Below are 62629 nucleotides of genomic sequence, written 5' to 3' on the forward strand. Positions count from 1 at the left end.
CTTTTTGTCCCCTCCCCATCTTCCCACTGATTACCACTAGTTTGTTTTCAATACTTGTGAGTCTGTTCCTTTTTTGTTATGGTCACTACACTAGTTCATTTTATTTTTTAGATTCCACATATAAGTGATATCATACAGTATTTGTCTTTCTCTGTCTGACTTATCTCACTTAGCAAAATACCCTCCAAGTCCATCCATGTTGTTGCAAATGGCAAAATTTCATTCTTTTTTTTTTTTGGATTGAGTAGTATTCCACTGTATATATGTACCACACCTCCTATATCCATTCTACATCCATTCATCTGTTGATGAACACTTAGGTTGTGTCCAAATCCAAATTGGCAATTGTAGACAGTGACACTATGAACATTTGGGTGTATGTATCTTTTTTAATTAGTGTTATCATTTTCTTTGAATATGTATATCCAGGAGTGGAACTGCTGGGTCAGGTGGTAGTTTTATTTTTAATTTTTTGAGAAACTTCCATTTTGTTTTCCACAGTAGTTGCACCAAGTTACATTTCCACAAACAGTGTACAAGGGTTCCTTTTTCTCTACATCCTCAATAACACTTGTGTCTTTTTGATGATAGGCATTATGACAGATGTGAGATGCTATCTCATTGATGTTTTAATTTGCACTTGATGAAAATGAAAGAGGAGAGTGAAAAAGCTGGCTTAAAACTCAACATTCAGAAAACTAAGATCATGGCATCTGGTCCCATCACTTCATGGCAAATAGATGGGGAAACAATAGAAACAGTGACAGACTTTATTTTGGGAGGCTCCGAAATCACTGCAGATGGTGGTTGCAGCCATAAAATTAAAAGACTCTTACTCCTTGGAAGAAAAGTTATGACCAACCTAGATAGCATATTAAAAAGGAGACATTACTTTGCCAACAAAGGTTCGTCTAGTCAAAGCTATGGTTTTTCCAGTAGTCATGTATGGGTGGGAGAGTTGGACTATAAAGAAAGCTGAGTGCCGAAGAATTGATGCTTTTGAACCGTGGTGTTGGAGAAGACTCTTCAGAGTCCCTTGGACTGCAAGGAGATCCAACCAGTCCATCCTAAAGGAAATCAGTCCTGAATATTCATTGGAAGGACTGATGCTGAAGCTGAAGCTCCAATACTTCGGCCACCTGATGTGAAGAACTGACTCATCTGAAAAGACCCTGATGCTGGGAAAGATTGAAGGTAGGAGGAGAAGGGGACGACAGAGGATGAGATGGTTGGATGACATCACCGACTCAATGGACATGAGTTTGAGCAAACTCTGGTATTTGGTGATGGACAGGGAAGCCCAGAATGCTACAGTCTGTGGAGTCTCAAAGAGTCAGAAATGACTGAGCAACTGAACTGAACTGAACTGGTGATTAACGATGTTGAGCATCTTTTCATGTGCCTGTTGGTCATTTGTGTATCTTCTTTGGAAAAATATCTATTCAGGTATTCTGCCCATTTTTGAACTGGATTGTTTAGTTTTTTGATATTGAGTACATGAACTGCTTATGTATTTTGTATACTAACTCTTTATTGAACATGTCATTTGCAAATATTTTATCCTATGTCTTTTCATTTTGTTGATGGTTTCCTTTGCTATGCAAAAGATTTTAATAATTTTCCACTTGTGTATTGCTTTTATTTCCTTTGCTTTAGGAGACAAGTCAAAAAAATTGTTACAATTTATGTCAAACTTGTTATGCTCATGTTTTCTTCTAGGATTTTTAAGGATTTTGGTCTTATATTTAGGCATTTAATCCATTTTGAGTTTATTTTTGTGTATAGTGTTAGGGAGTGTTCTAATTTCATTGTTTTACATGTAGCCATCCAGTATTCCCAGCATAAATTATTGAAGACACTGTCCTTTCTCCATTGTATATTCTTACCTCCTTTGTTGTAGATTAATTGACCATAAGTGCATGGGTTTATTTCTGGGCTCTGTATACTGTTCCATTGATCCATGTGTCTATTTTTGTGCCTATACCATACTATTTTGATTACTGCAAGTCAGAGCGCATGATTCCTCCAGGTCTGTTCTCCTTTCTCAATATTGTTTTCACTATTCAGGCTCTTTTTTGTGTCCATGCAAATTTTAAAATTACTTGTTCTAGTTCTGTGAAAAACGCTCTTTGTATTGTGATAGGGATTGCACTGAATCTAGACTGCCTTTGACAGTATGGTCATTTTAACAACAGTAATTCTTCCAGTCCGTGAACATGGTTCATCTTTCCATTTCTTTGTGTCTTCAATTTCTTTCATCAGTGTTCTATAATTTTCCAAGGACAGGTCTTTACCTCCTTAGGTGGGTTTATCATCTTAACTATTTTTTAAGTGTGCAGTGCTGTGGTATTAACTATTTACACACTGTTGTGCAGCTGATCTCTAGGGCTTTTTCATCTTGCAAAACTGAAATTCTATACCCACTGAACAGTTTCCCTTTCCCCCACCCCAGTCTGTGGCAATCACCATTCTACTTTTTTAAGAATTTGACTACTTTAGATATCTCACAAAAACAGAATCAAGCATTATTTGTCCTTTTGAGGGGTTATGCTCATTATCAAGGCTTTTGCTGTGCAGTGATAAACTGGCTTCTCAAAGAGTTGTGATAATTTATATTTTGACTGAAAGTGTGTGAGTGTCCATCAGGCTATACTTTCACTGCTGCTTAGAATCCCCCTTTTGTTTCGATTCTTGCCTAGTCCTTGAAGGAACAACAGGAGTGGACATGCCTGGGATTTCCCAGGCAAGAATACGGGAATGGATTGCCATTTCCTTCTCCAGGGGATCTCCCTGACCCAGAGATGGAACCTGCAACTCCCACATTGCAGGCCGATTCTTTACTGCTGAGCCACCGTCGAAGCCCAAAATTACTATAAATAGTTATAAAAATGTAATTTCAAAAAAAAAAGTAACTAAAGTTATCGATTTTCAGTGAACTTGAGCGTTTCTCTTCATTTATATTGGCTACTTATACTTCTGTCAGGATTTCCTTTCTTCAAAGCATCCTAGTAAACGGGGTCTCACTTGACCTTCCTAACAAGTTTCCGAGTCCAGAAGACGGCAATCACCATCCCTCAGCGAGTTACAATTCAAGCCCCAGGTTTCAGATCTCTCCCTTCAAAGCCTAGCAGCTGTCCCAGGAAAATTCCCCCAGGAAAAGCTTCAGCTACCGGTACCCACTCGCCCCAGCCCCAGCTCCAGCTCCTGAGTCTAAGCTGGGAGTACAGACACGCTTTCTGCGCCCGCGCAAGCGGGCCTGTGGGCGGGGCCTCGGCCCGCCGGTCCGCCCTCCGGTTCCTTGCCCCGCCCCAGGCCCCGCCCCCGGGCCCCGCCCAATCCGAGGCGCGGCAGGCTCAGAAGCTAGGCCGTGAGGTAGGGGAAGGTGAGGGTCCACGCGTGGGGCCTTGTCCGCGGCGCGGCGGGGCCGGTATCCTGAGGCCGGGGAGGAAAGGCTCCGAGTCCCGAGCGCCGCCCGCCTCCCGCCGCCATTTTGTACTGGGAGAGGGCGGTGGCGGCGGGAGGGGAGCTCCCTTGGGGCCGGGCTTGGGCCCCGGGCGGGGCGGTGGCGGAGGGCGGGCCCGGCAGCCTGTTACCGGCTGGGAGGACAGAGGTGGGGTCCCGAGGTTGGCGGCCGCGTCATGCTCGGGCTCCCCGCCGCCCCGCTTCGAGACTTCGGCTGGCCGGTCCCTCTGGGCCGCGGTGTCCGGCAGTGCCACGCTGGATGCAGCCCGCGACAGAGTAGGACACCGTTCACTGGGCTTTTCGCGTTTGGTGCTCATACCGCCGCTGGTGGGAGGGGCCGGGGAATGGACCGTTGTTCTCTTGTGCAGATGGGGAAAACTAAGGCTCGGAGTGGGGGTGAGATTTGCCTAGAGACACTCAGTGAGGTGCTGGCAGTAGGACTCAGGTCTTATTCCTCCAATGCAGCGCCCTTTCCTCCGGGCCCCTCTACCTCACCTGCCAAAGGAAGGAGCTGCCGTACGGTCTAAGTTTCTGGAAGTTCGTTCGTTCGTTCTTTCTTTGTTTTTAGATGAGCTTTCCTCTGTACCATCCAGGTTAGAGGTGACTAAGACGTATACGGAAATCAAGTCATGGATCCATCTTCACGTAAAGAAAAGCCCAAAGTTAAGGAGCCTGTCAGCAGAATCGAGAAGGCCAAGCAGAAATCAGCCCAGCAGGAGCTGAAGCAGAGACAGAGAGCAGAGGTGAGCGTGAGGAGGGCCCGTGTACCTGTCGTTTGCTGGAGATGATGCTGGAATAGGGAGAGCAGAGAACGGTATAGGGGAGCCCTGCCTGCCTCCAGCCAAAAACAGGGTTCTCCTAGGTGTTCAGAGGAGATCTCTGAGGACCAGATGGTGAGGCGGCAGACCAGAGTCACATGCCAAGTGTCAGGAACCCCACCCCGACCCCTACCAGTCCCAGGTGGTCTCCTGATGACCCCTGGTGCAGAGCTTTTGTGGCAGAGTCCTGAGGGAAGGAAGAAAGGAGAAAGAGAAGGGCCGTGTGAGGGAGGGTCCTGTAAGGGAGTCCAAGAAAAAGTGTCAGACACCCTAGCACAGATGTCCTGGATTTGGCCTGGAGAGTAGCTGCTCCTAATTCAGAAGTAGAGGCCCAAGCTCTACACTCACCACTGTGTTCCTTTGTTCAATCTGCCCTTAAAAGTCTATTTGACTGTTTACATGGATATTTTACTTTAGTATTTAATATCAGGAAAAAGCTTACTCTGGTCTTTTCTCTCTTTCTATTTCTTTTCTGTTTTTTTTTTTTTCTTTTTTTTTAATTTCAAAATACAGAAAAACAGAATATTATAACAAACACCTGGGTGCTCAGCACCCCAGATTGGCAGTGTTTAACATTTTGGCATATTTGCATGTAGTCTTTTTTAAGATAAATAAAAATTACCTGTAAATTTGAAATCACCTTTCTCCATTTCCTGTCTTATGGCATTTTTCCCCTCTTTATGGACAACCATGATTTTTTTTAATACTTTTACATTCAAATATATTTGTAGATATTCTTGAACAGTATAAAATTTTTTGTTTTAAAATCTTAAACTAACTGCATATTTTATTTTGCATTATGTTTTTTTAGAATTATTCATGTTAATGTAAGAATCCAGTTTATTCCTCATCACTGTTTATAATAATCTACTTTGTGAATCTATGTATATTTACCCCATCTTCCAGTGATGAATGTTTAAATGATTTATAGGGTTGTTGTTTTTTTTTTGCTGTTACAAACAGTGCTGTAGTGAAAACCCTTTAGATGTCTCCTTTGACTCCTGTACTGGAATTCCTATAGGGCGAATATAACTAGAAGTAAAATTATGGGGTACATTTTCAAATTTATTAGATGTTGCCAAATTGTTTTCAAAGAGATTATACAAATTTGTACCCATATTAGCAGAGTAAGAGGGTTCTCATCCCTCACTTCTTTTTCAGTGCTTAATAGTGTCAGACCTTAAACTTTTGTTAATCTGATCCAGTCACTAACAGTATTGAACTGCAACTACCTGCTAGGCACTGTTGCGGGCATGGAGGAGTCCCTGCCTTTGTGCAGCTTGCATTCAGTGAAGAAGGCCGTCAAAATGAGTAAATTTAATAGTGTGTTTGAAGTTAATCTATAAACTGAAATCTGCCTTTGGATTAAGTCAGACCATCTGAGAGCTGCGGACCTGGCTTCCAACAGATTGTTCCCACTTTACTTCACCTCCCCATCCCCACCTGGACCCAGGCCCCCAGATGATTTTACTGCATTGCACTTTGGTGAAAGTTGGAGAACCGCCTTAAGAAACAGCCCTAGGAAACTGTCCTTTGTGCACACTGCAGTGATGGATGTCATTGAGGACATTGTTCATACACTCATTGACACCCTGTTGGTGAGGTTTCACGGGTTACACTTACTTGTCTGATCTCAAATCCCAGCTCCTCCATAAGTTCCAGTGCTTCCCAGGTTAACTTGGGCAAGATATCTAACCTCTCTGAGCCTCAGTTCTTCAGTTCCTTCTTGGTAAAATGAGGATGATGACATCAGTCACATGAGTTTGTTGTAAGCAGAAATGCTGTATCTAAAGCACGTAGTACAGTGCCTGCCCAGAGAAAGCCCTCGAAAATAGCAGTGATGGTTACCACGAGTCGCTGTGCTTTTATTGTGCTCAGTCTAAGTTGAATGTGCCGACCTGCTAAGCTGTCATATTGGACTTGCACTGTTGTAGCAGCTGGCACTTGCTGAGCTCCTCAGATGTGCCAGGCACGTGCCTGACCACATGTTATCTTCATACTGGTGTGTATTACTGTTGCTTTCACTTTGACCTTTATAAATCCTTCCTGGAATAAAGATGGGAGATATGACATACATGACCTTGTGAGGTAGGAGGCATTATCCTCATTTAAAGTGAGGTATGCTGACCAGAATCCCTAGGTGGTGATGGACTGAGGGGCAGGCCTGCCATCTAAACAGGTCTCTTGACATTCTCCCCTGCTTCCAGCTCTGCCCCACAGCTGCTGGTTCATCTGTGTGGCCTGGAATGCAACCTCCTAAGATAAGAATGTGACAGGAGCCCGTGTAGGGAGGCAGAAACACAGTTTCCGTTCAGTTTTGCATAGATGCCACATTCCAGGAAGTGAGATAAGAAGGAGAGATGAGAGGGGAGAATGGAAACAGAGGCCCATTTGGCAGTTGAAGCAACATTTGGAACTTTTGGTGACCATTTCTTTCTTGAAAGTCTTTCATTCCTTGGCTTGTACCCTTGACCCATTTTAAGTCTTCTTTCTCTGTTTAGTATAAATATACACTTAATACATAATAATATATATAATACATATAAATAATATATATAAAATGTGTTTGTACTCTTAAAGATGATGAATAAAACAAACACCCTACCACCCAACTACAGAAATAGAACATGACCATGCATTAGAAGCTCCTCAGGCCTCACTCTGGCCGTATCTCCAGCCTTCCCAGAACTGAGGGAAGCAGTACCCTCCGTCCTTAATTTTATGCTAATCACCCCCTTGCTGTTGTGTATTAATTTACTGTTTCTGTGTGTATTCCCAAATAATACTGTATAGCATAACAGTGTATCATCTAGTTTTGCATGTTTCTAAACTTTATGTATGCTACCATATTCCATGACTGGCCCTGTTCACTGAGCAATGTTTTTTTTAACCACTCAAATTTATTTATTTGTGTTAAACATACATAAAACGTGACCATTTTAACCATGCTTTTTGAGAATCATTTCAGTTGCTTAAAACTGTTTTCATCACTTCACTGTGTGGAGTTCTATTTTCCTTGAAGGTTATAGAATCTTACCACAATTTTTAAAAATTGGGGGAAAAAAGATTGTTAGGATTATTCAAGCTTTCTATTTAGTCAGTTTTGATCATTTTACTCTTCCTCGGAATTTGTATCATTTAAGTTTTCAAACTTATTGACACAGAGTTAATAAATTTTAATTTCTACTCTGGCTTCCCTGGTGACTCAGACAGTGAAGAATCTTCCTGCAATGCAGGAGACCCAGCTTTGATCCCTGAGTCAGGAGGATCCCCTGGAGAAGGGAATAGCTACTCGCTCCAGTATTCTTGTCTGGAGAGTTCCACGGTCAAAGGAACCTGGCAGGCTACAGTTCATGGGGTTGCAAAGAGTTGGATATGACTGAGCAACTAACACACATGTATCAGTAATTATGACTTCTTTTTAATTCTGATAATAGTCGTGCAGCCTCTCTTTTATCTCGACAAGTCTCGGAGGTTTGCAGAGTTTTCTTTAGAATTTTCAAAGAACCATCTTGCAGTTTCAGTGATCCTCTCTGTTGTACATTTGGTTGCCTTTTCATTAATTTCTGCTATTTTATATTTTCTATTTGTCTCACTTCTCAGGGTTTTTTCCCTTCTCTTTTTGATTATTCAAATTTTATCCCCTACACACAAACATGGCCCTTTTCTTCTTCTGTACAAATTTGGAGGTTTTACATTGTTTCTGGTTCTTTGGTGGACTGATTAATGACTGAAAGGTGAAGCAATAAGGTAGCTACCCTGCCTTTCACCTTGGAATGGCTCTTAAAGTTTTCTTCTCCCTCCCCTGCCTGCCCTGGGTCACGTTCCTGCTACCTCCTACCTGGACTGTTGTAACAGATGTCTCCTAAGGGCCTGTGATCTCTCCTCCCTGACTGCCAGTTTTCTTTCTCAAAGCACAGATATAATCAGGTTTCTTCCCTGCACACTTGTCTCTCCAGAGTCGGCCAGATAAAGTCCTGATTACTTGGTGTGGCGTTTAAGAGCCTAACATACCTTTCTTTCTTTCTCCAGCTCCACAACCTTTTGTATTTAGCATACTTGAAGTTTCTAGAACTAATGCTGTGCTTTTATATTATTTAGTCATAATATCCATTGTTCTATCACTTAGGTCCTTTCCCCAGTCTCTACCTGTTTAAATCCTGTGTGTGTTAGTCTGTTAGTCGTGTCTTGACTCTTTGCAACCCCACGGACTGTAGCCCACTAGGCTCCTTTGTCCGTGAGGATTGTCCAGGCAATAATACTGGAGTGGGCTGCCTTTTCCTTCTCCAGGGGATCTTCCTGACCCAGGGATCAAACCCAGGTCTCCTGCATGGCAGGCAGATTCTTTACCATCTGAGCTATAGGGAAGTCCCACCAATCCTTTTTGGGGGGGTGGGGCTTTGTGGGCTCTTCGTTGAAGTATTCAGGCTTTTCTCTAGTGCTGTGTGACTTCTCTTGTTGAGCATGGGCTCTGGAGTGAACAGGCTCAGTAGTTGTGGTGTATGGGCTTAGTTGTCCCACATGTGGGATCTTTACTTCCCAACCAGGGATCGAACTACATCCCCTGCATTGGAAGGTGGATTCTTAACCACTGGAGCACCAGGGAAATCCCCTGCCAGTCCTTTCAAGGCCAGGTCAAGCACCTGCCTCACTGCTTCTTTCCTGATTCCCCAGTGGAGCTACTGTTTGCCTCTCCAGTTGCTTCATCACTGCCCCTGCATTACTGATGCAGTTCTGGCATTTTCAAATGACACAGCCTGTGGTGTCTGAAGACAGGTTGAGCAGCTGCCTCCACTGTTAACATATCTTTTTCTCCTATTCAGATCTATGCCCTCAACAGAGTCATGACAGAACTGGAGCAGCAGCAGTTTGATGAATTCTGTAAACAGATGCAGCCTCCTGGAGAGTGAACCACCCCTGCGTTCACACTAGATGGGACCCTGGAAGCTTTGTTTATGAGCGTGTTACCAGTTTAAAGCTGAGATGGCCCATTTGGAGCCTTACACAACTAGACAAGAAGAGATTTGCGTTATTCCTGAAACTGGATAAATCAGAACTTCCTGTATGTAACTTGCTTCACTAGTTCCTCCAATCGGAATTGGCCCATTGCTTGCTGAAGAGACTTCTTCTATTCTTCCAAGACAATACATTCTTTTTTTTTTTTAACTTTTTCTATTGTTTGAAAAAAAAAATCAGTGTTTCTTCTGAAACTGTAAACCTTCTCCAAAAATACAAATAAAATACTAATAAAATGTTTGCTTGCTTATACTTTAGGGGTGCCTAGTCATAAGAAAGTGGAGTCAGAAAGAATGTAATAGGTAGGAAAAGTTGATGTGAGCAGAGGGGAGCCTTTTTCCTTCAAGAAGGGAACAGAGGTGAGAGGACAGAAAGAACTTGACTGTTTCGAGATTTCATTCTTCCTGAGGCTAAAGCTCTGCAGACCCTACAGATTCTAAGTTTTTAGCTATACAGGTGTAAATATATGACTTTTACTCCCAGATGAGCCACTAATCAGAGCCTTGAAGCCAAGATTCCTGTCACCCTATGAATGTGGAGAGCTAGCAGCAGACTTGTACCAACAGGGGGAGGAGGGGAGCGAAGTGCTTTTGGTTTTTCATTTTGTATTTTATTGGGCCTAGAAGCAGAATATGCATGGAAATGAGGCTGATTACTCAGAGGGTACAACAGCCAACATTGCCTCCTCTGTTACTCTCTGTGCTAAAAATTTACCTTTATTTTCCCTAGTGGTTCTGGGAACATCTCTAGCAATTCCCACCTCCTCTTTGTCTCCCCACCGCTCTGAAGTCACTGGGAGTTCTGTTCCCATTCCTATGCTTATTTTGGCAATAAATCGTGATGTTAAGGAACTTGTTGTCCCTACGGACAATGTGTTCAGAGAGCCTAAGTCATAGTTAAGGATAACCTTTACACAGATTATCCCCATAAGTAGTAATTAGGTTCTATAGTGTCCTATTGAATTTGAATTGAATGCAAATTTTTCAGTTTTATGTTTCGGAGGAATGGGGGTTTGGAGTAAGCTGTCATCATAAACATAAGGAAATGATGTAGTATACTAGAAAGAACAGTGTTTTGGGGTCAAGTATAGTTCTTATTACTTTGGATAAGTTATTAATCTCTCTAAGCCTCACTCTTCGCCCATCTGTGTAATGGAGTAATAATTTCTTCCTCTCAAGATCATTCATCAAGAAATAAGATTATGTAATAACTATTCAGTAAATATTACTTCCCAGCTACCTTACTTAATGGGATATGTTTCAAATTTCAAATAACCAATTAATATATGAATGTTGGTTGGAAAGATTCTGATCCTTAGTTGGCAACTGCTTGTGTTAACATGTCACAGCCCTGGATATAGTTTATCCTAGAGAAGTGTTCTAGTATTGCAAACTGTAGATCGTTGTCAAGTCAGTTTAATAAATTATGACTAGCTTATCTTTTTAATTAAACAATAGGGGCCTACCTGGTGGTTCAGTGGTTAAAAATCCACCTTGCAATGCAGGGGATGCTGGTAGATTCCACATGCTGCAACTAAACATTGGCATGCCAAAACTAAGACCCAGTGCAGCCAAATAATTTTTTTTTAAAAAAAGCTTTTAAAGAACAGATTTTAAAAATCAATGTGGTGAGGATATTGTTTCATGAAACTTTTGTTTCAGCTTTCAGTTTTTTACCATCGAGTATAATGTTAGCTGTGTGTTTGCACATATGGACTTGAATATGTAGAAGTACATTCCTTCTATACCCACTTTATTGAGAGTTTATCATAAATCGGTGTTGAATCTTGTCAAACACTTTTTCTGCATCTAGTGAGATGATTATATGATTTTTATCCAGTCATTTTATTAATGTGGTATAGCACATTGGTTTGTGCATCCTAGAATCCCTTAATCCTTAATAATCCACTTAATCCTTTTAATATATTAATCCTTTTAATATATTGTATATTTGGTTTGCCAATATTTTGTTAAGGATTTTTGTGTCTATATTCAGTAGTAACACTTGTTTGTAATTTTCCTTTTTTGTGTGTTTTCTCTGTTTGCTTTTAGTGTAGGGTGTTGTGGGCCTTGTAAAATAGGAAATATTCCTTCCTCTTCAGTTATTTGGAGTAGTTTGAGAAGGATATTAAGTCTTCTTTGAATGTTTGGTAGAATTCACCTGTAACCCCACCAGGCCCTGGACTTTTGTTTTGGGGGAAGTTTTTGATTACTGTTTCAGTCTCTACTAGTGATTGATCTATTAGGATTTTCTATTTCTTCATGATTCACTCTTGGAAGACCTTCCTTCTAGGTTGTCCAATTTGTTGACTTATAGCTGATCTAATCTTCTGTATTTCTGTCATATCCATTGTTATTTCTCCTCTTTCATTGCTGAGTTTATTGGTACCTCCTCTTTTTTTTTTCTTAGTGAATCTAACAGTTTTTCAGCTCTCAACTGATCTATAACTATCCTCATATCGCTAACCTAAATTTTTGTTTGAGGTGATGTAGTATGATTAGTATTGTTATAAGCAAAGTACAAGGTGTATTTTCCCTTTCAAAGCATTCCTCTGGGAGTCTACATATTTATTTCAGCTCTGCTGCTATGGCTCAGAATGGATATGGAAATCCTCTTTCAGAATTGCATTTTCTTCCTTTGAACAGTGTTCAAGTTCTAGAAATAGCCAGAAGTCATCTGAGGCCAAAATCAATAGCTAATTTGGTTTTGGTTTAAAAAGAGGATATCATTGGCTAATATTAAATATTATTAGGTTTTTAGACTAATTTAGTTGGCTCCGAGCAAAATAAGTATTTTTTGAGCACCTATTATGTCTAGGCACTGTACTAAGTGCTGACCTCTAAGAACTTATGTGAAGACAGTTATCATCGTGGAGTTCCTAAAATATTTTGATGAAAGATAGCAACAGTGAAATGAGGGTTCAGCATTAAAGGGCATCATACTGAAATGTCTGAGCCCATGTATATTTGTAAGATTCCTACTATATTATTCTAACATTGTATATAACTCACTAGAATGCACAACCAAATCAATTAATCTACAAAGTATATGTTTCTGAGTGTGGGGCACTGTGGCAGGCAGCAGAAACACGAAAATGTAAACTGAGGGAACTTAAAAATCTAAGAAACAGGGCTATTCATCTATCCATGAAAAAAAAATGTAAATGCTATAACAGATACGAACAGAAAGCCATGGAGAAAAGAGGGTGCTGTCTTTTCCTTTAGAGCCAAATCATAGCAATGTGGACTTTTTTCACTGGACTTTTTTCGTTTAACTTTAGAGTTAATGCATACTTGCAATATATATTGTTCTGCAAACTTCAAGAAGTTAGACCTGAGGTAAAGGTGGTCTGGTGCGCTGGCCGAGGAAGGCGCTGCTGCTGCTACTGCTAAGTCGCTTCAGTCGTGTCCGACTCTGTGCAGCCTCATAGACGGCAGCCCACCAGCCTCTCTCCCATCCCTGGGATTCTCCAGGCAAGAACACTGGAGTGGGTTGCCATTTCCTTCTCCAAGGCATGAAAGTGAAAAGTGAAAGTGAAGTCGCTCAGTCGTGTCCGACTCTTTGTGACCCCGTGGACCGCAGCCTACCAGGCTCCTCCGTCCATGGGATTTTCCAGGCAAGAGTACTGGAGTGGGGTGCCACTGCCTTCGAGGAAGGGGCAGAATGAGCCAACGATCCTCTAGTACACCACCTGGAGGTGGAAAGTCCAGAGGCAATGCTGCGAGCATGACTTTTAGTGGGCCTGAGTTCTCTATGACGTGCCACTTGAGGGTTCCATACAGTTCTCTTTATTTCTGTTCAATCTGGATTTTAGAATATGAAACGTCCTTTGAATATCTTGAGTTTAGTATTTTTAGAGCTTAGGGAAAAGAAAACACATAATGAGATCCTGGAGGCCAGATGATGCCCTCAAGATGCCAATGTGTCTAATTCTCAACAAAGCAAAAAGCATAAGTTTTAATTGTGAAAATAGAGAATATTCAGTTACAAAATCCTACACATAAATGGGGCAACAGAATTGCCCTGCCATCAGCTCTGCTCTACAGAGCCAGAGTCTATAAATGTAAGAAACCCGTTAGTAAGCCCCACCTTACCCCTGGAGTCATTACATTCAGGCAGGACAAGGTGGAGGCTACACCAATCCTGAAGGGTTTCATTCATTTCCAAGGGACAAACAGTGCACCAGCTGGTAACAGAACTAGAACTCAAACCCAGGCCAAGTTTAGCTTGGAAAAAAATCTGTTCTGTATGATACAAACTATTGTCACCAAGGGATTCAGAATCCTGAATAAAGAGGAAGAAGTACAGGCCACTGGCCCGACTGTGGGTTGCTCTGGTTCAAGGCCACGTGTATCTAGCACTGCACAACAGAGACAAGGAAAGATTCAGTGAGGGTGAGGCAAGGTTTGGCCCACCATGCTGGCAGAAACCCCACAGAGGCCAGTGGGAGCGGGTAGGGCTGTTTAATATCTTCAGTACCATGGCCGAGGACATGCTGCCTTGCCCCACAGAGCATCTGGAAAGAAGATGTAGGAGAGTGACCACATCAGGCAGTAAAAAGCAGTTATAGAGAATGGACACAAAAACAGCATGATGACACCTAGAAGAAGGAAAAAGGCAAACACTCAATTTTTATGAAGCTGTCTTGTGTGTATTTTCCACCCTCTAAGTCCAATCCCCATCTTTTCAGCCTTCAGTTTTAACTCACACTAAAACCATTGACACATGAGCCTTACCTTTATTAAGTTTGTGTAACTAGATAATTACAATCTAATGCAATCTCTATTTCTTTGCATTGTTCACTTAAGAAGGCTTTCTTATCTCTCCCTGCTATTCTCTGGAATTCTGAATGTGAAAGTGTTAATTGCTCAAAAATTCGGAAAAGTGTTAATTGCTCTATTGTGTCTGACTTGTTACAACCCCATGAACTGTAGCCCGCCAGGCTCTTCTCCATGGAATCCTCCAGGCAAGAATAGTGCAGTGGGTAGCTATTCCTTTCTCCAGGGGATCTTCCCTACCCAGGGATCAAACCCAGGTCCCCTGCATTGCAGGCAGATTCTTTACTATCTGAGCCACCAGGGAAGCTCTGACTATTGAATATTCATTGGAAGGACTGATGCTGAAGCTAAAGTTCCCATACTTGGCCACCTAATGCAAACAGCAACTCATTGGAATAGACCGTGATGCTGGGAACGATTGAGGGCAAGAGGAGAAGGGGGAGACAGTGGATAAGATGGTTGGATAGAATCACCAACTCAATGGACAAGTTTGAGCAAACTCCAGGAGTTAGCGAAGGACAGGGAAACCTGGCGTGCTATATAGTCCATGGGGTCACAGAGTCAGACATGACTTAGCAATTGAACAACAACAATGCCATCTCAGATTCCTTGTTGTCAAATTCAGATCAGAAATCAGTCTTAGCCAAGAATACATTTGAGTTGCCTGGGTCTCTTGAAAAGGGAAAAAAAATGTATATTCATACTGTTTCAAGTTTAACATGTGATAGGGGTCAATACAGTATTATACACATGTGGAAAAGAATTAACATAGCAGGCTCAGGACTGCTATCCTTAGAAAATCCTGCTTGCAAGGTGGGCCAGGAGCCTAGAATCTTGAATAATAAAGTTTCCTACACTGATAAAAACTGATGAGAGCAACTGGTTATACAAGTGAGGTAGTTAATGCAGAACATTGATTTCCTTCTATGGAAGTCTGGAATTTTGGTACATGCTAGGCAGAGAGGAGGGGCTTCCCTAGCGGCTCAGTGGTAAAGAATTCGCATGCCAACGCAGGAGACTCAGGTTCAATCCCTGGGTTGGCAAGATCCCCTGGAGAAGGAATGGCAACCCACTCCAGTATTCTTGCCTAGGAAATCCCATGGACAGAGATGCCTGGAGAGCTACAGTCTATGGGGTCACAAGAGATGCACACGACTGAGCAACTAAACCACCGCTAGGCAGAGAGGACCTGTGTGTCCAGCCCCTGTAAACGCCTTCAGCACTGAGTCTCTAAAGAGCCTCCTAGAGGACAGACCTTCACAAGCAATGTCACAGTCCAGTGCTGGAGACTTGTGTCCTGCGTGACTCCACGGGGAGGGGATGCTTGGAGCTTGCACCTGGTTCCCTCCAGACTTGGTTCCTTTCAATTTCCCCTTGACTGATTTTGCTTTATCCTTTTGCTGTAACAAATCTGAGCTGTATGTGTGACTCTGCAGAATCCTGTGAGTCCTCCTAGAGAAGCACTGACCCAGGGGTGGTCTTGAGGGAGCACCCCCCCCCACTCCACTCCCACAACACAATTTCAATCTCAGATTTACCACCAAAGGGCACCAACATTTGTGGAAATCTACATTGCACTAGAGGCTTCCCAGGTGGCTCAGTGATAAAAAAAAATCTGCCTGCCAATGCAGGAAACACATGTTTAATCCCTGGGTCAGGAAGATCCCCTGAAGGAGGAAATGGCAACCCACTCCAGCATTCTTGCCTTGGAAATCCCATGGACAGAGGAGCCCAGTGGGCTACAGTCCATAGCGTCACAAAGAACTGTACATAATAGAGCACAGGCACACACACTTTGCACTAGACAGTCTGCTAGGTAGGTTACAAAAAGTACTTTATGTGCATTTCAGAATTACCCTGTGATTTAGGATTAAGTCTGCTTTTCAGATAAGGAAACAGAGGGGATATAATTCGGACAAGATCCTGATTCAATCCCTCGTCTGCCTGGATGTTAAAAACTAGACACACACACACAAAAAAAACTAGACACAGACTGCTTCAGAAAGCTCAAATGGAGGGAGGGAGTGTATCGTCTATGGCATTTCCCTGAGAGGAACCAGCATATATTCCTCAAGAGAAATCAGAACATGGGACCTGAAAAAGACCACTTCTAAGGATAAGAAGCAGTTACAGAAAGGTATTGGAACATTGGAATACTACATCTAGAGAACAGTCATTGATTTGTTGAGTTAATGAGATAAGATTTTAAACCAAAGCTGTCCTGGGAAAAGGTCTCAGTGGCCGTACAGCAGCTCCTCAGATGTACTGAGCTCTGTGGGGGAGAAGGGAACTCGGTCTAAAAAGATGACTGGCTGCACTCCAGTATCTACAGCAGGCATTTTGAAGTCTATCCAGCAGGGCTTCAGCATCAACTGGTGTCAGGGTTGTGAGGTGCAGCCCCCCCTTTGCCCACACAGCACAGACAATCCATGGAAGGCTGTCAAATGTGCCATCTATTTTGAGAAGAGGGGATCGATGGTGTCTACAAAGAACACTGTGGGAAACACTGCTGCAATGAGATAAGAGAAGGGTGAGTGAAGGGAAGGAGGGGGCTAAGAAATTTCCATTTACAGGACACATCTGTGCCAGAGGATTTATATACATTACCTCATTTAATCTCAAGAATCTTGCAAGGTAGGGATTATCAGCTTCGTCTTATAGATGAAGAAAACTGCAGCAGGCTCAAATTCAGGCAACTAATATGTGCTGAAGTTAGAACTTGAACTCAGGTCTGTTTAGCTCCAAACCAGGTGTCTTCTCCCCTCATTGTGCCTCCGCCAACTGGGACACAGGAGGAGCCAGCACTTAGAACTTGGACAGGGCTGTGGGTGCTAATGCTACAGCAGAAAGGGTGTGAACTTAAAGGGGAGAGTCAGGATGAAACCCAGGACCCTTAAACCAAGTGAAAGTGTTAGTCACCCAGTCACGTCCGACTCTTTGTGTCCCCATGGACTGCAGCCTGCCAGGCTCTTCTGTCCATGGGGTTCTCCAGGCAAGAATACTGGAATGGTTGCCATGCCCTCCTCCAGACTCAAGGATTGAACCTGGGTCTCCTGTATTGCAGGCAGATTCTTTATCATCTGAGTCGCCACTTCAAACCAAGTGGACCCACATACAAACTAAGCATAGATGTCATCCTGTTTACATGAGTGCATTTCAAAAGAAGAAAAATCGATGTTCCTTGAAGAAGACCATAAATCAGGGAAATCTTAGGGAGACATCTTCCAGGGCCCCAGTGTGACCAGGGCCTGGCACCCTTTACTCAATTGCTATAGCCCAGAACCTGCTTCCTCAATATCAGCTGTACAATATTTCCAACACTCATGTCACATCTCTCCATCTTTACCCCCACCATCACCTTTCATGTGACAGAAAGCTGGTTTTCCTACTTCCATTCTGAGTCTCCTACAATCTATTCTCTACACTACAGTCAAAGTGAACGTGTAAAACTGCTGCTCAGAAATCCCTTTAGAGACTTCTCATTTGCCTCCAGGATCCAACCCCCAATCCTGCCCGTCTGCTCGCTTCACTGGCCTCAGTCTGTTGCCAGCCCTCTCTCAGCAAGTCCAGCCACACTGCTGCTCAAATGCATCTGGCTGCTCCTTGCCTCAGAGCACTCACAAAGCTCTGTTTCATTTTCTGAACCACCCCTCCCACTACTTGGCAAATCATCTTGTAGTTTCCATGTGTTTTTAATTTTTTCCAGTTTTATTGAGATAGCATTGACATATAACGTGGTATTAGTCCCAGGTATACCAACAACTTTGATATTTGTGTATATTGCAACATGATATCCATAATAAATTTAGTTAGTATCCATCACCTCACAAAGTTACAAATTTTTTTTCTTGTGATGAGAACTTTTAAGATCTACTATCTTAGCAACTTTCAAATAGACAATACAGTATTGTAGACACCATGATGTACATTACATGCACAGAACTTACTTATCTTGTAAGTGGAGTTTTTACCTTTTGACCAATTTCACCCAGGTTTCGTTCCCTCTAGGCATTCCCATCTAAACTAGGTCACCCCCTGATGCCCTCTGAGAACATGCTGTAGTGTCACAACACATCAAAACTATATATTTTTAGTTATTTCTGCCAAGATTCGTTTGGTGTCTGACTCCCCCATCGGGAGGAAGTATTTGTCTGGTTTACCAATTTGATTCTTAGTACCTGGTATATGGCAGGTGTTCCTAAATTCCTACTGAACTTAATAACATCCAACAAATATTTACTTGAGTATCTAATACTATCTACTATTGTGACTGGCACAATCCTAAGTACTAGGGATTATGGCACAAATAAAAAAAGAGTCCTCTATGGGTGGAGGGGGCAGGTTTAGTATATATAGACAACAAACACATAAATACACTTCAGGGGATGATATCATAGGTTCTATGGAGAAAAATAGAGCAGGGTGAGAGAGAGAGGGAGTGTGGGGTGAGAAACAGGCTGGCAATGAGGAGCAATGATAATAAAGGATCACTAGTGACATTAAGAGCAGTATATTTCACTTACCTCCCAGATAGACCATTTTTTTCCAGCTCTCAGACTCCAGGATTTCGTCATGTGGGTAGTAGCTCTGGTCCATCATGAACAGAATCATGAGTGAGGCCATGCAAGAGAGAATGAATGTGTTGCCTTTGGTCAGGAGGGAGGTGGAAGCCAAAACACAGGAAGCATAGGGGCAGGGTAGACCCTTGTATGTGAAAGGAATGCCTGCAGAGAAAGAAAAGATGGGGTTAGCTGCTTCCCACTGCTCTAAAGCATCCACAGGAGGAAGCCCTTCTCTCTTTGGGTCTTCCCTACCCCACATTCCAAATTCCCTTACTCTCAGGGCAGCGTCCAGCTGTAAAGAACTTAGTTATTCAGAGATGACATGTGGGTTTTGCACTGTATCCCCAAGGTAAAGCAAGCAGTTAGGACCAGGCCTGTGCCTTGGCCCCTACGAAGCCTCTGTAGAAGAGGCCTTTGAGATTTTTCCGTCTGCCCCTGCATCCCCTTATATTGTTACCTTAGGCAAGGCAATTACCCTCCCTGGAGTTCAGTTTCCCCATCTGTTTTGGGAAACTGGAGTATGACCTCTAGTTCTAGGGTCTGTGAAGCCATGTGCTCCATCCAAAGGTCACACAACAAGAAAAAACACAGCTGGTTCAAGAACCAAGGGTTCCCACCCGCTAGACCAGGATTCAGCCAAGGCAACCTGTAACCTCCAGTGGGCCTGGAGCAGGAGAGAAGGAAGCAAGAGGGTCTCCATAAAAGGAAGGAGAGGTGTCAATTACTGCTCCCTGGGTTTCTGACATCCAACAGTTTCTCCCCTCCACAGTTTCCTACCCTCAGTCATAAGTCTGGTTTCCACTCACCGGCTGAATAAAAACAGAGGCGGAATGAAATAGCTAACACATAGATGATGGCCAGGAACCCATTCAGAGGTCCATCCACGCCTAGAAGCAGGGCTGAGGCCAGGCCAAAGGTGGTGAAGACTGCAAAGTCATTCAGCTCAGTTCCTGCTCCAGAAGGCCAAAGTCAGAACTTTCACTCACATGTCTTGTATCTTAGTCCCCTCTGGTGGGGGAAGCTGGAGTGGTGACAAGCAGGATCCTGCTGTCAGGTCCCTGAGGGGCCAGAAGGCAATGCTGCTCCCTGGGGTGGTCTGCTGATCAAAGACTAGGGTCTCCCTGGCTCTGCCTCAAACTGACCGTGTGGCCTTAGGCAAGTCTTTTCCTGTCTAGGTCTTAGTTTTCCTGTCCTTCAACATGCAAGGGTTGGACCACAATTGGAAACAAATCAATGATATGGAACCCTTTTTTTTTTCAAGCAAAATCTTACTTGGGAATATTTTATTATATTTTAAGTGAGTTGCTCTGCTTGGGGTATTTTTCATTTCTCCACACCTCCATTACCACAACCACCGCTCCCACTCCCAGATCCACCCTGACAGGGAGACAGGGCAGATAAGCCAAGTGAAGGCCAGGAGAAGGACAGCCAGAGATCCACAAGTGAACCAGCAGAGCAGCTAGATCTAGGCTGCAGGGCCCACAAACTCCTGTTCTAGGGCTGCTTCTGCTATGCTCAGAGGGACTGAACAGGGGTGGTGACTGCTGGAAGCCTGCTGGATATTATAGGACAGGGGAGCTGACTGAATGGGTGCTCCTGGGGTCAGGATGATGAATCTGAGGCCTGGACTCACCGGATCTGGAGCAGATGTTCAGGTGTCTGGTCGCTGACCCGATAGCCATGTCTAATAGAAAGCTGACCAAAACCATCCAGGAGGCGCAGGAGGATTTCCTAAAGTGCAGGCCCGCAGGCCAAACAGGACAGCTCTCTCACAGTATCAAAGAGACTCCACCCCTACCCACCCCCGACTAAACCAATATGCTTCCTATGCTAGCCAGCACACATATACACACTCCTACATGTCCCTAACGCTCATCCTTTCTGATCTGTGCTGCCTTACACACCACACACACACACACACACACACACACACACACACACAGACTTACATCCATTCTCAACCCACATTCTTAAAGGGCTGCCCTCTATAGGTAATCATTAAGAAACAAGGTCCCTTCCAATTCTAAACTCCAGGCGTATTCAATGGCAAGGGAGATCCTAGGTCCTAACCCAGCCTCCACAACCATCTCACTGTGGCCTCTGTTCCTCCATCTGTAAAATGAAAGGTTTGTATCAAATGATTTCTTTAACAGATACAAGCCTATTTAGATTATCTATTTCTCCAATGTGAGTTTTGTATCTTCGAAGGAGTTGATCTGTTTCATCTTAGGCTATCAAGTCTGTGGACACAGAGTTTTTCACAATATTCCTTTATTATACTTTTAATGTCCATGTAATGATTCCTCATTTTTCATTTCTGATATTGGTAATTTGTATCTTCTCTTTTTCTTGGATAGCCTGGCTAGAGGTTTATCAATTATATTGATCTTTACAAAGAACTAGATTTTGGTTTCATTGATTTTCTTTATTGACTTCTTGTTTTCAATTTCATTGATTTCTATTCTAATTTTTATTATTTCTTTCCTTCTGCTTACTATGGATTTAATTTGCTCTTTTTTTCTAGTTTCCTAAGATGGAAGCCTACGTAACTGACTTTAGATCCTCCTTCTTTTCAATTTTTTTAAAGACTTTATTTTTTTAGGGAAATTTTAGGTTTACAACAAAATTGAGAGTAATGCAGAGATCCATTACCCTTGTTCTCACATATGCATAGCCTCTCCCATTATCAATATCATTCAACAGAATGATACATTCTGGCCTTAGTATATGCCAAAAGTGACCCTACACTGACAAATTGCAATCACTCAAAGTCCATAATTTACCTTAGGGTTCATTCTTGGTATTACATTCTACAGTTTTGGGCAAAAGTATAATGGCATATATCCATCATTATAACATCATACAGAATATTTTCACTGTCCTAAAATTCCTCTGTGCTCTACCTATTTATGTCCTCCCCGACCCTCCTGACAACTACGATCTTCTTACTGTCTCCATATTTTTGGAGACATATTTCCTCCATATTTTCTTTTCCAGAATGTCATGTAGTAGAGGTCATATAATATGTAGCCTTTTTAGATTGGCCTCTTTCACTTGATTATATGCATTTAATGTTCCTCCACGTCTTCTTAGGGCTTAATAGCTCATTTGTTTTTAACACTGAGAGTGATAGTCCATTGTCTGGATGTACCACAATTTATTTATTCATTCATCTACTGAAGAATACCTTTGTTACTTTCAAGTTTTGGCAACTATGAGTAAAATATCATAATCATCTGAGTACAGGTTTTGAACATAGTTTTCAATTCACTTGCTTGATTGTACGGTAGGAGTTGGGCTTCCCTGGTGGCTCAGATGGTAAAGAATCTGCCTGGAATGCAGAAGACCTGGATTCAATCCCTGGGTCAGGAAGATCTCCTGAAAAAGGGAATGGCTACCCACTCCAGTATTCTTGCCTGGAGAATTCCGTGGACAGAGGAGCCTGGCAGGCTACAGTCCATGAGGTTGCAACAAGTTGGACATGACTGAGCAACTAACGCTGACACGCTCGCTGACTCATGCTAGGACTATGCTTAGTTTGTAAGAAGCCACCAAACCATCTTCCAAAGGGGCTGGACCGTCTTGCGTTCCCATCAGCGGTGAGTAAGTGCTCCTGTTGTTCCACATCTTCAGAAGCATTTGTTATTGTCAGTGTTCTGGATTCTAGTCATTTTAATAGGTGTGTAGTGATATCCCATTGTTATTTAATTTGCATTTCCATGATGACATTTGATGAGTATCTCTTCATATGCTAAAATGCCATATGTATATCTTCTTTGGTGAGGTGTCTGTTAAATTCTTGGGCCATTTTCAAATTGAATTATTTTCTTATTGATGAATTTTAACTTTGTATATTTTGGACTATAGTTCTTTATCAGATGTATCCTTTGTAAATATTTTCTCCCAGTCTGTGGCTTATTTTCTAGTTCTCTTGACATAGACTTTGGCAGAGCAGATTTCTTTTCTAATATATGCATACAATGTATAAATTTCCCTCTAAGTACTGCATTCACCGCATCTCACACATTTTGATAAGTTGTATTTTCACTTTCATTTAGTTCAAAATATTTTTTCATTTCTCTTGAGACTTTTTTGTCTATGTATTATTTAGAAATGAGTTGTTTAACCTCCATATATTTTGGAATTTTCTAGTTATCTTTCTGTGATTTCTAGTTTAACTCCATATGGTCTGAGAGCATACTTCATATGACTTATATTCTTTCAAGTGTGTTAAAGTATGTCTTACAGACCAGAATGTGGTCTATCTGGGTGAGCTTGAGAATAACATATATTCTGCTATTGTTGGATCAAGTATTATATAAAATATCAATTAGATCCAGTGGGTCAAGGGTACTATTCAACTATATCCTTACTGATTTTCTGCCTGCTAAATATTCACTTATGATAATAGATCCATAAAATTCTGCTTGTAGTTCTATCAGTCTTCATCTCACGTATTTTCGACACTGTAAATTATTTCCAAGATATCTTTCATACCCTACCTTCAAGGATTCCTTCTTTTTTGGCTGTGCTGGATGTCCGTTGCAATGCACGGGCTTTCTCTAGTTGCAGTACTCAGTGGCATGCAGGCTCAGTAGTTGCGGGGAGCTGACTTCTCTAGTCGTGGCACATCAGCTTAGTTGCCCCATGGCATGGGGAATCTTAGTTCCCAGACCAGGGATCGAACCCACATCCCTTGCATTGGAAGGTGGGTTCTTAACCACTGGACCACCAGGGAAATCCCACCTTCAAGGATTCTGTGTTTCTTTCCAGCACATGCTCCCAGACCCCCTCTGAAAGCAGCTATAACAATCTCAGGCCAGCTTGCTGTAGGAGGCCACACCCAAGTTGACGCACTGACTGCAATGCTTGGGTGGCCCAGCAAAAGCAAACAGAGAGCCTGACCCTAGACCTCAGCTGTCCCTAAACAACCTTAGAATTTCCTTTGTTTAGACCCATATTTCTGTGTCTAGAGGGGCTTCACTGGTGGCTGAGTTGGTAAGGAATCCCCCTGTAATGCAGGAGACATGGGTTTGATTCCTGGATTGGGAAGATCCCCTGGAGAAGGAAAAGGCTACCCACTCCAGTATTCAGGCCTGGAGAATTCCACGGACTATACAGTCCATGGGGTCGCAAAGAGCCAGACACAACTGAGCAACTTTCACTTCACTATGTGTCTATAGGGAATTGGGCCCACCATCATGGCCTTAAATACTACATTCCCAGATTAGGTTGAACTAAGAAGATAGAGATTTTCTGCTGCAGGTATGTCCCAATTCATGAAACCCCCAAACCTAGATTTAGAGAATTTTTAAACTGGAAGGGAACTTAAACATCATTAGGTAAAACCATCTTATTTTATGGATGAGAAACAGATCCAGAGAAGTTACTTGCTAATGGTTATAAAGAATCAAACAGATTAAGAGGATATTGCTTATATCATAAAGGACTTGTTTGTGTATGTGCACTCAGTCACTCAGTTGTGTCTGACTCTTTGTGACCCCCATTGACTATAGCCCGCCAGGCTCCTCTGTCCATGGGATTTTCCAGGCAAGAATACTGGAGTGGGTTGCCATTTCCTTCTCCAGGGAAATTTTCCTGACCCAAGGATCGAACCCACATTTCCTGCATCTGCATTGGCAGGCGGATTCTTTACCACTGAGCCACCTAGGAAGCCAATAAAGAACGTATCTTTTTTAAAATATTTATTTATTTATTTGACTGTGCCGGGTCTTAGTTGTGGCATGTGGGATCTTTATGTGGGATCTTCAGTTGCAGCATGTAGGATCTAGTTCCCTGACCAGGGATCGAACCCAGTCCCCCTGCATTGGGAACTCGGAGTCTTAGCCACTGGACCACCAGGGAAGTCTCCAAGATAAAGTCTCCATTATCTTTAAAGATCTGATTTCACAAAGGCATTGAAATACAATTCAATTCATAGAAATACAATTTGCTTACAATTTTTGGGGTGACCCATACTCATGTCTCAGACTTTCCAGAACAGGGTTAACTTTAACTATTCTGCCAGGTCATATGCTCTAATTTAAGAATCAAAAAAATATTAATGGTAGCCTACCTACCCAAGGATTGTGCAAAGGCTACAGGAATGGAATCTTGATTTTCTCATAGAAACCATTCTAGATTGCCATATCTGGAAAGATCTATAGAGGTCTTTAAAGATGGAGAGGGACTTCCCTGGCAGCCCAGTGGTTAAGACTATGTGCTCCCAATGCAAGGGACATGGGCTTGATCCTTGGTTGGAGAACTAAGACCCTGCATGCTGCACAGCATGACCAAAAAAAAAAAAAGATGGGAGAAACTGAGGCTCAAGATGTGACCTAGCCAAGGTCATCTTCACCCCTTGACTCCTAACCCACTGCACTTTCTCCTGCCCCAAGTCAATCTGTATGCCTCAGTGCTTTGTTCTCTAGACAAACCCCTCCCTCCCTCATGCCATTGGCTCCAGCTCTTGGCAAAGAGCTTGCTGGGCCCCCAAACATACTTGCAGAAGCTGCAGAAGATGGAGAAGAGCCCCAGGATCATGTTGGCCAGGGACAAGGCATTGACAACATCCTTCCAGGTAAATTCATTCATCTGGGGATGGCTCTGCTCTTTGGTCAGGAAGAAACTGCTGCACTCACCTGGGGCCCAGGAGAGAGGGTCATGGGGTTGCCAAGGTCAAAGAGTCCCAAAAGAAGCTCCCAGGGACCAGGTGCCTCCTGTTCCCCTAGACCTCACCCCAGAACTGCACCCTCCCAACATCAACATCATTTCACTGGCTGGAATGAAGGAGACTACAGGTTGATGGAGGAGACCCAGGAGATGAGACAAAGTTGCTGAAGATGAATGCCTGGGAAAGTTCAATAACAAAATGAGTGAATCATAGCTGTGAATCATAGCTATGCATCATGACCACAGCCTCCACCCGTCTCTGACTATACCTCTTGCCTTATACCACAGACCTCTCTCCAGCCCATACAGTGACCCTCCTGGCACTCCCACGGTGCAGGGTCCAAGGGGCATGGGCCATTCCCCAATCTGAGAGATAAGCCCCTTGTCATAAAGACCTTTATCATAAATGAGCCTCCTTTATTTTTACATTACAAAGTAAGTAAGTGTTAAGTGTTAGTCGTGCAGTCATGCCCGACTCTTTGCAACCCCATAGACTGCAGCCCATATTCCAGGCAAGGATACTGGAGTGGGTTGCCATTTCCTTCTCCAGGGGATCTTCCCAACCCAGGGATTGAACCCAGGTCTCCCGCACTGCAGGCAGATTCTTTACCGACTGAGCTACAAGGGAAGACAAAGCTACTTTTAACACTCTAGAGTGAGCCCACAGGAATCAAAACACTGGGAAGAGGTAACCCCCTCACCCTAGGAGTGGCCCAGGAGGCGAGAGGCTACCTGATGGGAGGGAAGCACAAACGGCCTGCTGCAGATTCAGGCTCCTTTGCCCCTCCAGCCACACTCCCTCCCTCAGAAGGAGAGGGTGTGGCCTAGGTGCCTCAGGGTCCTAGTTCAGACAGTCCCCAGCAGCAGGCCCAATACCAACAGTGGAAGGGATGAGAAACACAAAATGAAGACACACAGCACTGGATAGTTCACAGGACACTTTTACCACATTCGCTCTCCTGATCCTGACAACCTGGGGAGATGCTACTATAATTTCCCCCATTTCATGGTTGAGAAAACTGAGGTCCTGAGAAATGGACATACTTGCTCACAGTCACATATTAGGTGAGTAGAATCAATCCCACCTGTTTGATTCTAAATCTGCTGCTTCTTACTAGGGGCGTGATCTCAGCAGAAGGAGGTCTTTGAGGCAGGGGGTGATGAGGGAGCTCCGATGGCCAGCCCAACGGGGCAGCTACGGCCTTTCCATGCAGAAGCAGCCCCTGCCAGTCCTCCTCTCTCCCCCAGCCTCCTTTGGCAGCAGGGATCAGCTGGCCCTGGCCATTTTCACAGTCCCACTGTGTCTGTGTTCACTCTGAGACCAAATACGTGCACTCCTTACACATAAACTGCATTGTGAACCTTGTTTTTGGAGAAAGAACCCCAGTGTTCTCTGAGACAGGGAGGCCCCACCAGTTGTAAACACACTACCCACATATAAAATCCTGCACTTGAGTAAAATATACAAGTTCCAAGGTGTTTCCACATCTGTTTTCTCACTTAATCCCCACTCATTTTCGAGGTGAGGAAGCAGAGACTCTGCTTCCATATAGCCCCTCTGTACAGCCCCAGGCGTTTCCGGTCTGGGCAAGAGCTAAAACAAGTCATGGTCCTTTCCCATAAATACTGCCACCAAAATGCAGAGGGTGAGAGGGGCTGGATTGGAGTTTAGAGCTAAGAGTTTATTAGGCAGCACAGCAGAGGTAACTGCTCCCATAGGCCAGCTTTATTCACCAAGGGGTATCAGTAGCTATAATGACAAAGTCACTGGGACTTCTGAGACCTTGTCATGCCAGATTCCCTCAAGACATAAGACAGGAAGCAATGCTAGCCAGACAAATCTGGGATGGGAAGGGGAGCAAAGGACTAGAGTTATGTTCCCTCTCTGTCAACCCTTCCCTCCTGGTCTGTCCTGAGTCTCAGGGCTGAGCTGGCAAGAACAAACACCTCTGTTCCAGCCTAGCCCACTGTTGCCTGGAAGAGCAGCATCCTAGCATCTCTGCCTCTCTGCAGAGATACCTGGGGTATGTCCAACAGTTACTAGACACACCTCATCTATACTGCTTCACAGTTTAATTAATGTTCAATTAATTGTCTACCAAATTATCTTGTTCATTCACAAAGCACGTTCATCTCTGTGGTTTCCAATGGCCCTGTGAGGTCTGCCAGATAAAGCAAAGAAGACTCAGAGAGGGGAAGAAACTTGTTCAAGGTCACACTGGAAGTGGCAGAACAAGACTTCCAACTTCACCTTAAGGGTTCTTTCCTGTGTACTCTGCTGTCTACCAACCAACAGCACTGATCATTTTGTATTTGTTGTAAGCTCAGATTGAGCAAGGTGCTGAGGAAAGTCCTTGGTACGTGCCTGGACCTTACCGTCTATTCAGGAAAAGAAGACTCATGCATGCATGTGGAGACTTACAGACTGTTCATGGTGATAACTCATCTTACAGGTGGGGAAACTGAGGTTTCAGGACAGTTGAACAATTTGTCCCATTTACTAGCGGAGCCAGGACTGGAATTGGGTCTCCTCTTTCCCAATTAAAAGCCATCTGCAGCATAATGCACAGGCTCCAGGTATGAAAGGATGTGGACCCAAGAGTAAGGGCTGTTGAAATTTAGAGGAAAAAAGAACAATCCATTCATTGAGCAAACATCTGGTCTTGAGACAAAAAAGATTAAAACCTGGTCTTGTCCCTCAAAAACCTGGTCTGGCAGAGGCTTCAACCCTGCACAGAAAGGAAGAGGTGATAAGGCTGCTAAGGGAGCATAGACGAGGGGTCCTGCCTGTCAGGGGGCTTAGAAAAGGCTCCTCAGAGGAGGGGTCAGAGCCGAGGCCTTGCCCAGCAGTGGCCGGCAGGACTAGCTTGTGTCGCTCCCCAGCTCCCTGGAGGTCATCAGTGGCTCCAGTACCCTCAGGATGGAGCTCAACTCCTTCATTCGGTACGCAAGTCCTTTCTGCATTGCCCCTTGGCCCCTTCTCTGCCCGCTTCTGGTCTTGGGTTGGGTGGTGATCCTCTTTGGGAAGCCTGGCACGCCCTCAAGTCTTGAGGTGCTCCTCCTCTGCACTGCCACATGTCCTCGTGCTCACCGTGTGACAGCTGGCACTCTGAGTTGGCACCGCCCATGTGGTCTTCCTTCTCTAGAACAGGGAAAGGAACTTGAGTGCCAACCGAGGTCCCCGGTGCCCAGCATGAGGCCTGACAACAGAAGTTGTTCGGTGATTGTTAAACTGATGGAGCACTCTGCTGCTTGCCTGAGATCCTCTCCCTGCCCTCATTCACTCAAAGCCTGTCCAGTCTGGCCCATGAGCCGCCTTCTCAAATGAACAATCCAGCCTCGTCAACGCACCCAAGCATCTACCCGATGCTTATGATCTTCCGTTTACTCATTTTTAAAAATGTGCTTGCTGATGCTTGCCCTGTGCCCAGCCTGCATGTTCTGGGCACACGGAGCATCCTCAGGAGGCTGGGAATCGGGGGGTGGGGGGGGGGGCGCAGATGTATGCAGGGACAGTGAAGGCCGTGTGACGAGTGTTGTTGGACAAAGGTTTGTCAGGTTGCTGAGTATGTCCAGGGAAGACTAAGTCTGTGAGGGGGGCAGGGGAAGGCTCCACCAACATGACATTTACGACTCTATAAGCATAAACAAAAGGGATGGCGGTAGCGGGGAGGGCGGGGCGGTGGCGAGGGCAGTTTCTTGGCAAAGGAAATTGCAAGAAGGCAAGCACAATGAGGAGGCTGGATGCCAGGGAGAGAGGGGCGCCTGGAGGCAGAGCCTGCAGGGAGGTCACCGTTGTGATAGCTGGTGTGATCTTGCATTTCCCCTGTGGCTTGGCAGTAATGTTTATTTAGTAAGAGGGTGTAGGAGGGTGTCTTGCTCAGATGTGGGTTGCGAGTGGAGGGTGGTCCCGAGAGGAGAGGCTGAAGAAAAGGAAATCAGCCGTGAGACTGGTGAGAACGAAGTGAGCGAGCCGCAACGGCAGACGCTGGGGCTGCTCCTGGTAGGAGTGGGGAGGGTTGCGTGTGACTCAGGGCTTTCTCGGGAAAGGCAAGGGCGGTGGTGTCGGTTCTGTGCCCAGGAACCCGGCAGCATTGGTGCGAGAACGCTCCGGTGACACTTCCCTGCGGGCAGGCGGTGAGCCACAGGCCCAGCCACTTGTGTGAGAAGCGACCTGCCTCCCCGCAGCCACCCCACTGCGCCCACTACTCTTGAGGCCAGCAGCCCAACAGAGAACTGGCCTCCTCCTGACGCTGGTCCGTCCAAGCTGAAGACACCAGCGTGCTCCTCCTCGTCCCTCCCCCTCTGCTATTCCGCGCGCCCTGCGGGATGACAGCAACGGCGAAGATGCCCAGGCTAAAAGATGGAAGAGACCAAGCAGGGGCTGGGCGCCAACACCTCGAGACAGCTTTCCCCGCTCCCCCCGCCCCCGCCCCCACCCCTGCCGTGATCACTGACAGCGTCTGGAGGAGGCACGTGCTGCTGCGGATGCTTACCTGGGGACCAGACATTCTTAGATGGGGTGGGGGCCCACACTCCTCCCCCCGCTTCCTGTGCGGTGGAGGGGCCAGCCGAGGCGTGCGGGAGCTGCCGACCCAAGCCTCTCACCCCTGGCTCTTAGCTCACAATCCCCAGGAGGCAGGGGAGGGGCAACAGGGCTTTAGCTGGCAGGAAGAGGGGCCTCGTTTTGCAGTGGAGCCCGAGGTCTTGAAGCGGCAGCGCCGGGGGTGGGGTCTGAGAGGAGTGGACTAGTGTAACACGACGAATGTGGAAAGGCTCAGCAGGTGAAAAGACCAGCGCGTGCACGGTGCATGGGAGGTAGGCTGGGAGTTGGGGGGCGCGGGAGGGGGGGAGGTAAAACTGTAAAGGGACGCTGGGGTCCAGCGTATGAAGGGCCCCTGAAATATAAGGCCCCTCCTCGTGGACAGGGCTTCGGCTCTGCTTGGATCACTGCTTTACCTTTGAGCCTGTATGAATGCTAGGCATATAGTACCCTCCCACCCCTAGCCTCAGTATTTGTTGGATCAACGACAAGCTGAGTAATTTACACTGAGTCCTGAAAAATAGTACATTTTAAGGGAAATGACAAGGTCAAGTTCAGATTTCTAAAAGGTCAATTTTATCAACTCCCTACCCCCAATCTCTCACAACCCCCAGCCAATACTCTTCACTTTAAACTAGCTCCAATTCCCCAAATGTTATATTACGTCTTGTCAATGTCCCTCAAGTGCAATTTTTTTGGTCTAGAATTGTTTATCATCCTATTCATCTACCTATCTCCTAGATGTTAGAAGTAAGAGTGTTCTGGTCAGGAGTCACTCTTTGTGACTGGCAGGACTATTTTGGTTGATGTGGCTTGTTAAGTGGATATTCCTTTGTTCATTCACAATTCTATACAAAAATGAACCCGCCCCCTACCCTGAAAGACAGCCTTCCCATAGAGAGGACAGTTGGTACCTCCAGATAAGCTCTAACTCTTGTTTTTCAGTTCCCAAGCAGGTATCAGCTCCTCTAAGTCTTCTTAAATTCTCTAAGCTGAGTTAGGTAGCTCTCCTCGGTGCTCCATGATATTCCACATGTACTTTCATCATAGCCCTTTTTATACTATGTTGTAATGGCTGACTTACTCTCCTCAGCTAGATTGTGAGCTTCCTGGAAATACGGGCCTGTCTTACTCAGCTGTCATTCTCCAGAATCTGGAAGCTAGAAGGCACTTAATACTTAGTAATTAAGTATTATTTACTTATTTATGGGTGGGTGGATGGGTAAATGAAAAATGGTTACTCTATATAATCACTGGGTCTTAGTCCCTCGAGATGTTACCTCCAAAATCACTTCACAGTGCTCCTTTCTCTGAACTTGGTAACCGACTTAACCAGGAAATCACAATGGCACCACCTAGTGGTCAATGTAGGGAGTAGAGTGAAGTAAGCCAGACCTTATTAATTGTGCAGAAGTAACAGCCCATAGTGATGCTGGGAGGGGTTGGAGGCAGGAGGAGAAGGGGACGAGAGAGGATGAGATGGCTGGATGGCATCACCGACTCTATGGGCATGAGTTTGAGTAAACTCCGGGAGCTGGTGACGGACAGGGAGGCCTGGCGTGCTGCGATTCATGGGGTCGCAAAGAGTCGGACGCGACCGAGCGACTGAACGGAACAGTCCATAGGGTGGCAGAGTCAGACACGACTGAAGCAACTTAGTGCACACACACCCCCACACACTGGAATTACACACTATCGCTAGCCAAGCCAGGCTGTTTATCATCCTCCAGTACCCAATACTCTGCTTCCCAGATGAATTTGAAGCTAGAATTGCACAAACTATTAAATAGCCTCAACCCCAATCTTAAACACTTCTAGTTACAAGAGACCAAGTGTTTCTGGAAAATGACTCGCCGGCCTTTTTTGCAGGAAGAAGAAAACTTTCCTTCTTTAATGCTCTAACTTATGAGAGAACAGATGGAGATAAAGGAGAAGGAAAGTACACTGGCTGGTCCTGTGAAACTGACCGGTTGGGTACATGTGACCCAGAGAGGATCCCAAGAGACTGATATGATTCTACCATCCCACCTAAAAGTAACAACAGCGTTTCCATCCACACAGGATCACCTTCAAAGGAGTTCATGATTCACCCACACGACTTTGTCTCTCTTGCTACCTCCCACCAAGGCAGAGGTTGGGGCAACAAGGAGGTGACAGGTCCATGTCCTAACAGCCTTTGTCAGAGTCCACTCTCAGTGGACCTGAACTCCTGGAAGCTGGGTTCAGTGCTTGGAGGCAGAGCCACTGGCTGGTTTAGCAACTTGTTCACGACACTGATTTTAGCATCCTGCTTCTCAATGTCCTCATACGGAGTCCAGGACAGGTCGTGCTGGAGCTTGTAGGCACCAAGGAAGTCATGTGGACGACTCATCCCCCATTCCTAGAGAAGGCAAAGGAGTCAGTTCTGATCAGCGTAGGAGGTAAAGAAGCTGAGTCCATTTCCTAATTATACCACAATTTTCTTTTTTGGCTTTTCACTTCAGACCAATCAGAATCATCTTTGGAAAGCAATGCATTACACATCAGGTACCTCCCTGAACAGAGATAATGATTAAGTGCATATATTTTTCAGAGTCATCTCTGGGCTCATGCCACCTCTAGTTTTCTAGAAAATCACTTACCAACCCCTATGCCTACGTTTTCTCACACATAACACATACACACACATACACACTACACCAAGAATTTCTTAAAGACGAGAGTAGGTTTTTGTAGCAACAATTAAATGTTCTTACCTCTGGAGAAATAATGGAAAAATACTGCTGACCACTCTCCCGTTTATAAAGGTAGTAAATGTTGCCAGGTTTTTTCACTATATTACAAGCTACATGGTGCAAGTCAGCATCTCTGCGAGCATCCTCCAACACCTAAAATCCACAGAGATGTAACCAATTAGGTATAAGAGGTAGCAGCACTCATACTCAATGATCACCCCACACAAAAGCTGGAACCTGTTCAACGCTTAGGGTCTTGCTCCCTCACATCAATGAATCATGACTGAGATCCAGATGACACTGAAGAGAAAAATTAGACTACATTATGCTACTATGTTATAAAAATGCCTTTGGAAAACTTACTTAACCTCTTAGGCTTATTCTATTTTGCTCAACACTTCTATATTTCTAGGAGGCACCGGAACAAGTAAGTTACAGTGATTATAAGCAAGTTCAGTCAATCCTGTGAACTAAATGAAGAAAATGAAAGCTTACCGAAAAGCTACTACTTACCTTCCTGGCTTGTTCTTGCAAATGTTCGATTTGCTCAGCTATGACTGTCAGCTTGTTGGTGGCATTTGCTCTGATGAATTCATTAGCCTAAGGGTGAGAAAAAACTGAACTGTGAGTCAGAAAAGAGTAAGACTTTACAATGCTCTTATTTAGATCCCAATGTGAAATTATGTCAACACGTTGGCTTTTGCCTATCATACCCTTCCCATTTTCACCATTCCCCCATGAAAACCCACTCATCCCAAGGCCTAGCTCAGAAGGCATTGCCTAGGAGAAGTCAATGCTGACACGACTCCATACCATAGAAATAAGTGCTCTTTTTCTATCTCCCAAAGCATCTGTCTTGTTCACTATAGATTCTGGTCACACTCAAAATTTTCAGTCTTCCAATATGCCCCAATCGCTTTTGCTTCCAAGTAATTTTGCATATGCTCTCTCTTCCATCTATTTCCCCTCTTGCTCTTTTGACTGACTAACCCCACTTATTCCTCAGTTCTCCATCTATTTTCTCACACTTAAACATTTCTGAAATCAGGGATGGGTCTTACAATGAAAATCCAAAGACACTTGTGGTATGTCTCTTATGACCTGTGATATAGAAACCTGACTATATATAGAAGGTATCTGTTTTTTTTAAAATTAATTAATTTACTTTAATTGGAGGTGAAATACTTTACAATATTGTAGTGGTTTTTGCCGTACATTGACATGAATCAGCCATGGGTGTACATATGTTCCCCATCCTGAACCCCCCTCCCACCTCCCTCCCCATCCCATCCCTCAGGGTCATCCGAGTGCACCAGCCCTGAGCACCTTGTCTCATGCATCGAACCTGGACTGGCGATCTGTTTCACATATGATAATACACATGTTTCAATGCTATTAGAAGGTATGTGTTAAACTGACCATTATTCAGTTGAATTATTTACATCACACTTAATTATATTTAACTTATATTTGCATTCCTGTTACTTAAAATGTGTTTTTAAAAGACTGTAAGCTCAGTGGGTAAAGAATCTGCCTGAAAGGCAGGAGACCCGGATTCAATCCCTGGGTCAGAAAGATACCCTGGAGAAGGCAATGGCAACCCACTACAGTATTCTTGCCTGGAGAATCCCATGGACACAGGAGCCTGGCAGGCTACAGTCCATGGGGTCACAAGGGTCGGACACAACTTAGCAACTAAACCACCACCACTATGATGTAGACCTGGAACAACTGTAATATACACAGAAGATTGTCATGTGCTAGGAAATTCAACTGAAGGCACTGGAAATCACTTTAAAAAAAATAACTTTCAAAGCTAGGAGACACATATGTAACCAACTAATGTACTGGGAAGGATTATCATTCACACATCAGAAATCTGTCAAAAAACTTCCAGATTTCTTTTCACAAAAAGCTGATTAACTTTTTTTTTTGGCTCTGTCCAACCAGAGATTGAATCAAGGCCCCAGCAATGAAAGCACAGAGTCCTAACCACTGGACCACCAGAGAGTCTCAAAAAAAAAAAAACGAAACTGATTAACTTTCAGTGGTATACAATTGTTAAGGAAAAGAAAGTAAGAGGTTACACTTGAACTAAGAAACATTAAGAGAATTTGCTGGTTAGTTGAGGAAGCTTATGATAAAGGTCAGGGATAAGTCATGTTATGAGTGAGGAGAAAACAACTGAGTAGGCTGAGTCAAGCCTTTATGTGTTTCACAGATACATACTTAGCAACTACCACAGGTCAGATGCCACGCTGGGCACTGCACTGGACACATTGGCAAACATGAGAAAGAGGTCACTGCCTTCATTAGGATTACAGTCTAATGCGACTATTCTTGAGGATAGAAACAAGTCACATATGAAATTGTATGCTTTCTAGTAACTGTGTTAAAAGTAATAATAAATAAGTAAAATTAATTGTAATAATATAGTGAATTACCTGGCAGTCCAGTGGTTAGGACTTGGCACTTTCACTGTGGTGGCCTGCGTTCAGTCCCTGGTTGGGGAACTAAGATTCCATAAGCCACATGGCACAGCCAAAAAAACCAAAAAACCAAAAACTACTAATATAGTTTGTTTAACCCAACATATCAAAAAGCTGAGCGCTGAAGAATTGATGCTTTTGAACTGTGGTGTTGGAGAAGACTCTTGAGAGTCTCTTGGACTGCAAGGAGATCAAACCAGTCAATCCTAAAGGAAATCAGTCCTGAATATTCATTGAAAGGACTGACGCTGAAGCTGAAACTCCAATACTTTGGCCACCTGATGCGAAGAATTGACTCATTGGAACAAAGACCCTGACGCTGGGAAAGATTGAAGGCAGGAGGAGAAGGGGACGACAGAGGATGAGATGGTTGGATGGCATCACCGACTCGATGGACATGAGTTTGAGTAAACTCCGTGAGCTGGTGATGAACAGGGAAGCCTGGCGTGCTGCAGTCCATGGGGTCGCAAAGAGTCTGACGCAACTCAGTGACTGAACTGAACTGATTAGAAAATTTATCATTTCAACATGTAATCAAATAAAAATTGTTAAGAGACATTTTACATTTCATATTAAGTGTATATTTTATATTCACAACACCTATCAATTTGGATGCTATATTTTCATTGGAAAAACTTAATCTGTATTGAGACTTTATAAAATTTATAGTTGGGGGACTTCCCTGGTGGTCCAGTGGCTAAGGCTCCATGCTCCCAATGCAGGGGGCCCGGGGTTCGATCCCTGGTCAGGGAAGTAGATCCCACATGCTGCAACTAAGACCCAACACAGTCAAAGAAATAAATAAAAACAAATATTATTTTTTTTAAAAAAATTTGTAGTTGGAAGAGTCAATTCACATACTCAAATTGTTCCAAATATACTTAAAAGTTTCCAGCCATTAACTCAATTACCAGGTTTTAAAATTTAAATTAAGATCACACTGAAATAATAGTTTCTCAATTGCACTAATAGGTAAGAAAGTCTTACTGAGGTTGTGACATTTGACTTGGGTCTGAAGGAAAGGGCCAGCCATGCAAAAAACCAGAGAAGCAGCTTCCAGGCATTTCTGAGGCCAGTACAGCTTATGAGTACTTAGTGACAGGAGATGTAAAAAGAGTGCAGGCATCAGATCATGTAAGACTTTATGACCCCTGATACAAGAACTTGCATTTTGTTCCAGGGACAGTAAGGTACCTTATGGCCAAGCAGAGAGGTGGTTCCTGAGCTAGGATAGTTCTGGTTAGGAGTGGCCTTGAAATAAATCTTTTTTCTTAAGGTGGCAACAAATCTGTTCTTTGTACACAAAAGAACCTAATTAAAACAGAAATAAGAGAAAGACTACCTCTAACGACTAAGCACAAACTCTGGCCCTAATCACTCTGAGGCCCTTTGCATATTATCTCATTTAATTCTCATAATACCTTATGAACTTGGAGATGATAACTTCACTTTCTCATTTTAGGATTAGACTCAGACAGGTGAAGTAGCCTGTCCAAGGTTTCAAGGCTTCCCTGATGGCTCAGTGGTAGAGAATCCGCACGCCAATGCAGGAGATGGAGGAGAGGCTCCCTGGGTTGGGAAGATGCCCTGGAGAAGGAAATGGCCACACATGACAGTATTCTTGTATTCTTGCCAGGATAATCTCATGGACAGAGGAGGCTGGCGGGCTACAGTCCAAAGGGTCACAGTCGGTCACAACTAAGTACACACACACATCCACAAATCTCAAAACAGATCAGTCTGATTCTAAATTTCATGCCTTAGGGCTCTTGTGCTTTCCAACACACACGAATACCTAAATGGCATGTAAGAAGTCAGTCCTGCTACAAAGTAGATTTCAGTTCACAAACTGAAATGCGCTTGATTCTGTTTATCTTCAGAGTGCTTTTTCTTCAGTTTTTCAAAGACTAATGTTGGAAAAATGGAGGCAGCACAATAATTCACACTCTGTATTTCACTAGATTACAGACTGAAAGACAAAAACCGTCTTCCTTCTTTCTTTTCCATGTCATTGTAATAAACATGCCACTCAATAACCTACCGAAAATGTTTGCCTAAGGTGTGACTCTGGGAGCTTCCCTGCCAATAAATGATTTGATTCAACAGACATATAAAGTCAAAGTGAAAGTCACTCAGTCATGTCCAACTCTTTGCGACCGCATGGACTATACAGTCCATGGAATTCTCCAGGCTGGAATACTGCAGTGGGTAGCCTTTCCCTTCTCCAGGGGATCTTCCCAACCCAGGAATCGAACCGGAGTCTCCTGCATTGCAGGCAGATTCTTTACCAACTGAGTTATCAAGGAAGCCCACATAATGTTTTCCTAATCCATAAAAGACATATTTTGCTTTTCACCTCTCTAGGAAAGAGAAAGCACACAATATATCAAAGGAGATTTCCTAAGCATTTGAAACAAAACTGAGGTACCGAGTCATACACGTAATGAAACTTGAGCACATTATTAAAATTTTTGAGCAAAATGAAGGCCTTTGAATATAACCAAGGCCAAATGTGATCATATACACCAGGATGAGGGGATATCATAAACTTTAAAGTAGCAATGCCCTATATCTGTACATCTCAAAGAGCGTTCTACAACTGGAAGTCTTGGTAAAAAAGATTAGAGGAAATCTGGATTTTCAAGAATTTCAGACCAAAGAGTTCTCCTAGTTCACAAAAGAAGCTGAGGTCCAGAGAATTACCTCAAGTCACAGTGCAAGTTAATATCAAAACTGGGATTAAAATTCATGTGTTCAAACTCCCAGTGACCCGGGGAGAACGGTTCAGATGAAGCAAGGGGAGAAGCCAGGTTTTGCAACAAAGGGCAGGTAGTCTGAACATCAAAAGACTATTACTAATTAAAGAACACCAGGTAATCCAAATTAAAGAATTAAGCTCTTTTCTATTTATGTGAAGATACAAGAGTCTGGACTCACTGAAATCATTCCTTTGATATGCACCACAGGTGTCTAAAGCAGCATCCTGTTTTCATCCTGAGCTTCCTCAAGGCTCACTATAGGGAGTGGCTGCAGTCTGATGGCTGATGACCGCTAGATGGGAGATATTCTTTCCTTCCTGAGTTCCCTCAGGGCTCACTACCTGTGAAGGCAGCAATTGCTAAGGACTGTGACATCCTTATTTACTCATACAGCATGAAATATTCCATTTCTCAGAGATTATGGGCACTCAAGTTGCAGCTGAAGGGGTGTTTGGTCTCAGAAGATCAGCTGGAGTCAGGCCACCAACTGGCCATGAACATCAGTATTCCCCGAATGTAAAATGGAGACAAGAAAAAACACTACTCCACACTAAGTGGCTGGGAGGACCAAACATGCAAGAAGATAGTCATTCACTATCCCAGCCCCGCCTCCTCACCTTCTGCACCTGCTCTGCGAGCGCCACGAGGTCTAAAGGGTCCCCGGCCCGGTGGGTGTGGTAGGGGCTCACCAGGGCCAGGCCGCCGGGGTTCGGGATGAGCTCCACCAGGGCTCCTGCGACACATATCCAGGAACATAGGCCGTGAGCGCCCGCCCTCGGCCTCCCGTGGAGCCCGGCAGACTAGCTGCTCCGGAAGGGCTTCTTTTCCCCATCTGACTCCCGCCTACCTCCCCGACCTGCCGCCGACAGAACTCCTTGGTTTTCTGTGACTCCCTGGGTCCCCCCGGGCGTTGCAGCATCTTCCATGACAGGACTTTGTTCTTCTCACTATTAGGCGGCGCGAGGCTGCAGAGCATGCGCAAAAAGGCCCGTGGGGGGAGCTTCCGCGTCTTCTGACCACTAGGCGTCCGAACTGCCAGAAGTCCGGAGGCGGGGCTCCTGCGGACGCTCAGGGTTCCGCTGAGGGGCGGAGTCAAGGCTGGGGGAAGGCAGAAGAGGTGGTGCCTCCTGGGAGACGCCGCCGGGTTTGGGAGGAGGGGGTTCGTCTAGGGCGGGGCTTCCCTCGAGGGCGGGGCTTCCCGGAGGTGGGGCTCCAACCTCCCTGGCCGGTGACCAGGGGTCCCGTTAGGTCTGAGAGGCCATGGCGGCACGCGCGTTAAGGCTGCTGACCACATTGCTGGCGGTCGCCGCCACTGCCTCCCAGGCTGAGGCCGAGTCCGAGGCGGGATGGGACCTGACGGCGCCTGATCTGCTGTTCGCGGAGGGGACGGCGGCCTATGCTCGCGGGGACTGGGCCGGTGTGGTTCTGAGCATGGAGCGGGCGCTGCGCTCGCGGGCCGCCCTGCGCGCTCTCCGCCTGCGCTGCCGCACCCGGTGTGCCGCTGACCTCCCCTGGGAGGTGGACCCAGACTCGCCCCCCAGCCTGGCGCAGGCTTCAGGTGCCTCCGCCCTGCACGACCTGCGGTTCTTCGGGGGTTTGCTGCGCCGCGCCGCTTGCCTGCGCCGCTGCCTCGGGCCGTCGACCGCCCACTCGCTCAGCGAGGAGCTGGAGTTGGAGTTCCGCAAGCGGAGCCCCTACAACTACCTGCAGGTCGCCTACTTCAAGGTGCAGACCTGCCCGGGCCCCGGGCGGCTGGGGGTCCTTCTGGGCGTGGTTGTTTCGGGGAACTTGGGGGGCGAGAGACGTGTCCGCGGAGAGGGAAAGTGGCCTCTTGGACGAGAAACTTTTCCCGGATCCAGGGAGAGCAGGGACCCTGCCAGGAGACCAGCCTCTCCGGGTTCGCATAGGCAGATGGTGACCCCAAAAGTCCAGCCTGGGGTTAAGGCACATGCCAAGCAAAACTTTTTCTCGTGTTACTCAGGAAGCCGCTTATAGGGAACTACAGCGGCAGCTGTAAATCCTGATTTCATTGTAAGTTACCCAGTGAGAAGCTAAGACCTTTCTACAATATCTTCCTTCCGGTTTGCTTTTCAGTGATGCTCTTCCTGCCGCCCGAGTGCAGCAGCCTTCTTTCAGGATGTGAGGTTGCCACGTCGCCAGTAGGGGCTGTCTGGCCCCTCCCCGTGAGGGACCCTCTGGCTAGTGTCAGGTTTCCAAAGAAAATTAGCATTTTTAGGAATTCCAGAGTGCTTTAAGTCCAAGTGTACCCAGATTTGGAGTGCTTCTGATTTATGATGATAAAGATAGCCAAAACAGACTTCCAGGCTTTTTAAGTACTTTGTGTTCGTTAGTTCATTTACCCAGATCCTGGCAATATCCTGTAAAGTAGATGCTATTAATAGCCCCATTTTATTGGGGGGACAATGGAAGGAGGAGCTCTGCGGGCTTATCTGTTATATCCATAGTTTTAACAGCCCTTCAGTTCAACTTACAGACTTACTAAGTCTTGGGGACCTCAGATTTCCACCTCTGCATAAGCATTCTGCTTACACAGTTCTGCTCCATTCCTCCTAGTTTCCCAGAGGAGTACCCAGAGATTTGACACCAAAATAATTGGGCTGTGTCTTTGGTTATGTCACTCAACAACACTTTTAAAAGTTCTTTGACAAACATTTACTAAACACTTATACATTCCAGTTTTTGAACAGGTGATGTGCTTGACTTTGTATGTTTTTGTTTTACCTCGCTTTGTAGTTTAAGAGTCACTTTAGTAGTAAGGGCTACTAAAACAGTATGTATATCCTGCTGTGGAAAAACAACAGAGGAGGAATCTGTGGTTCCGAGAAGTTGGACTTGAAAGAAGAGGTGACATTTGAAGCTGATCCCAACTATTGCCAGAGGAGGGGAAGGATAGCCATTTCCAACAGAGTAGGGCCAGAGTAGGAAGAGAATTCTGCAGACTTCATGGACCCATCATCAGAACTGGGTTGTAGGTTGCTGATTCTGGAAACCATGTGGGATAAGCCTTGGGAGATGGAGAAAGTGGTGGCCGAGTGAACCATTAGGAGATGACTGCAGTTGTCCACATGAGAGGGAGAAATCAGGTGCCTTGCGCTCAGAGGGTAAGAAAGGGCTGGAGGTGGAGTGAAGAGTGTAGAGATGGAGGAGAATGGAGAAAGGCAAGAGTAGTGCTGAAAGATACAAGAGAGAGAGTCAGTCCATAAAAGGGACAGACTTGGGAGAATTTCTAGAGAAGGAAATGGCAACCCACTCCAGTACTCTTGCCTGGATAATCCCACTGATGCAGAATCCTGGTGCAGGCTACAGTCCATGGGGTCGCAAAGAGTCAGACACGACTGAGCGACTTCACTTTGAGAGAATTTCTGATTTTACAGTTAGGGGTACTGAGGGACAGAGATGGGGATTGTTGACCTTGGGTCACCTAGCTATTTGGGGGTCACAGTCAGGACTGACTCCTTGTCTAGTGTGCATTTACTAGTACTAAAGTCAGAAAAGAAAAAAAAATTTTCTTGGCATATTAGTCATGTGCTGGGAAGAACTGACACAGTGGAAAAGACCCTGATGCTGGGAAAAGTTGAAGGCAGGAGAAAAAGGGGACAAGAGAGGATGAGATGGTTGGATGGCATCACCGATTCAATGGATACGAATTTGAGCAAGCTCCGGGAGTTGGTGATGGACAGGGAAGCCTGGCGTGCTGCAGTCCATGGGGTCGCAAAGAGTTGGACACGACTGAGCGACTGAACTGAACTGAGGATTTACGTTCATTGAGCTGACATTTATTAAGCATTTAATATGTGCCCAGTGCCATGTGTTAGAAGCTGCGTATATATCCTCTCCTTTAACTTTCCCTGCAATCCTGTGAGATTAGGGAATGTATTTATATATTTATTTATTCATTTTTGGCTGTGCTGGGTCTTCATTGCTGTTTGGGGGCTTTTCTCTAGTTACGATGAGTGGGGGGCTACTCTCTAGTTGTGGTGCCTGGGCTTCTCACTGTGGTGACTTCTCTTGTTGCAGAGCACAGGCTCTAGGGCTTCAGTAGTTGTGGTGCACAAGCTTAATTACCTGCAGTATGTGAAATCTTCCCAGACCAGGGATCGAACGCCTGTGCCCTGCATTGCCAGGCAGATTCTTAACCACTGGACCACTAGCAAAGTCCAGTGAATGAATTTAGAGAATAAACTTTAACTTGTCTAAAGCCCCAGCAAGAGAATAATTAAACCTACCATTGTTACCAGTCTGATATCACAACCCATGTTGTTAATCATTATATCATCAGTGATTTCTTCTGGATTCTATATCTGAAGCTGTATAATTTTGGTATGCTGGAGTCCATTGCTCTAAGCATTACTGTGGCCTGTAGCACATCTCTTTCCCTCTCATATTTCTGTAAAGTCACTAGTTTTAACCTCATGAGCCCTGGGTTTTGAAAAGTCAGAAGATGTCATGTCTGGATTTTGAATAGGACCTTAAGACTTTTCGCCACCCACCTTTTCCTTGAATGAGTCAAAAGGACATATGCAAAAAAAAAAAAAAAAAGTGTTCTTTTTTCTAGGCAAATTCTTAGGCATGGTCTAATTGTTAACTGCACTTTCTCCCCTACCCCTAAATACTTGAGTTCTTGGACTTTTTCAGCTCAATCCCTACATCTGAATCTCGAGAGTGTATTATCTCAGGCAGTCAGTCTTCCATAGCATTCCCCCTACAATACCACCTTTGTTTTAGAATAGAATGTTTATACTTTTGAAGCATGTAATTTGAGGAATCCCTAATCCTGATTTGAGAAATAGCTGAAAATCTGTTCAGGGCCCTGTGCTTCTAATCTCTGGTATGTAGTTTCTTACAATAGGTGTGTTTTCTGGGCTTGGGAGGGGCTGGGGCACGCTGAGTGGAAGGCTCAGGAAGGCAGGGATTTCCTGTTTACTGTGACCTGCTTATTTGGACACCAAACTTCAGGGTTTTCATGTGACAACTATGTTTTTATTCTTCATCCTTAGATAAACAAGTTGGAGAAAGCTGTAGCAGCAGCCCATACCTTCTTCGTGGGCAACCCTGAGCACATGGAGATGCGACAGAACCTGGACTATTACCAGACCATGTCTGGGGTGAAGGAGGCTGACTTCAAGGATCTTGAGGCCAAACCCCATATGGTGAAAAAAAAAAAACAAAAAGCATTATCCTCTTCTCTCACTCTTTATTATAGTGACATTCACTAGGGTTGTTTTCAGATTACAAAAGTAATGTATATTCATTGTACAACATTAGAAAAATGCAAATACATAAAAAAACAGGAATTAATTATCTCTAACAGTGCTACATTCAGAAAACCAGTGGTTGATATTTTGATCTATTTTTTAACTCTTCAGGACCTAATTTTTATGGACTTCCCTGATGGGCTAGTGGTAAAGAATCCACCTATCAATGCAGGAGACAAAGGGTTTGATCACTGGGTCAGGAAAATCCCTGGAGAAGGAAATGGCAACCTACTCCCTTATTCTTGCCTGGGAAATCTCATGGACAGAGAAACCTGGTGGGCTACAGTCCATGGGGTAGCAAAAGAGTTGGACGAAACTTAGCGACCAAACAACAGCAGCAAACCTAATTTTTAAACCTAATTTGGTGTCATATTGTGTGTGTTTTTTTTATCATCCTTTTGAACTAACATTTTATCATGCACTTTTTCTCATGTCTTCGAATTTTTTTTGAAAACACAATTTTTAATAGCTGTGTGGTAATCCATCTTATGCATCAATTATATTCATTTACTTATCGAATATTTTTGGTTGCGTAGATTTTTGCTTTTCACAGCAGTGAGTGGTACCATATTCCTCAGTGTTCTTATTCTATTTGTTTAGCAGCTGGTGGCTCAGACAGTAGAGAATCCTCATACAATGCAGAACCCAATCCTGGGTTCGATCCCTGGGTTGGGAAGATCCCCTAGAGAAGGGAAAGGCTACCCACTCCAGTATTCTGGCCTGAAGAATTCCATGGACCGGGGAGCCTGGCAGGCTACTGTCCAGTGGCATAGTATTTTTATAAAGGGCTTATGTTCTGGTTTATTAATAGAAATAGACATATTAGAGACTATCAGAATAGCTTTTATAAGTAAAATGTGTACATATAGTACTTTATACAACTCTACACAGTTTAGGTTTTGGGTTTGTTTGTTTGTTTTTAGTGATTCTGAGGCAAATGAAAAAATGGTTACCGTCCACAAGAAGGGAGCTGTGTCCCACAGAGAGCAGAAGCAGGGTCTGTAATCAGCAGTCCTTGCTGCCAGAAAGACTGCTTTCATCACCTCAGACCACATTCTAACCTCTAAGAGTCCAATTTTTTAAATTAAATTTTATTTTGAAAACTTTCAGCCCTACCAAGAAAAAGTGCAGGAAAATGACAATGAGGGACTTCCCTGGTGGTCCAGTGACTAGGACTCTGAGCTCCCAATGCAGGGGCCCCAGGTTTGATCCCTGGTCTAGGAACTAGATCCCACATGCTGCAGCTAAGAGTTTGCCTGCTGCAACTTTTACAATCCCACGTGCCGCAGCTAAGACCCCCCCCCCCCCCCGCACAGCCAAATGAATAAATATATATATATATTTTTTTTTTTTAAAGAAAATGACAGTGAATTCCCATATAGCTTTCATCTAGATTGAGTTAAATGCTTTTGAATTTCAAAAGAAACAAGGAAAGACCGTTTCTAGGAGGCCTTCATTATATAGCAGTCACTCTTTCCGTGGGTAACCAGCGAGGGTTAGGGGGACGCCCGCGGAGGCCGCCGCGGGATAGAGGGGAGAGCCGGCATCTGAGTACCTCTTCCTCCCAGTAGCACGAGTTTCGGCTGGGAGTGCGCCTCTACTCCGAGGAGCAGCCGCAGGAAGCCGTGCCGCACCTGGAGGCGGCGCTGCGGGAGTACTTCGTGGCGGACGAGGAGTGCCGCGCGCTCTGCGAAGGGCCCTACGACTACGACGGCTACAACTACCTGGAGTACAACGCCGACCTCTTCCAGGCCATCACAGGTGCGCGGCCCGAGCCCCGCTCCGATCGGGCCTGCTGGGCTCTCGGGGCGCCAACGTGCTTCTGCAGACAGGGCATCTTAGGCCTCATTCCTGAATCTCCTAGAGCTGGGAATCCGACTGAAAACTGCTTCCTCTTGATTTGTTCATCTTAAGCAGAATTGGAATCCTGGAAGTTGATCTTACGGTTCTCCCTCTCTTCGATTCCTTTCAGATCATTACATCCAGGTCCTCAGCTGTAAGCAGAACTGTGTTACGGAGCTTGCTTCCCACCCAAGTCGAGAGAAGCCCTTTGAAGACTTCCTGCCATCTCATTATAATTATCTGCAGTTTGCCTACTATAACAGTAAGGCCTACATCCCTCTTTCTCAGCTGCTTTTAACTGAGCCTAAAGCAAGGAAGGCAGGGATCGTGGCCACTGTGCTTCTTTGGCCTGTTTGGCTTCTCTCTGTGGCTCTGGGAGGCTCTGTGCCAGGTGATCCCTGGGTGCCTGTTACAGGCCACCTCCTGGGAAGCCAGTACCAGCAGCCTGAGAAGCTGGGAGAGGGAGACTCTAGGACCTCACTGGTCCTCTCTATAACATTTATAATCTGATTTTGCACTTGAGTTAAGTTATAGTAAGGGCTTCCCTGGTGGCTCAGATGGTAAAGAATCTGCCTGCAATGCAGGAGACCCAGGTTCAATTCCTGGGTTGGGAATATTCCCTGGAGAAGGGATGGCTATCCACTCCAGTATTCTTGCCTGGGGAATTCTATGGACAGAGGAGCCTGGTGGGTTACAGTCCATGGAGTTGAAAAGAGTGGAACATAACTGACTGACTAATGCTTTCACTTTTTTCACTTTAAGTTATAGTAAAGGCAAGATGTATTTCCATTTAAACCAGCTCACAGGACATTTCCCAGCCCTTCTCCTTCATAACAGCACTGATGCTCTGGAGTAGAGAGAGGGGCATGTCAATATCCAGAAAAATAAGTCAGCGGGTCTTTACTGAGTTCCTACGGTGTGCTGAAGTAAGCCTTATAGCATATTCAAGAATATATGCTTTTATAGTTGAGGAAACCAACACATACCAACAAAAACTCTGCCAAAGAGGCAATCTGCTATTATAATCTTCCCTTCCCTTCTGAAAGTCCATGGGGGAAAAAAGATAGGAAGATGGGAATATTCCTGATATTGGTCTAATGAGTGGGACTATTAAGGCCAATGTTTGAATTACCAGAGGACACTGAGCACCTTAAAATCAATTACATATTCTATGTGGATTCTGTCATTTCTCTCCACTAATCAGGCAGTTGTGTTATGTAGCTGGTGCCTCCTAGCCATGTCATTATCCCCTTGAGCTGTGCTGAGACTAAACTCTAGGTGGTTCGTGGTACCCAAAATGAGATGCTTTCTTTTCAGCCATTTTTTCCCCTTTGCAGTTGGGAATTACACACAGGCCATTGAATGTGCCAAGACTTATCTCCTCTTCTTCCCCAATGATGAGGTGATGAGCCAGAATCTGGCCTACTATACAGCCATGCTTGGAGAAGAGCAAGCCAGATCCATTGGCCCCCGTGAGGTGAGAGACTTGCGTTACTTAGGGCAGCTGCCAGCTGAACCCAGACCAGAGAGCAGAGTGGGGTGGAGAAGGGGGAGCCAGCTGCTGCTTGGGCAGGGTAAGGCCGGGTTCCCAGGCAGGCGTGAATGCATGGGAAGCGTAGGGAATAAGCCAGAGCCTTCATGAGCACAATCTGGGCCCAGAAGTCTGTTCTCTGAGTTGGCAAAGAAAAGCAGAATTGCAAAGCAGCCACGTTCTTTGCCTTTTTTAGCATCGCTACTTTAAGACTTTTTACTGTTTGGCCAAGATTAATCATTTTCTACTTCATGTTAACTTTTTTTTCACTCACCGCTTTTCTGCCTCCATTTTCCTTCCTGTCCCCTCTTCTTTCTGCCATTGTCTGATCTGTCCCTGTTTCAGCATTAATCCCATATCCTTCCAAAACTGGAAGGAAAATCTATGTGATACAAAGACTAAAATGAAAAGTACTGAAGTGAAAGCACCCCCCATCCCTGCTCTGTTGGGAGGACTGTACATTGTGCTGTTAATTTAACAATGGCTATTTCAGGAATTACAGGTGATTTTTTTTATTTTGTTCATTTGTATTTTCTAAATTCCCTGCAATGAATGAGTATTATTTTTGTATTAAAAACACGAAAAGAGAGGACTTTCCTAGATGTCCAGTGGTTAAGACTCCACACTTCTACTGAAGCAGGTGTAGGTTCGATCCCTGGTCAGGGAACTAAGATCACATGCCTCAGGGCATGACCAAAAAATAAATAATAAAATAAAATAGCCTTAAAAAAACACACATGAAAAGTTCTCTGTTTTAACTTAATGAAGTTTGGCACTGTGTACCTTCTTATTTGTGCATATGCCACGCACAGGCCCTAGATCCTGTCCTTCTTGAGCCCAGAACAATGAGGTGGATTTGAAGTCACTAATCTGGGCTCAAGTCCTGACTCCTCCACTTACTAGCCATGTGATTTTTGGCACATCGTGTGGGATCTTAGTCATGCTGCTTTGCCCTTCTTAGTCTCTCTCTTCTGCTATAAAATAGGACTGTGGTTCTTGCTCTGTCTTCAACACAGGATGAGTAGGAAGGTCAAATGAGATAGTGAGCTGGGACTTCCCTGACGATCCAGTGGTTAAGACTCAGCACTTTCACTGCTATGGGCCAGGGTTCAATCCCTGGTCAAGGAACCAAGATCCCACAAGCCTCAAGGTGCCATCAAAAAAAGAGTAAGCCGATAGGCACTATACAACATGTTGTGTGGACAGGTAGCATCACAGGGGTCTGGATGATGGTACACGAGTAGCAGTTGTAGTGTTTTCTCACCTTGAACCTCAGTTACCTCCTGAAACCAGGGGGCTTATCACTGTGGCCCTCGATCACTTGTGTACTGCTGGCCTCACCCAAACCCCAGCCTGTAAAATTGGCTATAACTTTGGACTAACTTTTCACTTTGTCAACAACAGCAGAGATAAATAGCTCCAATTGCTCTAGAAGCCCCTCAGTTGTTAATGCATCACATCTCTTGGACAAATGAAGGGGATGAGAAACCAGGTCCACCCCGGGCTGTTTAACCAATGATTCATCGGCCAGGGATTCACCCCACAGCTGTACTGAGCATTTATGCAAAGGTAATGTGCACAGCTGTGCATCAGAACACTGCTGCTGAAAGCAAAATAACTAGAAACAAGCTCAGTGCCATCAATTTGGAGACTGGTTGAATCAATTTTGGTACATTCATTCAGTGACATACAAGATAACTCATAAATTGCATGAGTAGATTACTATGCACCAATATGATATTGTCTCCATGATAATAATTTTAGGTAAAGAAAAAAATTTAACATAACTGTTCATGGAGAGTATTCCCCTACCCCCAACCCCCAGGCATGGGTCAGGGGTTGGAGGAAAGACCTGAATGTTTCTATTTATGTCTGTCAGCTCTCTATGGGTTTAGCTGTGTGTGTTTTACCTTCATGTCTTTTTGAGTGCCATCTGAAACCACCTTGGAAAGGTATACAATATGACATTTGTAGGATACCGTGGTGAATATAATAAAAGAGGTGCCAGCAAGCTAGAGTGGATGTATGGGAGAGAAGGGAGTGCCTGGAGAGTCAGGGAGGGCTTTGCAAGAGGCAGTGGTGGTGACATTTGGTTTTAAAGCCTCCAGTAGGTGAATGAGACAGGGAAGGGCGAGCAGCATGTACAACAGCTACACAACTATCCCATGCAAATGGACGATGGTGCCAGGGAGTTGCAGGCAATGGGGCCGGGGAGGATCAGATTCTGAAGGGTCTTGAGTGCCTCTCTAGGACCTTGGACTCCACTCTGTGTGGCAGGGAGTGGTGAGTCCTGGAAAGGTTTGAAGCAGCCTGATGAGCTATGATGGTACAGGGTTCAGAATGGGAGGTGCTGGGGCCCATGTGGCACCAAGAGAGCTGCCAAGGCCTGAGCGAGGCAGGGGAGCCAACCAGGTGGAGGAGGGAGGTGGAACTGGCAGCATGGGTTGGGGGGTGTTTTCACTCCTCTCTCCTCTCCATGTCTAATTAGGCACCCTGTTCCAGTCTGGGACCCACTCCAGTATTCTTGCCTGGAAAATTCCATGGGCAGAGGAGCCTGGCAGGCTAAAATCTATGGGGTTGCAAAGAGTAGGACACGACTTCAGACTGAGCAATAGAGCACACACCCCAAATTCCCAGTCTGGGAGACCTGTGCGTGGAACTGGCCACAGGGCTCCAGAGTGTACAGGTGGCAGGGTGGAAGGGACTCACAGCCTCCCTTCCTGCATGCACTCCAGCCCAGGGTGGCTAACTTTTCCTCTGTTCACTGGGAAAAGCAGGTAGATGATGCGGTAGTAACAGACTTCCCATTCTGGTTGTTGTGGCACTTCCTGTTGAAAATAAGCACCCTTTAAATGTGTGTGGCATTTTATAGTTTATAAAAATCTTTCATAGCTTTTCTTTCATTTGATTCTCATAGCAGCCCAGTGAGGTGGCATCACCAACCTACCCTGAAGTTAAAAACCAAGGTTCTTCCTTCCTAGATCTGGCATCCTGAGGGTCTCCAATAGAAGGAATCCTCATCTTGCCAGCCCCTCCCATGTGGAGACTGGTTACCTTGTCATTGTCCTCTTTGGCTGCTAGATGATGACCACCTGGCTTTGAGATGGCACTTCTTCTGGCCTCTTTGCTCAGTTAAGATCCCCTTCACCCTTACCCTTGATGGCCATATTAGTGAGTCTTGGGCAGAAAGAGAAGATGAGTGGTCAGCCTACCATTTCTAACTAGAAACGCCCTTCTGGTAAGAAGGTAACTAACATCTGTTGAGCTCCATCCCAGGCCAAGAACTGAGCTGGGTTTTTACACCCATCATCTCACTGAGCTGGGTGTTAACACCCATCATCTCATTCTGTCATCACGGGTGCCCTGTGAGGTGGGTGCTCTTCTTCCTTTTTTAGAGATGAGGACATTTAGGCTCCAAGAAAGGAGTTAACCTGCACGGTGGCCTGTTACTGCCTATGGTGACGAGAATCTCTGCTTCCCTGCTTTATCCCAGTGCCAGCATAGTTTTGACACAAAGCTGCCACTTGGAAAATCAGTGTTGAAAGAGTAAGTGGTAGAAGTGGGACTTGCAGCCTCATGGGGCTGCTGCAGAGGGTTAAAGGAGTTAATACATATCTAGCTTTGTGTCCAGCACTTGGTGAGGGAAGCCAATCATTTCAGTTCCTCAAGAGGGACTACCCTGGTGGTACAGTGGTTAAGACTCCATGTTCCCAATGCAGGGGGCCTGGGTTCCATCCCTGCTCAGGGAACTAGATCCCACATGTCATGACTAAGAGTTCGCATGCTGTAACTAAAGATCTTCCATAAAAAAAAAAAAAAAAAAAGAAATCTCGCATGCACATTGAAGATCCTGAGTGTCACAACTAAGATCTGACACTAAGACCCAAATAAATAAATATTTTAAAAAATAATTTTATCCCTTAAAATATTTTTAAAAATGAACTCCCTCGAAAATTTCCATCTTCCTCTTGAGTAAATATAACAGGTGATTAGGTAAGCCTCACTGATGCCTTTAAAGTTTTCCTTATTGCCTTCATCTTTCATTTCAACTGATAGTGTCTTCTTTTTCTTTTCCTTCCTTCTTCTGCTGCTAGGAGACTAGCAGGGCACCTAGGGAAAGAGGGGGTCCGGAAGGTACTTAGTTTCCCTACCCTGGGTAAGCCCACCAGTGGGAAGGGCCGGGTGCTGGGCCCCATTGCTCTTTCTGCAGCTTCCTGGCTCTGGGGAGGGATACCCTCTGCTCCAAGTCTGAGGGGAGGCACATGACGCAGGATAAAGCACACGGACTTTAGGATTAGAGAGACCCAGCCCTGAACACAGGTCCCTGCCCTGCTGTTTCCTATTGTGTCACCCCGCAATAGGACACAATATTGTCCCTCTGTACCTCAGTGTCCCCATCTGTAAAATGGGGATAATCGGATCAGCCTCAAGCTGGCAGTAAAAAGACTGAATGAATAACACAGGAGTCACCTAACACCTAGTTTTTAAGTTGTTTGTTTTTTCCTGAGTACCAAACTCCTGCAAAGGTCAAGAAGGAGTTTTCCTCCTTTGAAGACTAGTTGTTCCTGAGAATCCTCAGATTTTCTGTCTCAGAGAGTAAGGCAGAGGAAGGAAGGGGGCGTTTTCCCTTCAAGGGAAGCCTGGCTATGCCACCTTCAGACATGCTGCCTGTGCCAGGCGAGAGGAACCCTTGAGCACAAAAGTGAGGCTTTTGTCCCAAACTGGGGGATGGACATATGAATGGTGGGAGAGGAAGCCTCGGGTCACACTGGGAGCAGAAGTGTAGATGCAGGGTGGAGGGCAGGGGGGTGGGGGGCCAAGAGCTAGCGGCAGGGCTGAGTTCCAGAGCATCCTTCCCGCTGTGTGTCCTCAGAGTGCCCAGGAGTACCGCCAGCGGAGCCTGCTGGAGAAAGAACTGCTCTTCTTCGCTTATGATGTTTTTGGAATTCCCTTTGTTGACCCGGTGAGCCAGGGTGCAGGGGTAAGGGGTGGGCAAGGGATGGGGTGAGCTGTACGCCAGGTGACTCCAGGGAGAAGTCCAGTGGAAGAGAGACAAGGGGGAATTCTGTGTAGCTAGTTATAGGTAACTTGGTCCCAAAGACGTCTCCCTTTGTCTCCTGGAAGGGGTCTGGTGAGAAGGTGGACTTCCTGTAGGCCCTAGTCTGAGCATAGAGACCCGGAGAATTCAGCACAGTGCCCCCGGCACTGTTCATTTCCTCCTGCTCTGCTTTTAGGATTCATGGACTCCAGTGGAGGTGATTCCTAAGAGACTGCAAGAGAAACAGAAGTGAGGCCCTTGAAGAAACTGCATGAGTGGATCGGTGTGATGAAGCACTTGAGGCTTCCTGAGCCCAGGCAGATGTGAACTCCTGGCAAGGGGTGGGCAGGTCCAGTCTGGGGAGCTAGGGTGGGAGCCTGGGTTGGCCCCGGGATGCAGCGCTCAGAGCGGCTGTGCCCACAGGTCAGAACGGGAAACAGCCGCCCGCATCTCCCAGGAGATCGGGAACCTTATGAAGGAGATCGAGACCCTCGTGGAGGAGAAGACCAAGGAGTCACTGGACGTGAGCAGGATGACCCGGGAAGGTGAGAGGATGGGCTCGGGGCCACCTTGGCCATCATTGGGGGCAGCAGGGCCAGGGTCCCCATGTCAGCTGGGCAGCTCCCATGAGAGGGCAGCCTCAGGAGCCGAGCCGGCACAGGTCAGTCAGGGTCACCCTTCCTCACTCACCCACCGGACTTCTGCCCGCAAAGAGCACTGAGAATTGGCCTTTGGTTAAGAAATAAGATGCCTGTGTCACGGGGCCAGTAATTTAGTTCACTTCGGTAAGTATTTAGAGGAGAAAACTCTCCTTGCCCCCAGACCGTTTCCTCCCAACTGCCATCATTCGTTCTGTCACCAAGCCTCAGAATCTTCAGGTGTCCTTTGGTCCCCCCTTGCCTGTCCCCTCCAGTCCACTGGCCAGGCCTGCCTAGTAGGACTCTGTTCTCTTTCTATCTCCCCAACCCTTTTCATGTCCCATTGCCTCAGGCCAATGACAGGCTCCCAGCCCCTCCTGTCTGCAACCTTCTTTCCTCTTCCAGTCTGTCCTTGCCCCTTCCCATCAGGGGGTAAGACCAGTGTCCAAACACCAGGATGCTGACACCATCCTCCTTGTCTCCCCTTTAAATGTAGGCTCCACTCTTGTCTTGTTTACGCCTTTTCCTCATCCTTGAGCCTCTCTCTGCCCACAAGTCCTTGTTCAGGTCTATCCGTCTTATACACTTCCTATCATCCCTGCCATGAGGCATCTCAGATACACCCCCACAGAGTCTTTCTTAAACTCCAGGCCAGTCAGGAGCCCCTGCCTATTATTTATTTGTTTGCGCTGGGTCTTAGTTGCGGCATGCAGGATCTTTAGTTGCAACATGTGGGATCTAGTTCCCTGACCAGGGATCGAACCCAGGCCCCCCTGCATTAGGAGCACAGGGTCTTGGCCACTGGCCCACCAGGGAATCCCTCCCTCCCTCTTTCTGTTGAATTTTCAGGCACTCTGTGCTTTCACAAGGTCTGCTTTGTGCTGCTTACCGTGTAATTACCGAAACAGGTTCTGTCTTCAGGTGTTAACCCCTCGCCTCTTCTAGCACAGTGCCCGGCACATGCTGAGGCTGGAGTAGATAGAGTTGAATTGGACTCTGGTATGTCCCCAGCACAAAGAGATACCAGGAGAAATTGAAGAGAGAAAGATTGGCCTTTATGGTTGCTTCAATTAACAGCGGTTAATTTAAAAAGATTAGCACATTAAAGAATTTGTCCATCATTCGTTTGTTTTCAGAGAGCTTTCACTCTACTCTGTTATTTCTCTTGATTCTCATAATTGCCTGACAGGTGGGTTTGGGCAGATTGTAAGATCCTCATTTTTAAATAGATGATGATATGATGGTGGCTAAACTTTTTTTTTTTTTAATTGGAGGATAATCACTTTACAATATGGTGTTGGTGATAGGTAAACTTTTAAGCATTTACTCCATGCCAAGTATCAAAGTGCTTAACTTTTAAGTTGTCTTATTGTTCTTTATATCAAGCTTATGATATACCAGGAGAAATTGAAGAGAGAGAGACTGGCCTTTAAGATATTATTTTGCGGATGAAATAAGGTTCAGGGAGGTTAAGTAACTTGCCAAGGTCACACAGCTAGTAAGTGGAGGATCTGGGAGTCAAACCCAGTTCTTTCTGGTCTTAAGCTCACGTTAGAGGAATGTCTATGATGTTTCCCCAACAATGTGTGAAGGCCCAGGAGCCAGCAGCTGTGGAAGTGCTTGGATCTCCTGTCCTAAGTTCCATCCTCTGGTTCAGCCCATCTTTGGAAGTGACTGAATGGAAGCTTTCTCTGGTGAACAGGAATCAATTGAATTTCTATTCCTTACAGGAAGGTAGTATCTGATGGAGAGTGTCTGAACTGCTGCTGGATTTAGCCAGTTTTGTCATTGCTTTGCAGGTGGCCCCCTGCTGTATGACGGCATCAGACTCACCATGAACTCCAAAGTCCTGAATGGTTCCCAGCGGGTGGTGATGGACGGCGTCATCTCCGATGAGGAGTGCCAGGAGCTGCAGAGACTGACCAATGTGAGGGAGTGACCACACTGCCTCCCTAAGGGCCCAGCATCCCCCAACTAGGTGCCTCTTAGGTGCTGGATGATTGCCTGCCCCTTGCTCTGGGCAGTCAATCACCTCTTCCCGGGCTCTCAGCTGCCTGGCTAACTCTACCTGTTCTGGGGGCCTCATAGGCAGCAGCAACTTTAGGAGATGGCTACCGGGGTCAGACCTCCCCACACACCCCCAGCGAGAAGTTCTACGGTGTCACCGTCTTCAAGGCCCTCAAGGTAGGGTCAGTACTCTGTTCTAGGTGTGGAGAGGAGGGAGGGGGTGCCCAGGCTCTGAGGGGGAGTTGGAGATGGTGGCGGGAAGGGGAAAAGTATCTGCCTCTCAGCATTCCGGCTGCCACGGAGGCAGGATAAACTATGCGGGTGAGGCTGACTTTTGAACCATGGCTCTTAGTGTGATAAAATTGAGGCAAGCAAGTAAGACTAATACCCCGAGTTTGAGAGTCTTTCTGAAGAACAGCTATACTTTTTTTTTAATATTTATTTTTATTTGGTGGCACTGGGCCTTAGTTGCAGCATGCGGGATCTTTAGCTGTGGTACGTTAACTCTTATTTGCAGCGTGTAGGATCTAGTTCCCTGACCAGAGATCCAACCTGGGCTCCCTGCATTGGGAGCATAGAGTCTTAGCCACTGGACTACCAGGGAAGTCCCAAAATGGCTCTACTTCTGAGCAGGATGCATGAGTTATTTATAAAGAGAACTGTGAAGAGGAGGGGAGGGGGCGATGGCAGAGGGTCACGTGCGGGAAGCAGCGGGACTGCTCCTTCACAAACACGAGGAGTGGGGCCTTGTGCCCCCCTGGTCTCTGTCGGCCTCCAGAGAGAGGGGTGCCCAGGGCCCCTGACCCAGGCTGACCACTGTTCTGCTCGGCAGCTGGGGCAGGAAGGGAAGGTTCCTCTGCAGAGCGCCCACCTGTACTACAACGTGACCGAGAAGGTGCGCCGCATCATGGAGTCGTACTTCCGCCTGGACACCCCCCTCTACTTCTCCTACTCCCATCTGGTGTGTCGCACGGCCATTGAAGGTGGGCCTCCCTCACCCCACAGCCCCCGCCCAGCAGACATCCCCCAGGCACTGGCTGGACGCCAGGATGAGGAGACGAGCAGGCACGGTCCCTTTCATCCTGCTGGGGGACCAGTGTAAACAAGTGCAGTCCGTGCTGTGGAGGAAGTTAGAGTCAGTCTCCCTGGGCAGTCAGGAGGGCTTCCCAGAGGAGGTGATGGCGGTTACACAGGATGAGTAGGGGTTGTGGAGTACGTGGGGCGATGGGAGGATGTTCAAGCCAGAGAGAACAACAGCCATGTACAAAGGAGTGGAAGCATTGAGCGACCAGCAGTTGGGGGAACTAAGAAGGTTGCCATTTCTGGAGAGTAAGGTCAGGGAGGTGGGGAGGTGGGATGGGGCAGCCAGGTGAGGCTGGCGAGGGCCTCAGAGGCCAAATTACAGAGTGCTACGAGTTGGACATGACTTAGAGAATAAGCAACAACCTTCAAGAGCATTTTTCATCCTGTAAGTCAGTGGTTCTCAGTTTCAGTGTTGGGCATATAGATGTCTTTAGATGAATCATGAGCTGTGTTGTAAGTTCTCTGTCACTAATTTTTTTTCCCCATCTTTAGACCATCTTTATTTAAAAAAAAAATTTTAAGAACTGATGTATAGGTGATGTACAATGTTATATTTAGACCACCTTACCTCAATGCCCTGGATATGATCTTTGCTTGAGAGCCATTAATTTTACCATCTTCTGTCATCTTAAAAGTCTGTCACTAATTTTTAAATACCAAGTTTGTGAGAGAACTCCTTATTTTATAAGTTAGGGCAGACTGGAGGTCACTCGTTGTTCACTCTCCCTCTGTAGCATTCCCTTTTGCGTCCCTGCGGAGGGGTGAGGTACAGCCAGTGTCCAGGACTCACATATGACCCACAGCCGGGTCTGTCCTGCCAGAGCCTTCAGTGGCCCCAGTGCTGACGTACCACTGATGGTGGCAGAGGTTAGGGCTTTACTGTCCCTCAGAATGTCTGGAATCCTACCATAAACTGGGGACACCAAAGGAATAAGCCAGGTGCGACTGTGTGTCATGGTCTCCAAGTGGGGGCGCCCTGGGGCCTGGGCAGCAGGAAGCCAGTGGTCAGGCAGGGGAGTGCTGGGTGAGGCCTTGTCTTTATTCCACCAGTGTTGAGGATTTAAGGTTGGTCTTGCTGCTGTGTCAAAAGACTTGGTGGTATGGATCAAACCAGAGGAAGGGAAGCTGGTCAGCAGTGACCCAAACCCACCCCCAGGCCAGCAGGAGAGATGCACGGCTGTCCCCTGAGAGCCCCGGTGCTAATGTGTGTCCCCTTGGCCGCAGAGGCACAGGCTGAGAGGAAGGACGGGAGCCACCCCGTCCATGTGGACAACTGTATCCTGAACGCCGAGGCCCTCGTGTGCATCAAGGAGCCCCCAGCCTACACCTTCCGGGACTTCAGGTGCCAGCGGTCTTCAGGTCCCCAGGGCCCCATGCCTTGTTCCCTCCTCCAATGCATGCATGCTTGGGACCAGTTCTTGCCAGAGTCCAAAGACCCTCTGGGTTGGAAATCAAACAATACGGGAATGGTTACAGTGTATTGGGAGAACAGAATGGAGAAGGGAGGATGTGGTGCAGAAACAGCCCAGAGAAGGGCTTGGTGGGTGCTCAGGGTTGAGGGTGGGGAGACGGGAAGGTCAGGAGTCCTGTTCGTGAGCCTTCAGAGAAGGTTCTGGAAAGCTTTCTGCCTATGAAAGGCCCCCCTCCAGCTGCTGGCTGGAAGCACTTGGAGGTGAAGGCACCAGAGCTGCAGGTTTTCTCAGGGGAGGGAGGAGGAAGTTGGTGTCGAGATGCCCTCTGCCTTTCCCAGTGCCATTCTTTATCTGAACGGAGACTTCGATGGAGGAAACTTTTATTTCACTGAACTAGATGCCAAGACCGTGACGGTGAGTGCACCCATCCGTGGGAGACAGAAACCCTCAAGCTGCAGTGGGCAGAATGGCTGGCTAGCCTTCCTGGTAGCCAGCAGTACCCTCCCCAAACCAGGAGGCCTCGGACCGATCATCTTTTCTCTTTAGCTCTGGGCTTTGGGCCGCCCGGCAGAGGACCCATCCCCCCAGCCCGACCTGAATGACCCCATGTCCCTTCTGAAGGCAGGTTTCAGTCTCTGACCGGGGCACCCGCCTCGCTGTCCCCTTTAGGCAGAGGTGCAGCCCCAGTGTGGAAGGGCCGTGGGATTCTCTTCTGGCACCGAAAACCCACATGGAGTAAAGGCCGTCACCAGAGGGCAGCGCTGTGCCATCGCCCTCTGGTTCACTTTGGATGCTCGACACAGCGAGAGGGTGAGAGCAGTCGGTGCCGCCGTGACCTGCTCCTGGCAGGGCCCCTGTTCTGCTTCCTCCTTCCCCAGTCCCACTGCCGATGCTTAGACGGGAAAGAAACACTGGGCTTGGGAGTCCAGAGAGAATCTTGGCTCTGGCACTGTCACTGTGGTCCCCGGCCCTTCCTTCCTTGTCAGTAAGGCTCCAGGTAGGGGACTGGGGGGATAGGATGGGGGAGTGATCCTAGTTCTTGGTCCCTCACTGGGTACCACCTCTGCTACCTCTGCCCACGACCTGCTAGGAAGAGGATGAGCTCGGAGGCCACAGAGGAAGAACCTTCTTGTTCTCCAAGAAGTAGCACCTGGGCGATGGTGAGTACCTGGTCCAGAGGCCTCTCGGAACAGCTAGGGGTTTGTCCTTGCAGGACCGGGTGCAGGCGGATGACCTGGTAAAGATGCTCTTTAGCCCAGAAGAGATGGACCTCCCCCACGAGCAGCCCCAAGAAGCCCAGGAGGGGACCCCCAAGCCCCTACAGGAGCCCGTCTCCAGCAGTGAGTCAGGGCCCAAGGATGAGCTCTGACAACTCCCGTGGATGGTGATCAGACCCACACGAGGGACTCTGTCCTGCACCCTGGACTGGCCAGCGCCGGGCCAGGAGCAGAGGGAACCTAGGCCTGCCGCCCAGCTGAGGGGATTCTGCTCACGGCCGTCTGCATGGTGCTACTGCTCTTGGAGTGGACATGGCGGGATGGCCCACTCCCCTCTGGGCCTGACTGAGGGCTCAGGACGCAGGCCCAGAGCCACTCCGGGGGCCCGCACAGGCTGCCACGTGACAGCAATACAGTATTTAAGTGCCTGTGTGGACGACCAAAGAATAAATGATTTGTGGTTTTTTTACCTGGTGGTTTGTTCAGAGTGGAAATATGCCCACTGGCCCCAGAGGTCTCACTTGATGGAAATTGTTCCAGGCAGGACGCAGTGGCAGGCCCGGTGCGAGGAAGCCGGGTGCTGCACCAGGCTTGGCCACTTCCTCTGCAGCCTCAGGCCAGACACTTAACCTCGGGGAACTCAGGGTTGTCTTATGTACAAGGGGGATCGTAATCCCCGCTCTGCCCACCTCCTGGGCAGCTGTGTGGCCCAGAGGTGATATCGGATGTGACAGCATTTTGTAAACTGGAACGCTCTGGGTGGATGGCAAGGATTATCACTAATCCTTCTCTGGCAGCCAGCATCGGTCAGCAGTGCTCTGGCATGGTGCCCCCGTGTCGGCCACATGCATCCTGCTCTGCTGTCTGGCCTCTGGGTCCTCAGACCTCAGGGCCTCCATGTGCAGGACAATACACACCGCTAGGAGACTGAGTAAGAAGAGAGCTACAGCTTCCGCTCCTCTGGCCTCAAGCTCATCTCCCATCCTGGGCTTGAGAGGCAGGGGGGTCGTGAGTTAGGAACCTGCACTCTGAGAGCCCATTTATTCATTTAACCGTGTTTATTTATTGAGCACCAGCTAAGTGCCTGGAGCTGGGAACATGGAACCCAATAAAACAAGTCCCTGCCCTGCAGAGCCTATACTTTAGTAAGGGAGACAGGTAACAAACACATAAATGTGTGTGTGTGTGATCCTTTGAGGTAGATAAGAAAGCAGGTTAGGCCCCAAGTGGGGAGCAGCAGCAAGCAGGTTGACATGGTGGCACAGAGCAGGCAAGGAGGGTAGCCAGGGAGGTCAGGGTCCCGGGGCCCTGTTGGCCACAGGGAGCACCTGGGCTTTGACTCACTGGGACAGGAGCCCTTGGGGGATTTTGAGCAGGGGGTGGGGGCATCTGACTTACATTTTAAAGGCCTCAGTGAAGAATGTACATGGAAAACGGGCTACAAGAGCAAGTATGGAGACAAGGAGAGCATAGCAAAGGCTGCTGCTTTGACCCTGGGGAGAGATGGAGGCGGTGTGGATTGGGTGTCAGCACTGAGAAAGGTCAGGTTCTGAATCTCTTCAAAGTAGAACCAAAAGGGACTTCCCTGGTGGCCCAGTGGCTAAGACCCCGCATTCCCAACTTTGTAGGGGGCCCGAGTTTGATCCCTGAACAGGGAACTAAGATCTCACATGCCACAGCTAAAACCTGGCACAGCCATAAATAGATAAATATTCTTAAAAAAATTTTAAAGTAGAGTCGAGAGGAGTCGCTGATGGGTTGGCTGGAGTAAGAAGAAGGAACAGCAAGGATTTAGCCTGAGCAGCTGGGGAAGTGGAGCCACTCTTTCTCCCATGTTGGGCAGACTGCAGACAAGAGGGTTATGGGCATGGAAATGAGGAATCTGGTTTTGTGTGTTTTGCTCAAGTTTGAAGAGCCTGTTAAGCAGAAGATTCCTGAATCTGGAGTTCAGGGAGCGGTGGGCGTAGGAGTTGAAGTTTTGGAGGTTATCATCAGCACATGGGGGGGTGTTCAAATCCAGGAAACTGAGGTCAGTGTGGACAGAAGAGGAGTCGGAAGACTGGGCCGGGCTGCAGGCAACTGGAAGGCAGTGGGGTCCAACAGACGACATGAGGACCAGCTGTGAGCGGGGAGCCAGGATGTCTGGTCCTGAAAGCTGATGAGAGTGTTTCAGGAAGGAGGGGGTGAGCAGCGGTGTCTAAAGCTGCTGAGAGGTTGAACAAGCTCAGAACCAGGACCCGCTTTTGAATTTGGGGATGGACGTGGAGATTACTGAGAACTTTGGCAAGAGATGTTTCAGTCGTCTTTCAAGTGAGAAGGGGAGGAGAATGAGTGGTGCTGGTGGGTGCAGACCACTCTTCTCAGGAGTTTAGCTCTACTCAGGGGCAGGATGAGCTGGAGGGAGTTATGTGGGAACAGTTGTTTTTCAAGTTGGGAGACAGTCTGCTCACGGGAACCGTCCTGTAGGGACAGTCATTATTTCTTTAGTAATTGGTGGTCTGTGTCCTGTTTGGATGACCCACTTGCCTTATGGAGAGAGGACCACGTTAATGGAAAGAACACCAACTTCACCCACATGCTGAGCTGGACTAGACTTTTACTTCCCACCACTTCCGGCTGTGTGATCTCTTGAATGTGTTTCCTCAGCAGTAATGTGAGATTATAGCCCTTACCTCCTGGGATGGCTGAGAGTATCAATGAGGGAATATTCATAGAGAGCCTGGCATGATGCTTGGCACATAGGAGATACTCAACATTACAGAAAACTAATCAGCCTGATTGTGGTCTTCCAGGAGCTTTCACCTTAAGGCAGATGACCTTCACAATTTCAAAGTATGCTAAACACATAGAGACAGCAGACTGTCTCAGTGTAGCTCACGAAAGGCCAGATGTTTTCAGTGGCAACAGAACTGGAATAAGTGCATATGATTATGGTGGGTGAGTCCTCCCAGCAGCAGGAGGTGATGGCAGAGTCCAAGCTAAGACTGCTTGGCCTGTGTGTGTGACAACTGCACACAAGCAGGTCAGCATTGGGGAAGGCTGCTTGAAATGAAGCGAGAGCAGCCAACGGAGCATGAGAGGGGACGGAGGTAACTCTTCAAACTCAGGGAAGATGTGGACATGGAAGATGTCTGTCTCGGCACTCTGGGCAACTGGCAGAGCTCTCAGCAGGGGTGCCAAAGAGAGCCAGTGCTCAGGATTGTTTGGGGAAGAGAAGAGGGCACTGCCAGTCACCCTCACCCTGGGTTAGTTGTTGTTCAGTCGTTAAGTCATGTCTGACTCTTTGCAACCCCACGGACTGCAGCTCACCAGGCTCCCCTGTCCCTCACTATTTCCCAGAGCTCGCTCAAACTCAATGAGTCAGTGATGCCATCCAACCATCTCATCCCCTGTCACCTCCTTCTCCTCCTGCCTTCAATCTTTCCCAGAATCAGGGTCTTTTCAGTGAGTCAACTCTTCACATCAGGTGGCCAAAGGATTGGAGCTTCAGTAGCAGTCCTTCCAATGAATATTCAGGGTTGATTTCCTTTAGGATGGATTGGTTGGATCTCCTTGCAGTCCAAGGGAGTCTCAGGAGTCTTCTCCAGTGCCACAGTGCAAAAGCATCAATTCTTCAGCACTCAGCCTTCTTCATGGTCCAACTCTCACATCCACACATGACTACTGGAAAACCTATAGCTTTGACTGTACGGACCTTTGTCGGCAAAGTGTTGTCTCTGCTTTTTAATACACTGCCTAGGTTTGTCATAGCTTTTCTTTCAAGGAGAAAGCATCTTTTAAGTTCGTGGCTGCAGTTACTGTCCACAGTGATTTTGGAGCCCAAGAAAATAAAGTCTGTCCCTGTTTCCACTCTTCCCCCATCTATTTGCCCTGGGTTAGTCGTGGGGCACAAAAATGAGGCTGGTGGTAGGGCCAGTTGATCTTTCAGTCCTTGGAAAGGAGGCAAAGGAACGATGAGCCAAGCGCCGTGAAAGGAAATATGCAAAGAGCATGACGGATCCCAGATCAGAGCACCTGATCCTGCCGGAGCGGGCGAGACACTGGGGTGGCCACGCTGCTGGGTCACACTGGGGTGGCCGCGCTGCTAGCTGCACTGCTTTCTAGTGTGCCGCCTGGGATTCCAGGGAAAGTCAGACTCCAGGCTGGGGGGAGTTTGGCCAGCACCACCTCCTGCGCCACCAGCATTTCAGATGGTGGCTGCAGAGAAAGTGCTGGACGGCAACCAACTGAGTCAGACCCTCTTAACTGGCAGGGGGAAAGGACCAGGGGAGGTGCTCCTGTGTTTCACTGGGAGGGAGGCAGAAATGTCATCTTCACGCCCATCAGTCAGTGGTCAGCACAGATCGACCTACTAAGCACCCGCCCCGCCAGGCACTGCCAGGCAGGAAGGGGCAGTGGGTCCTCAGTCACCCAGGGTGAAGCGGGCAGCCAGCCTGCAGCCAGGGTGTGAGGGCACAAGTGGGAGATCGTCCAGGAGGGAACAGAGCATTCATTAGCCACAATTCTTCAGGCGTATTATGTTTTCCAAAAGCACTTCTCGCCCATTTTGATCCTTCTAAACCCCTCTGTGACCCAGACAGATGAATACTATTGTCTCTCTTTTTCAATTGGGGAACCAGGACCAGAGAAGCTAAAAGGGACTTGCCTAGCATCACACAGTTTTTCAATGGCAGAGATAAAGCTAGTAGTACCCCTAAGTATCTTGTAAGTGAAAGCACTTTTTAAACAGTGAAGTGTGATTCCCCAGGGAAGTTTCTAGTTAGTTCTTAATG

The 62629-nt window shown here is 46.4% G+C and overlaps 4 protein-coding genes across 10 annotated transcripts; 2 read left to right on the forward strand and 2 right to left on the reverse strand.

Moving 5' to 3' along the window:
* Nucleotides 1-3269: 3269 nt before the first annotated feature.
* On the forward strand, nt 3270-9536 carry LOC122437123 (small vasohibin binding protein). Of its 4 annotated transcripts, none has more exons than XM_043461663.1 (3): nt 3270-3372; nt 4056-4205; nt 9104-9536. In XM_043461663.1, exons 2-3 carry the CDS (start codon nt 4092-4094, stop codon nt 9188-9190), a joined length of 201 nt encoding a protein of 66 aa, XP_043317598.1. In that variant the 5' UTR covers nt 3270-3372; nt 4056-4091; the 3' UTR covers nt 9191-9536. The 4 variants fall into 4 exon arrangements, with proteins under 4 accessions (XP_043317598.1, XP_043317599.1, XP_043317600.1 ...); XM_043461664.1 differs by having other exon boundaries at nt 3277-3382; XM_043461665.1 differs by having other exon boundaries at nt 3340-3372; nt 4031-4205.
* A 3452-nt stretch (nt 9537-12988) lies between these two features.
* Nucleotides 12989-31403, reverse strand: TMEM269 (transmembrane protein 269). Of its 2 annotated transcripts, XR_006268181.1 has the most exons (8): nt 29805-31403; nt 28400-28508; nt 25139-25277; nt 20270-20367; nt 19443-19586; nt 18598-18798; nt 16682-16855; nt 13792-13896 (listed from the first exon to the last, which is right to left on the reverse strand). XR_006268181.1 is itself a non-coding variant. In XM_043461659.1 (7 exons), the coding sequence occupies exons 1-7, from the start codon at nt 29817-29819 to the stop codon at nt 13769-13771; spliced, it is 834 nt and encodes a 277-aa protein (XP_043317594.1). In that variant the 5' UTR covers nt 29820-31403; the 3' UTR covers nt 12989-13768. The 2 variants fall into 2 exon arrangements, 1 of the variants encoding a protein (XP_043317594.1); XM_043461659.1 differs by lacking the exon at nt 16682-16855 and having other exon boundaries at nt 12989-13896.
* A 133-nt stretch (nt 31404-31536) lies between these two features.
* C2H1orf50 (chromosome 2 C1orf50 homolog) lies at nt 31537-38824 on the reverse strand. 2 transcript variants are annotated; one of them, XM_043461661.1, is made up of 5 exons: nt 38670-38824; nt 38431-38546; nt 33079-33165; nt 32587-32718; nt 31537-32231 (listed from the first exon to the last, which is right to left on the reverse strand). In XM_043461661.1, exons 1-5 carry the CDS (start codon nt 38737-38739, stop codon nt 32031-32033), a joined length of 606 nt encoding a protein of 201 aa, XP_043317596.1. In that variant the 5' UTR covers nt 38740-38824; the 3' UTR covers nt 31537-32030. The 2 variants fall into 2 exon arrangements, with proteins under 2 accessions (XP_043317596.1, XP_043317595.1); XM_043461660.1 differs by having other exon boundaries at nt 38661-38821.
* Nucleotides 38825-39002: 178 nt separating this feature from the next.
* P3H1 (prolyl 3-hydroxylase 1) lies at nt 39003-58326 on the forward strand. 2 transcript variants are annotated; one of them, XM_043461657.1, is made up of 16 exons: nt 39003-39538; nt 42832-42984; nt 44661-44850; nt 45062-45193; nt 46269-46408; nt 51336-51425; nt 51697-51749; nt 51924-52045; nt 53938-54065; nt 54227-54322; nt 54978-55128; nt 56453-56570; nt 56979-57054; nt 57310-57450; nt 57854-57966; nt 58136-58326. In XM_043461657.1, the coding sequence occupies exons 1-16, from the start codon at nt 39074-39076 to the stop codon at nt 58200-58202; spliced, it is 2235 nt and encodes a 744-aa protein (XP_043317592.1). In that variant the 5' UTR covers nt 39003-39073; the 3' UTR covers nt 58203-58326. The 2 variants fall into 2 exon arrangements, with proteins under 2 accessions (XP_043317592.1, XP_043317591.1); XM_043461656.1 differs by having other exon boundaries at nt 39006-39538; nt 57854-58326.
* The last annotated feature ends 4303 nt before the right edge of the window (nt 58327-62629 follow it).

This window comes from Cervus canadensis, chromosome 2 (assembly GCF_019320065.1).
Source record: "Cervus canadensis isolate Bull #8, Minnesota chromosome 2, ASM1932006v1, whole genome shotgun sequence".
Taxonomy (NCBI): Eukaryota; Metazoa; Chordata; class Mammalia; order Artiodactyla; family Cervidae; genus Cervus; species Cervus canadensis.

Bases quoted from the DNA above. Each gene is read 5' to 3' on its own strand.
- LOC122437123 (XM_043461663.1), top strand. From the start codon at position 4,092: ATGGATCCATCTTCACGTAAAGAAAAGCCCAAAGTTAAGGAGCCTGTC. The intron at 4,206-9,103 runs GTGAGCGTGAGG...TCTCCTATTCAG, and splicing joins AGCAGAGACAGAGAGCAGAG to ATCTATGCCCTCAACAGAGT.
- TMEM269 (XM_043461659.1), bottom strand. The intron at 25,278-28,399 runs GTGAGCACGAGG...CCTGGGCCCCAG, and splicing joins AGAGTGCCAGCTGTCACACG to GTGAGTGCAGCAGTTTCTTC. The intron at 18,799-19,442 runs GTGAGTGGAAAC...CTTTCTCTGCAG, and splicing joins CCTCTGTTTTTATTCAGCCG to GCATTCCTTTCACATACAAG.
- C2H1orf50 (XM_043461660.1), bottom strand. From the start codon at position 38,739: ATGGAAGATGCTGCAACGCCCGGGGGGACCCAGGGAGTCACAGAAAAC. The intron at 32,719-33,078 runs GTAAGTAGTAGC...TGTGGATTTTAG, and splicing joins TGCAAGAACAAGCCAGGAAG to GTGTTGGAGGATGCTCGCAG. The intron at 32,232-32,586 runs GTAAGAACATTT...TGCCTTCTCTAG, and splicing joins TTTCCATTATTTCTCCAGAG to GAATGGGGGATGAGTCGTCC.
- P3H1 (XM_043461657.1), top strand. From the start codon at position 39,074: ATGGCGGCACGCGCGTTAAGGCTGCTGACCACATTGCTGGCGGTCGCC. The intron at 42,985-44,660 runs GTGAAAAAAAAA...TCCTCCCAGTAG, and splicing joins TTGAGGCCAAACCCCATATG to CACGAGTTTCGGCTGGGAGT. The intron at 55,129-56,452 runs GTGGGCCTCCCT...CCTTGGCCGCAG, and splicing joins GTGTCGCACGGCCATTGAAG to AGGCACAGGCTGAGAGGAAG.